The following is a 72,089-nucleotide window of genomic DNA, read 5'->3' as shown; positions in this document are numbered from 1 at the left end:
TTCTAGCGTTCAATTTCTGTTTTAACCTTTCACACTTTTTACAGAATTTGTCCAAACTTGGGCCAAAAAAATGTAAATTGCATTTTTTTTTTTACAAAAGTGTCACTTTTCTTCAGCCATTTCGAAACACCTTATGACATACTGGTAAAAGTGACACCTTTCCACATTCTGCTATTTCTCCCGTGTACGGTGATACCAAATATGTGTGTCTAATCTTTTATATGGACGCGTTATAGGGCATATCATAGGAGTCCATTTTGGCTTTTGGAGGCCTTTTTACGCCAGAGCTGATTTTAGGGAACCACGCTATATTTGCCGTGGTACTGCAGGTCATTTTGACAAGTCTAAATGTCCTGCTAATATTCCTCTAGGGGTATAGTGAGTATTTTTGTAATGGCAGGAAGGAGGTGAAGGGAAAGTGAGCCCTAATCTACCCACCGCCCTGTCCCTGCCTACTTGCAACGACCCGCCCTAGGCGACGGGGTACAACTGGGCGGCAGTCCCTACGCTGTCTAAGTGCACGGGAGAACAAACAGGGAACACGCAAGGGAAGGGGCAGTAGCCACGGAACGCTGCGAGGAAACTGAGCGGTGAACGAGTAGTCAGGACCAGGATGAAGTGGAGTATACCAACGTGAGCACGGAGAAGGAAGCAAGCCAGGGGCAAAGCAAAGCAGGTTAAGCGGAACTGCAGCAAGGCAGAAGCACGGCAGAAGCAGGCTGGAGCAAGCAGCAGTGAGGCCAGGAATCCAGAAGAATTACAAGCACTGAGGAAGAGAGCACGGCAGGTAATAAAGGACAGGGGGCGGAGCTAACTCCGACTGACCAGGCCGCGATAGGCTCTCCCACTCCTGAGCCTGCCACCCTGGTTGGTGGGAGATGGTGTCAGTCGAACAGGTCTGGCCTCAGGTGTGGATTGATTAATCCCAGGAGTATACCTAGACGTAGTACCTGGCAGATCCCTAACAATTTTTAATAGGTGGAAAGAAATAAAAATTGGTTTTTCCAGAAAATACAGTATTGCTGCATTTTTGCAGTGAAACATTATCCAATAAGCAACCCTCCCTTTTGGTTCTCCCTACAAAAACACTGTGAAAGTAAATGAGTTAGGCCTCATGCACACGACCGTATTTTTTCCCACCCGTAAATACTGGCGTAAATACGGGTCCGGTGTCACACGTATTCGACCCGTTTTGCACCAGTATTTACGAACCCGTGCCCGTAAATATGGGTCCGGTGTCACCCGTATTCCACCCGTATTTACGGGCACGTTTTTGGCGGCAAAATAGCACTGCACTAATCGGCAGCCCCTTCACTCTATCAGTGCATGATAGAGAGAAGGGACAGCCCTTTCTGTAATAAAAGTTAAAGAAATTCATACTTACCCGGCCGTTGTCTTGGTGACGCGTCCCTCTCTTCACATCCAGCCCGACATCCCTGGATGACGCGGCAGTCCATGTGACCGCTGCAGCCTGTGATTGACCTGTGATTGGCTGCAGCGGTCACATGGCCTGAAACGTCATCCAGGACGTCGGGCCGGATGTCGAGAGGGACGCGTCACCAAGGCAACGAGCGGGAGACCGGACTGGAGGAAGCAGGAAGTTCTCGGTAAGTATGAACGTCTTTTATTTTTATTTTTTACAGGTTTATTCTGATCGGTAGTCACTGTCCAGGGTGCTGAAAGAGTTACTGACGATTAGTTAACTCTTTCAGCTCCCTGGACAGTGACTATTTACTGACGTCGCTTAGCAACGCTGCCGTAATGACGGGTGCACACATGTAGCCACCCGTCATTACGAGAGCTCCATAGACTTCTATGGACTGTCCGTGCCGTTATTACGGCCTGAAATAGGACATGTTCTATCTTTTTCAACGGCACGGGCACCTTCCCGTGAGAAAACGGGAAGGCACCCGTCGCCAATAGAAGTCTATGAGCCCATTATTACGTGTCGTAATTACGACCCGTAATAACGGGAGTTTTTACGGTCGTGTGCATGAGGCCTAAATGTGGGTAATATCACGGTCTTTGCCTTCATAAATTCTAAAGGCAGATGTGTAGCTCTCACAGAGCTTGTAGATTTTAGACCATATTTTGCTCTCTTTGAGGGGATGTACTGGCGGAATGAGAGCCGGCCTTTGTAACTCATCAGCGATTCATCCACCGCTAGGTTTTCTTCGGGGTTGTACACCGGCATAAATGACGCCTCAAAATTTTCTATCAGGGGCCTTATTTTATACAGGCGGTCATGGCCTGGATCACTATGAAGGGGGGGGGGGGGGGCGGTGATTGTCGTTAAAATGAAGGAAGCGCATTAGCACTTCATATCTGCTTCTGGTCATAACGGCTGGATAAACAGGTGTGGGATGTGTAGGGCTTGTTGTCCAATATGACCGGATTGAGGGCTTTTTCACTAACCCCATGTTGAGGATGAGCCCCAAAAAGTTTTTCAGTTCGCCAGTATTTGTGAGGTGCCACTGCTTTGCATAGGCGGACGTTGTCTTTTCAGCAAAGAATTGGCGAGCATACAGATTGGTTTGGTTGACAACCAGCTCCAATAGTTCAACTGTAATGAATATTTTTAAAAAATCGAGGACTGTAAAATGTTCCACATTCTGGGATATTAGGGGAAAATGACTTTGTGGGTACCCACTCAATATATTCTGGGGGAATAGAGTGGGCCGTGTTTTGTGGTACTTCTGCGACATGCCCTGTGCTTGTGCAAGCGACACTTGAATTTGCAGAAAGCATATCACTGTCGTCGCGATCACTCGTAGATAACATTTCTAACTCGGACGCGGTTTCTGTATCACTTTTATCAGTCAGAAAATAACATGGCGTATGCCTCTTCCACCGTGAACCTTCTATGGGCCATTGTAATTACACACACGTACAACAAAGACTGTAACCAGACGCACACGCAGACAAATTGTATTATTTTTTTCTATACTTTTTTTTTTTTTCACAGACAAAAATACACGGACGTCACAAAAGCATGCTTCACAAAAAACTGATGTCGAACAAACACGTAGACTATAAAACTTTTTTTTTTTACATATAATTTTTTTTACTCTTGTATTTTTTTTGTGCAAAAAAAAAAAAATCAGACGTCACACACGTACGCTACACAAAAACCCTAGGCTAAATCTAGGCTAACCCTAGACTAACTCTAGAATATAACCTAGAATAACCCTAGACTAACCCTAAGGGCACGTTCACACGTGGCGGTATTGCTGTGGAATTCCGCTGCGGACAGTCCGCAGTGGAATTCTCCAGCAGCCGTTTTTTACATTTGTTTCTATACATTTTTAGGAAAGTTAGTGCAGACGTTGCGGAAAATTTTGCTGCGGACCATAGGCTGCGGTGCAGAATTTTCTGTCTGCAGCATGCACTGTCTGTTGCGGAGAAGCGGAATTTCACTGCGTATTTCAACCTTTTGCAATGCATAAAACTGAAATATGTGGCAAGTCCGCTATGTTTTCTGCAACGTCTGAATTACCTGTCAAATATGCAAATGTTGGTGCAGATTCATTGCGTAATTGCCCCAAATCTGCACCAACATTTGCAGCGGAAAAACTCTGCCACGTGTGAACGTGCCCTAAGGATAACCCTAGCCTAGGTATACAATTGAAGTTTATGTTAAGTTTATATATTAGATATTTTTGTGTTTTTGGTGTCACAGTAAAATTCTCTCTGTCTCTTCTCATACAGAGTAAAAAGTGTGAGGAGAGACAGGCAGGAGAAACGCTTCGTTTTTCATTTTGTGATCACTGTGAATGGTTCTCACAGTGATCACATGAACGGAGACCACTGTTATTAGTCTCTGATCATCACTCTGAAGCCAAGGCTGTTGCGAACAGCCTTGGCTTCAGAGGCAGATTACCCGATGACCGGCAAAACCGCTCCGATGCGGCCCCCTCCCTCCGAAACCACTCAGATGTGGCGCTTGCTATTGACCGCCGCATCTGAGGGGTTAAAACTGATCGGAGACCACTGCTAGTGGTCTCCGATCGTTGTCCTGAAGCCCGAGGCTGTTACCAGCAGCCCGGTCTTCAGGAGATCACGAGAAAACCGCTCCGATGCGGTCTCCTCCCTCCCAAATCACTCAGATGCGGCTGGCACTTGCTATTGAGTGCCGCATCTGAGGGGTTAAATACGATCGGAGACAACTGCTAGTGGTCTCCGATCGTTGCCCTGAAGCCCGAGGCTGTTACCAGCAGCCCGGTTTTCAGCAGCACCCCGCACGATGCGGGGAAAGTTCTTCTGAAGTGCCGACGCGAAAAGCCAACACTTCAGAAGAACTACCCTGAACGGCCGACGTAAAAAAAAACACTATACGCCGGTCGTTAAGGGGTTAATGACGAGCCAATTTTTATGTTTTTCCATAGTCTCATTCAAAAATCTATAACTTTTTTTTATTTATTTTTTTTATATTTTTGCGTCTACATAGCTGTATAAGGTCCTAATTTTTGCGGGACAAGTTGTAATTTTTAATAGCACCATTTTGAGGTACATAGAATTTATTGATTATCTTTTATTAACTTTTTTTTTTGGGGGGGGGGGGGGGAATAGAAAAAAAACCTGCAATTTGGCCACACTTTTTTGTGTCCTAAATTTACGCAGTTTACCGTGTTGTGTAAATAACATAACTTTATTCAGTGGGTTGTTGCGATTGCAACGATACCAAATTTATATAGATTTTGGATGTTTCACTACTTTTACACAGTGAAAACACTTTTTTTTTCTAAATGATTTGTTTTTGTGTCTCCATATGTGCCATAACTTTTTTTTTTTTTCGCCGATGCAGTTGTATGGGGGCTTTTTTTTGCGGGATGACTTCTAGTTTTTATCGGTACCATTTTGGAGTAAATGTGACTTTTGATCCTTTTTTTTTTTTTTATCACATTTTTTTTAGGATTCAAAGAAAACAGTAATTTTTGCATTGTTTTTTATTTTATTTTTTTACGACGTTCACCGTGCGGGTTAAATGATGTAATAGATTTATAGTTGGGTTCGTTATGGACGCGGCAATACCAAATATGTGTAACTTTATTTTGTTTTTTAATAATAAAGCAGTTTGTAAGGGGAAAAAAGTAGGTTTTTAATAATAAATTTTGGTTTTCACTTTTTTCTTTTTTTGCTAGCCCCGCTAGGCGACTTCACTATGCGATCCTACGATCGCATTTATAATACACTGCAATACTTTTGTATTGCAGTGTATTATGCCTGTCTGTGTAAAACGGACAGGCACCTGCTAGGCCATGCCTCTGGCATGACCTAGCAGGCATACACTACAGGCAGACCTGGGGGCCTTTATTAGGCCCCCGGCTGCCATCGGAGACACAGACACTCGGCGATCTTATGGCCGGGTGTCAGTGGGTTGAGAGGGAGCTCCCTCCCTCACTCCAAAACCACTCAGATGCGGCGCTCGCTATTGAGCGCTGCATCTGAAAGGTTAAACTGGTAAGATCGATAGCCCAAGCCCTCTGGTAGCTGAAAGCAGGGAGATTTAACGGATCCCTGCTCTGTTTACTTATTACGATGCAGCGCTGTAAAAAGACTACTGCATCGGAATAAAGCCTGTTAGTGGCTGCCGTAAAAACATTATGGGGGGGGTCACTAAAGGGTTAAAGCGCCTATTAGATTAGGTAGGATATAGGGCAGTTATAAACTGATGACAAAGCCTCTTCAACCATTTCATTACTGGCAAAATCTTCTTATGTCCTCTATACCATGAACTCATTAATACCAACAACTCAAGATTTACACATCTTCAACATTAACTCAAGCTAGATGTACGCATCTGCAATCATTCATCACACACAAAAAATTTTAACATATCTCTGGGTCCTTTCAAATCACTCTGGATAAATTACCTTCGTCCGAGAGATATGACGTCATGACCGCTACTTCCAGCCCTGGCAGCACATGACTGAAAAAGGTTTGTGTAAGAATAAGCTTCTTACCTTTTGGTTTTTAAAATTAATCTCGGTTTTGGCACTAAAAGCTGTTGACACAATCATGGCCAAAATATATATATTAGACTGAAGTTTTAGATGAGTATATCAGCTGACACTCACCCAGTAAATCTATCCAGATCCAAATCATAGGTTATATCGGTGAGAAGTAAGAGACACTGCTTTGTATACCCAAAAAATACTCCTCTGACTTCATTGATCAAAACAATTACAGTAATATCTTTCAAAAAGGTAGTAGACTTGATTTCAGCCAATCGTTTACAGTGTGACAATGACTCTGGTTTAGCAAATGGCATACAAATGAAATGTTTGTACTGATCCAATCATAGGTGCATAAGACTTTTTTTTTTAAAGTAAAACTATAATTTCCCAAAATATATCACATCACCTTGGCTAAAGAGTCAAACTGCCCCACCGTTTCAGTAAAAAATAAAAATTTCTCCCATACAGTAGCAGATAGTAGACTCCTTTTCTCATAATAAAACGAGTAAATGTTTATCTATATTCTCCATAGCAAGAAAGACTAAACATGCAGCTCAAGAACAAAAACATATCATTGTTTCAGACAATGTTGACACAGATATATTAGCTGAAAGCAGGGGTCTCAAACATGCAGGCCGCATGTCGCCCCTCAGGCGGTCATCTGCGGTCCGCGGGGCACCACAGCTGAAACAAGGAACAGTTTGCTGCCTGCTTCAGCATTCGTTCAGAGCAGAAGGAGCTCCTCTGTTTGCCGAGGACTCCCCGGGCACAGCGCTACGATAAGCGCTGTGCCCAGGGAAGCCCTTAACATCACTGTCCATATATGGACAGTGACATCAGGGGATTCCGCTCCAGGATTAGCCCCTGACGTCACTGTCCATAAATGGACAGTGACTTCAGGGGTTCCCCTCTAGGAGCGGAATCCCCAGCATATGCTCTGGCTGGGGGTTCCACTCCTAGAGGGAGTCCCAATGATGCTATCTTCAAGGGGCTATGCCAATATCTACAGAGGGCATTGTGGCACTATGTACTAGAGGCTGCCCAATCTAGACATTCTTGTGTCTGCAAACTGAGCCGCTTACCTGGAACTCTGGATTGTTAAAATAAGCACATGGTGTAAACTCGCAAATTTCCGCTAAGTTTAAACCTAGCGATATGATTATAAGTCAAGTTATATGTAATGTAGTATTGTTATAGTAGTTCAAATAATTTAATTTATTAACAATTATTTTGTATTGTATCAAATTTGAAAGTAATGCGGTCCGTCAACTTCTAATTTTTTCTATGTGAGGCCCGTTTATCCGACCGAGTTTGAGACCCCTGGCTTAAAGCAACATGACTTCTTAAGGCTACAAGATGGATGCCAGATATAAAAGATGTAGTCTACAAAATTTTTTATCATTTAAACACATTTTAATCATTTTCACACAAACCAATACAATGTGTCTTGTCTCTATGGGTATTGTTTGGATTTTCCTTTGTGATGGTTTTCTCCTCTTCTTTTCTCATAGGGGGAAAAGAGTGGCTCTAAAAAACCTAGCAAAAAAAGTGTGTAAATGCGCCATCTGCTTTACTAAGATTTCTGACCCGTGTAAAAAGAAACTATATAAAGAATGTATATCACATGTCCTTAAGGAAGAGCAAGCATTATTTTTGGATGAACTTTGTACCATTGTGCAGGAGGAAATTAAATCTTCCTTAACTACGATGGAGATTCCCAATCCAAACCCCACTCAGTCTCCTTCTCTCTCTGTATATATTACCACCTACATATCAGTGTGAAGCACTTCCTGAATCTCCAAATGTATTTTTTCAGCCCAGTAAACGACCAATATTTCCTTGTCTGACTGTGAAGATGGCATATATACGTTTCCCCAGATGTTTCAAATACTTCAGGAATTGTTACTGAACAAAATAGGAAATATTTTCTCATCTGATGACGTAGAAGCATTATTAAGGGTTGTATAAAGTGCAATGCAGATTGAAAAAGTTTCAAGAACCTGGTACAATTCAGGATGAAATTTTATGGGGGCCTAGACACAAAAACAAATGTAGTATTTCTAATTAACTCGAATATTCGGGAGATGAAAGAAGAACCTGAAAAGAGGCTGGGTATTTTCAAGACCGTTTTGGAATAGTTTACTGTTTTGATCCTAATGATTCCAAGGTGTAAAACGAGATCCTCCAAAGTGGATGTGCAGGTTACAAAAACGATTAAAAGAATATCAATACCATTTGAAGACACAACTTGCTGACCCCGTGGGCCATAAAGCTAATTCCCTACTTAAAAAAAAATCTTGGGAGGCCTAAATACAAAAATTTCCACCGCCTCTCTAGCAAGGTCAATGCATATCTGGATAATTGAGTTACAAAATAATCTTTAAAAAAATTAAACTCCTAGTGAGGATATCATTGATTCTGTTCCCATGCTCCGAGCAACAGGTTTCCTTGCAGAGCCGTCTGCAGAGTCCGTTAGATTTGTGGCCCGTAATGGGGCTCTATCTAATGTTTTCCGTAGGGCCCGCTGGATGAAGGCTTGGAAAAAGGGAAATGTAATTTATTTTTAGATTTATTATGTGCAATAAATTTCACAGGAGAGTATGTATGTATTTGGGCCTTTTCTGGACGACATACTATAGAAAGCTGCTGATATACAGAGGGGGTTTCCCTGAGGAAAAACCTTCCCCCCCAAAAATAAGTCCTTTCATCCCTACAAAACTTAATATTGGAACTTCAAGGGAAAACGAGGCGTTAGTCTTACCCCAAAGGAGGGAAAAGTAAGAACTTCCTCCTCAATGCCATTACCACCAAACCAAATAAACAATGATGCCAGGGTTGGTGGGAAGATTAAACATTTTTTACCCATCCTGGACAAAAATCACCTGGAATGGGTGAATACTCAACATCATTCAGGAAGGGTTAAGCATAGACTTCACGTCCCCCCCCCTCCAGACAAATGTATTCTTATGACCCAGACCTCTTCTATACTTAAAGGAAAGATATTTCAGGGAGTGATCTCTATGCTAAATTCAGGGGTTATCATTCTAGTTCCAGAATCGCAAAAAGGACAAGGTCATTAGTCCAGACCCTTGTAAAAACAACAAAACTGGTTTTCTCGCACTATAATGAACCTGAAATTTCTCATCAAATGGATCAAATACAGAAGATTTAAGATGGAAACTTTAAAGCCGACTACTCCTTTAATTACTTAGGGAGTGGAGATGTGGTTTCTCGGCTTAAAGGATGCATGTTATTACATTCACAACCATGTAGCATCTCAAAAATTTCTCTGGTTTACGGTATTAGACACATCGAGTTTATCACTTCCAGTTTGTAGCTCTTCCCTTTCATGAAAGAGATGGTAGAGGTGGTAGGAGTGTAAATAAGACAAGGCATGTTAATAATACCCTACATAGACGACTTTCTAATGATCGTAAACTCAAGACGAGACCTTCTTCAGAATAAATATTTTACAAATCAATTATTGACTGAATTAGGCTGGCTTATAAACAAAGAAACATCGCAGTTAGTCCCAGGAAAATCGTTACAATTTTTAGGGGTACTGTTAGATTCCAGATCCCAAACTTCCTTCATCCAGAAGAGAAAATTCAAAATATCAGAGGCAAGATTCAGTAAGTTACAAAATGAGAGTAGCGATGAGTTTAATGGGCCTTCTCACAACATGTATCCAATCAGTCAACTGGAGTCAGATGTATACAAGGACTTTACAATCCTTTACGATTCTGTCATTCTGGGACAAAAGTCAATTTTCTCTAGACAAGAAAATAAAAATTCCATTCATGATCAAAACATTTCTGAACTGGTGCCTAGTGAAGGAAAAACTAATTTCCAGGGCTCTTTGGCATCCAAATCCAATAATTCTGATTCAGAAAGATGCCAGCCAGTACGGTTGGAGTGGTTAACTATTGTGAAATAATTTCCAAGGCTCTTGGCTCCCCAAATATAGTGAAGCTCTCCAAACTATCGCAAATTAAGAGCAGCATAGGCAACTCTCAAACACTCAGGTCCCTTACTATTTTAAAATCACGTGAAGATTTTTTCATACCACATAACCGTGGTGGCTTATTTGAAACCTAAAGGGGCACAAGATCCAAACATCTACAGAAATTAACAGACCAGATCTTTTAACTGGGCAGAAAACAATATTTTATCTCTGATGGCAGTCCATCTCAAGGGGTTAGAAAATACAGTGGTAGACTAGTTGAGCGGGAAATGGATAGATCCGGGAGAATGGTCTGTTCATCCAGAAATATTTCAGATGATAATCCAGAAGTGGGGACTCCCAATGATAGATCTGTTTGCCTCAGAAAATAACTTTCAAATGCCCAATATACTTCTCTCTCAATCCCAGAGACGATTCACTGGGTGGATGCCCTGTTTTAAAATTAGGGTAAGGATCCAGTCTATGCTTTTCCTCTGTTCCCCTTAATCCCAAGAGTGTGTCAGAAAATTCAATAGCAGAGGGCCACAGTAATTTTAATAGCACTTTGGGCAAAGAGGGGTGGGTTCCCTCTTCTCCAGAAATTAGCCTCCACTGAGACTTCCGGAAAGATCTTCTAATTCAGGGCCTGTTATTTCATCCAAATTCAAACCATTTTTAGCTAGGAGCTTGAGAGGGAAATTCTAAAAGAACAAGGCCTACCAGATAATGTTATCTCCACTATAAAGCAAGTAGGAAGAAAAATACTTCCGCTATATACCTCTTAAATCTGAGAAGATTTTGCTCATGGTGTGGAGACAAAGTGCCAGTACAATCCAGCCCAAAACCTAGGCCAGGTTTTGGATTTCCTCCAACAAAGATTAGAATTGGGTCTGAGTCCTAGAATTTTTAAAGGTACAAATTTCAGTTCTGAGCTTCTTCTTTGGTAGTGCGTTAGCAAAACATAGATGGGTGAAAATATTTTTTAGAGGAGTCACTAGAATAAAACCGTCTGTTCGATCGCTTTCCCCTCAATGGGACTTAAACTTAGTGCTCCGTCCGTAACATTTAAAACACTGAGGCCCATTTATGATCTGATTGGAGAAAAGTCAGACTTTGTCAAGTCATCAGGCATATTAGCATGGGAAAAAGAGCTAGGGCAATCATTTCCTGAAACTACCTGGTGCAAAGCAACTAAGTATATGGTTGAAAATTTTAAATGTACCTCACACTATGAAGCTGCCATGAAAACTCTTCTAAGGTGGTATTATACTCCAGACAAACTATGTAAAATTTTCCCCAACACTACAGCTTTGTGTTGGCGAGGATGCGGACAAGTGGGCTCTCTGCTACATACACTATGGTCATGCCCTCAAGTTGAGGCCTATTGGGTCAAGATCTTTGATCTTATCTCAGAAGTGATGAAAACTGTGATGATACCCTCGCCCGCACTAGCATTACTATTCCTGAACATACACAACATCCCCCCTAGCCAAAGAGCCTTAATAGGCCATATATTGCTATTAGCCAAACTAGTCCTTTACGAGATATTGGAAAACCCAGACAACTCCACATATATCCGAAGTAGTTGCCCTTCTTAACAACACATATAATAGTGAAAAGTCACTTTCATTCAGTGTATTTGGGAAGGGAATGGAAGAGAAATGGAAACCATGGACACTACATGACAGCAGTGTACAATACTAAACAGACTATTTATGCCAGATAACGAATATGGGAGCAAAGTTTTATTTTAGTTTTTGTTTTTTCTTTTCTCTGTTGTAAAATGGTTCAGCTAATTCGTCCATACCCAAAGATTGCCACAGAATCGTCATAAAACTAAGATCACAGGAAGCAATAGCAGATTTCAAAAGATGACAATACACTATAGAGTATAACTTCTGCTATGTAATCTACAAACAGAAAGATTCTTGATGGAAATCGATGTATAACATGTGATAACATAAGAAACGAAATGTTTATGTATTCTCTTTTTATTTTGTTGTTATATATATGAAACCCAATAAAAACCTTTGTTCAAAAACTTAGTGCTCCAAGGGCTATCCAAAGTCCCCTTTGAACCCATTGATGATTTAAGTCTAAAATTACTATCCTTTAAAACTGTTTTCCTAATTTCCATTACTACAGCCAGAATGTTAGGGGAGATCCAGGCTTTGTCTATCCGAGAATCTTATCTTAGAGTTTTAGATGACAGACTAGTTTTGAAACCTGACTCTACTTTTTTTACCAAAAGTAGTTACAGATTTCCACAGGTACCAAGAAATCCTTCTCCCCTCCTTTTGTGCTGATCCTAAATCTGAAAAAGAACAACAGTTCCATTGTCCATTGTCTAGATGTAAGATGTACTGTCTTAGGTGGCATAAAAAAAACACAATTGCTAGGTGGATCATCTGCACTATTTTTCTCTTTGTTATAACTTAACAAATCAACAAAAAATAATACAGCCCACTCTACACGTGCCAAGGCATCTTCCTGGGCAGGAAGAGCAGGTGCCTCTCTGGATCAAATTTGCAAGGTGGCTAACTGGTCGAATTTACATACTTTTGTTAAACATTACAGATTAAATTTTCAGGCTGCCACTGACCTTTCCTTTGGTCGCATTATTTTACAGGCTGTGGTCCCTTCCTAGTTATTAGTAAAGGGTATGTGGATGAAAGAAGTGGTTGAATCACTAGATCCATTTAATTAATAAAGCCAGCACTTAGTAGGTATAAGCTGCCTAGCAGGGATATAGGGTGAGCGGTCCCTTAGTTTAGAACACCTTGTTGGGAGTTTCCAAATGTATTTTAAGATTTTTTATTTTACTGTCAAATAACCTTTTTCAGTATTTTTTGTTTAGGGCAAGTATCCTACTCATTTGGGAGTTCTCCACAAAGTGCTGTCATGAGGGACGATATGGAAAATGAGAATTTCTCACCGTTAATTCGGTTTCCATGAGTCCACCATGACGGCATGTATATATTCCTCCCACACAAAAAAAAACCCAACACAAAATCCAACATTTTTTACTGCAGCGTATTACACTTCTCAACATTCAAATTGCAACACGAAGGGCAAGCTGTAAGGTTATGCAAATCGAGGAAGCAGCAGGTGTCGCTAAGATCTACAAATTATAGAATTTTCAAGATCCTAGCTCCAATCTGTGGAATGTGGGAGGGGTATAAAAGCTAGATTGAAAGCAAATGTTTTTTAGCCACATCAAACGTCAAAAATCGGATCAAGTAGTGTGGGATGATTGTGCGACGCCTCCTGTTAATCGATGTGCCAGTTATCGCCACTTGTCGCAAACTGAGAGGGACAGAATCCTTGAACTGAGAGACCTTGGTTTATCACTCTGGCAGATCGCTATGTACCTAGGCCAAGATGTCAGCACTGTTCAACGTTGCGTGTCCCAGAGGTTGGGAGAACGCAGATGGGAATGACAACAAGAGGTGTGTGGAGGTGAACATCTACACGGACAGATCGACTGATTTGAGGAATGGTGCCTTGTGATCCATTCTGTACTGCAAGTAAAATTGGACGTCACATCCCATGCCTAGTGTGGCAACCAGTGTCGACACAAACCATCAGAAGGCGTTTGCACGACATTGGGCTATGAGCCAGACCTCCAGCTACAGGTGTTCCATTGACCCCACGCCACCGCTCTCAAAGGCTACCATGGTGCACATCAAGACAGCAATGGAGGCTGGAATGGGGGGCTATCCCCTTCAGCGATGAGTCCTGCATTTGTCTCTGATGCAATGATAACTGGAGATTAGTCTGAAGACCATGTGGCCATGAAGAGGCCTTCACAAAGGAAGGTCACACCAGTCCTACTCCCGGGATTATGGTGTATGTTGGCATAATGTACGGTAGCTGGACCCCTCTAGTCTTCATTTCAGGTACACTAACAGCTTGGCATTACATTGATATGGCTGCGGAACCAGTGGTACAGCCATTTCTCCAAAATGTCCCTGAAGCCGTTTTTCAACAGGACTAGGCCAGGCCGCATGTTGCTCATACTACTGTGAACAGCCTGCATTGCCTATTCCTGCTACTATGGCCTGCAGCATCACTGAACTTGTCTCCAATCGAGCACATCTGGGACGTCCTTGGTCGGCAATTGCAAAGGGAGCTGCCAACAGTCAATCTTGATGATTTGCGTACCCAAGTGCATTCAGTGTGGTAAAACATTTCTCAGACAACCATTAATAACCTCGTTGTTAGCATGCCAAGGCATGTAATTGCGCGTATTTCTGCACGTGGCGCTCATACTTGATGCTGAATAAATAAAAATGTTTGGAATATTTTGTTTCCGTTTTTTTATCATTTGCATATCATTAACATGGCTATCGATCCTGTTATTTCCACTATTCCAAAACTTTTCCTTCTTGGTGTTGCAATTAGTTTCTTGTTGAGCAGTGTATATTGTATTTATTTGTCAAAATACTGGTGCCATCATGGTGGACTCATGGTAACCGAATTTACGGTGAGAAAAACTTATTTTATTACCGGCGGTCATAACTTTTTTTATTTTAGGTCAACATAGTTGTCTGAGGCCATCTTTCTGTAGAATTAGTTTTACTTTTTCTTTTGTACCATTGTTGGGTGTGTGTATATATAGGTTAGTGATTCATTTTATATTCTTTTATACTTTAATTTCGTCCAATCATGAGTACACAACTGGAGGATGCACCTTGATCTCTGTAGGGACACGACCCTAGAGAGATTAAAAGGCCCCTCCCCACACCTCTCCAGTGTATTCCTGTCTCTACAAAGGAAAAACGCAGAGGGAATCTCTGTTTATCCTCTGGTGATTGAAGTAATGGATCTACAGTTGTCTTACTTCGGCTAGTGGATGAATTATGGTATTCAGCTGGATCTCTGGTGGCGTTATCAGCGCCTTCTTCTTGGAGGTTCCCTGGTTAAACCCATGTGTGGGTCTGGAAGCTACTACCCATTAGGGAGCTCGTGGCTTGAAAGTGCTGTTCAAGTCCCTAACTGTGCCAGACTGGATCATGTGGTCAGATGTCCGCATCCAACTAATGACATGTGCATCCTATTTAATGGCGGAGTTTGACGTCAGACACTCTCAGACAGCCCTTTTCGATGATGTCTATTACCTGGGCTGCAGCGGTTTCCGAGGATTCGGTGGATGATTGTAGAGAGTTCCTATTTAAGATAGGTAAACGCTTGTCTATTTATACTTCATTGTATGCTGCATTATGGATGCTACTAGGTGACATGGCAGATATGGAATCTAAGCCACTAGTTATTAGTATCTCTTGAATCAACATTTATGGGGATCCGGCTAGGTAAAAATTCTTTCTATGTGTCTATTTTTCTCTCTCTTAGTGGGATTAAGACACACAGAGATCTAAGCCAGACACTCAAAAACGTATCAAATATTGTCATGTGCATCAATCCAGTATTGCCCAGACTTTTTCTAAGGGTATGTTCACAGGGCAACGCCAGTTACGTCTGAAATTACGGAGCTGTTTTCAGGCATGCGTTTTTCGTGGCGTCTTTTACGGACGTAATTGGAGCTGGTTTTCATTGGAGTCAATGAAAAACTGCTACAATTACGTCCCAAGAAGTGACATGCTTTGAGGCGGGCGTCTTTTTACGCGCCGTCTTTTGACAGCGGCGCGTAAAAAAAAAAAGCCCGTCTGCACAGAACACCGTAAGACCCATTGAATTCAATGGGCAGATGTTTGCAGACAGTTTGGAGCCGTTTTTTCGGCCGTAATTCGAGGCATAAAACGCCTGAATTACGTACGGAAATAGGGCGTGTGAACATACCCTAAAGTGATCTTTGGCCCGATGCCCCGGCCGACTGCCGCTACAGGAGTCGCAGCGGCTCGGTCAATTGCGACTGGGCCGCGCCCCGCACCGCATCATATAAAAATTTACTATAGTAACTGGGGCCCATGTCATAAAATACACGGGGCCCCTGTTACTTTTGTAATGCCATTACACTTATCCTCCTCCTTCCTGAGCGCAGCAGAAGTCCTGATGCCTTCTCTCATCATCACGTCATGACTCTGTGTGCCGCGCATGACATAACGCTGGATGGTGTCAGACATCCACTGCACCCGGAGCCGAAGCGGTGGGTAAGTGTAACATTACTGTCTGCTGGGGTCCTGTATCTAAGCCTACCACATAGTAGGTTTAGATACAAGGCCATGTATGACACTGTCTGATGGGCCCTGTACCTAAGCCCACCACATTGTAGGCTTAGATACAGGGCCCCAGCAGACCGTCATCTTATGCTGTATAAGATTACTGTCTGCTGGGGCCCTGTATCTAAGCCTAACATGTGGTAGGCTTAGATACAGGGTCCATCAGCGAGTACGCCATTTACTTCCGCACCCTGGTGGGAGAGCTGTCCTGGAACGAGGCCTTGGTGGCTACATTCTGGCAGGGACTGTCGTCCGAGATCAAGGACTAACTTGCCACTCGTGATCTGCCATCTACCCTGGATGACCTCATCTTGCTTGCCACGCGGGTTGACATGAGGCTTCGGGAACTATCTCAAGAGGTTGGTCAGGAGAGAAGATTCCATAGGCTGGCCCCCACTTTCCAGCAATCCCTGTTGCCCTCACAAATTGGCCCACCTGAGGAGCCTATGCAGGTGGACCAGCTTAAGTTATCCGTTCAGGAGAAACAACGCAGATTAACTTCGCGACTTTTTCTGTATTGCGGCCGCGATGGCCATGTTGTGCGTCTGTGCACCAAAAAAACTCCAATGCCTAGGATTGGTTGGAGAGACAACCCTAGGCGATACAACGCTGGATAAACTCTCCTCAAAACTGTCCATCCCCGTGACCACTGGGTCTCTACATATCTGGACTCTGGATCCGCAGCCAATTTTATCCAAATAGACCTAGTGGATCTCCAGTTGCCCACAGTTCCTCTGGAGACGTCTTTGGCTCTTGCCTCAGTGAACGTTCTACCTCTGCCCGATCCAGTCGTTTCTAAGACCATTACTGCAGTGTCCTGACAATGAATATACATTACCTCCAGCCAGGACGTGATGTTTATTCAGAATCCTGTCCCTTCTGTAGCGTCTCTGTGATATTTACAGCAAGGCAAGTTTTACGCTTGCTGTGCTGTAGTGTCGGGATTGTATTAGCGAAGTGTCAGGAGAATGAATACACATCAAGTCCTGGCTAGAGGTAATGTATATTCATTGTCAGGACACTGCAGTAATGTTATAGTGTGTTTATGTGGCTGCACATAGCGATATAACTATATCGATATGTGCAGTGTAAATGAATGGAGAGAAGTGTATGACGCTGATTGGTCAGCGTTATACACTTCTCTCCACAACGCCCACTTGGCCAAAAAGTAAAACACGCCCAGTTGTCCATTAAGAAACTCATTAGCATAAAGCTAATATAGGTCATATCTCCGTCAAAAATGATAGTTTTTCTAAATAAAAAACACTGCTGTAATCTACATTACAGCGCCGACCACATCCTATACAATATAGGCTACTTATAATGTGGTGACAGAGCCTCTTTAACTTACCCAGAACTTCCTGCTTCTTCCTCCAGTCCGGCCTCTCAGGATGACGTTTCATCCCATGTGACCGCTGCAGCCAATCACAGGCTGCAGTGGTCACATGGACTGCCGCGTCATCCAGGGAGGTCGGACTGTATGTAAAAAGAGGGACGCGTCACCAAGACAACGGCTGGGGTACGTATGAACTTCTTTTACTTTCAATCGCTGCGGAAACTCTGCCCGAAAGAGCTGCCCCTTCTCTCTATCCACCACTGATAGAGAGAAGGGGCTGCCGATTAGTGCAGAGAAAACGGGTCCGTAAATATGGGTGAAATACTGGTGACAACGGACCCGTATTTACGGGCACGGGTCTGTAAATACTGGTGGAATACGGGTCGAATACATGTGACAAAGGACCCGTATTTACAGGAGGAAAAAAATACGTTAGTGTGCATGGGGCCTGATGAAATTGTGTTTGATATATGAACTGAGTGCTTGCTAACAGAAGTTTGCAAAACTGACACAATTTAAAACCATTTTTTCCTTCTTAGGCTGGGTTCACACGACCACATTAACGTCCGTAATGGACGGACGTATTTCGGCCGGAAGTCCCGGACCGAACTCAGTGCAGGGAGCCGGGCTCCTAGCATCATACTTATGTACGACGCTAGGAGTCCCCGCCTCGCTGCAGGACAGCTGTCCCATACTGTAATCATGTTTTCAGTACGGGACAGTAGTTCCACGGAGAGGCGGGGACTCCTAGCATCGTACATAACTATGATGCTAGGAGCCCGGCTCCCTGCACTGAGTTCGGTCCGGGACTTCCGGCCGAAATACGTCCGTCCATTACGGACGTTAATGTGGTCGTGTGAACCCAGCCTTAGCTTCTGTCCAGCTGTGCAGCCGACTAGGGGGAGGGGTTAACTCTCAGGTGATAAAAATTAGCCTGCAGGCCTCAGTTGAGCTTGCTCTGTTTTGGCCTTCCTGGATTAAGTGGCTTTTATATCAAGTGGAGTTACTAAACCGGAGTTAAAAAGAGGAGTTAAAGAGGCTCTGTCACCAGATTATAAAATCCCTATCTCCTATTGAATGTGATTGGCACTGCAATGTAGATACCAGTAAAGGTTTTTTTTGTTTTTTTTTAAACGATCATTTTTTCCCAAGTTATGAGCAATTTTAGATTTATGCAAATGAGCTTTTCAATAGACAACTGGGCGTGATTTCTCGTTTTGCCAACTGGGTGTGTATTGTGTTTTTACCAACTGGGCGTGTTTACTCGTTTTACCAACTGGACGTTGTGAATAGAAGTGTATGACGCTGACCAATCAGCGTAATGCACTTCTCATCGTTCCCACCCAGCTTCTTTCACTGCACAGACACACAGCGTGACGTCACCCACAGGTCCTTCACTATCGCGTCGGATGAGAGAATATACATCGGCTCCAGGCGTCCCAGAGGGTAATATGCTCGTCGCTAGGGAGTTCACTATGCTTACCTGCACAAGGTGATGCTGCTGCAGATTCAACTGTACCCTCTCAGACGCCTGGAGCCGATGTGTCTTCTCTCGTCCGACGCGATGGGGAAGGACCTGTGGGAGGAAGTGACGTCACAGCGTGATCTCGCGAGAACACGCTGTGTGTCTGTGCAGTGAAAGAAGCTGGATGGGAACGATGAGAAGTGTATGACGCTGATTGGTCAGCGTCATACACTTCTATTCACAACACCCAGTTGGTTAAAAACACAATACACGCCCAGTTGGTAAAATGAGAAAACACGCCCAGTTGTCTATTGAAAAGCTCATTTGCATAAATCTAAAATTGCTCATAACTTGGGAAAAAATGATCGTTTTTAAAAAAAAAACAAAAACACTTTACTGTTATCTACATTGCAGCACCGATCACATTCAATAGGAGATAGGGATTTTATAATCTGGTGACAGAGCCTCTTTAAAGTCCCTGTAAGTACTCTTCTTTTCCTTTACTTTATCAATTGTCAAGCAGTTAGTGGGGTAGACCTGGAGGGTGAAGACATGGGTCAGCAGGATCAGGCAAGTAGCTGGGTTAATGTAGTTAGGGGCAGTAGAAAGGGGTCCAAGAAAAGGAAGGCCAATCCTGTTTCTGATATTCCAAGCAAAATTGCCAAGTTGGGTGATGATGCAAGGGTGTCGGTCTCAGAAATGGCAGCCCTAGTGGATACTGATCTCCCTAACAGCCGGGAGAACAGCCCAGCTAGTAGTCGACGGACAGAATAATTTGTCGCCAATACCGCCTCAACCGAATGGTTTGCTGTCTCCCTGGTGCCAGGGTTCGGCATGTGGTGGAACGGTTGGATAAATTACTAGGAGGGGCTGGTGATGATCCAGCTGTAGTATTCTCCGGAATACTGCCTGTGCCATGCGCATCGCAGGAAAGACAGCGGAAGCTCAGGGAGTTAAATGCATGGCTTAAAGAGGCTCTGTCACCAGATTTTGCAACCCCTATCTGCTATTGCAGCAGATAGGCGCTGCAATGTAGATTACAGTAACGTTTTTATTTTTAAAAAACTAGCATTTTTGGCCAAGTTATGACCATTTTCGTATTTATGCAAATGAGGCTTGCAAAAGTACAACTGGGCGTGTTGAAAAGTAAAAGTCCAAGTGGGCGTGTATTATGTGCGTACATCGGGGCGTGTTTACTACTTTTACTAGCTGGGCGCTCTGATGAGAAGTATCATCCACTTCTCTTCAGAACGCCCAGCTTCTGGCAGTGCAGATCTGTGACGTCACTCACAGGTCCTGCATCGTGTCGGCACCAGAGGCTACAGATGATTCTGCAGCAGCATCAGCGTTTGCAGGTAAGTAGCTACATCGACTTACCTGCAAACGCCGATGCTGCTGCAGAATCATCTGTAGCCTCTGGTGCCGATGTGTCCTCGCTCGTCTGACACGATGCAGGACCTGTGAGTGACGACACAGCGTGATCTCTTGAGAACACGGCTGTGTCTGCACTGCCAGAAGCTGGGCGTTGTGAAGAGAAGTGGATGATACTTCTCATCAGAACGGCCAGCTAGTAAAAGTATTAAAAACGCCCCGATGTACGCACATAATACACGCCCAGTTGGACTTTTACTTTTCAACACGCCCAGTTGTACTTTTGCAAGCCTCATTTGCATAAATACGAAAATGGTCATAACTTGGCCAAAAATGCTAGTTTTTTAAAAATAAAAACGTTACTGTAATCTACATTGCAGCGCCTATCTGCTGCAATAGCAGATAGGGGTTGCAAAATCTGGTGACAGAGCCTCTTTAAGTCTTGGTGTAGAGGAGAAGGATTTGGGTTCCTAGAGCACTGGGCTGACTTTTCATTGGGGTATAAACTGTATTCTGCAGATGATTTGCACCTAAATGGAAGCGGGTCCGCTGTGCTGGGGGAGAGAATTCTAGCTGGGGTGGCGGAGTATTTAAACTAGGGCTGAGGAGGGAGGTCAATGTAGAAAATAAAGGGGTAGTTAGGTTAGAGAGGGGTCAGACAAAATTGGTGGGGGGGGGGAAATAGACTGTGGGGAGAGGACTAGACAACAAGATAAGAAGATCCTTTCGTTACAAAACAGCAATGAAGAGAAGAATGCCCAAATAATGTCAAATGATCACATTTCTGATACTGAAAGAGAAAAACTGACAGGCAAGTTAAAGTGTATGTTCACAAATGGCAGAAGTCTAGCAAGCAAAATGGGGGAGCTGGAGGCCTTGATACTGGAAGAAAATATAGATATAGTTGGTGTTGCTGAAACATGGCTGGACTCTTCACATGACTGGGCTGTAAATCTACAGGGTTTTACACTGTTTCGGAAAGACAGGGTGAATAGGAAAGGTGGTGGTGTATGTCTGTATGTGAGAAGCGATATGAAGGAGAGTGTGAATGAGACATTAGAGGGTGAAGATTGTGAGGAGGTTGAAACCTTGTGGGTGGAATTACAAAGGGAGGTAAACACTGAAAAAATTACTTTTGGTGTAATCTATAGACCCCCCAATATAACTGAGGAGATGGAAGGTCAGCTATATAAACAGATGGAGCGGGCTGCACAGGCGGGTACTGTAGTGATAATGGGAGATTTTAATTTCCGGGATATTAATTGGTGTCATGGTTCAGCTTCAACTGCAAAGGGGAGACATTTCCTCAACCTGTTGCAGGAAAATTTTATGGCTCAGTTTGTGGAAGACCCGACTAGAGGTGAAGCTCTGTTGGATCTGGTCATTTCTAATAATGCAGATCTTGTTGGGAATGTCAATGTTCGTGAAAACCTCGGTAACAGTGATCATAATATAGTTACATTTTACATATACCGAGGGCAAAAACACTTAAAGTGTAGCTAAACGTTTGACAAACTTCTGACATGTCATAGTGACATGTCAGAAGTTTGTATAGGTGGGGGTCCAAGCACTGAGACCCCCACCAATCGCTAGAACAAAGCAGCAGAAGTGCTCATGTAAGCGCTGAGCTGCTTCGTGTCTGTTCGGCTATTTCCAGAAATAAATGTATCGGGGTACTGACTCAATAGAAAGCCTATGAGCCCGTACTCTGATACAACGACTTTCCGGAAAAAGCTGAACAGACTCGAAGCAGCTGAGGGCTAACACGGGCACTTCTGCTGCTTTGTTCTAGCGATTGGTGGGGGTCTCCGTGCTCGGACCCCCACCTATACAATCTTCTGACATGTCACTATGACATGTCAGAAGTTTGTCGAACATTAAACTACACTTTAATTTTAAGAAAGCCAATTTCCCCAGGATGAGGGCAGCAATTCAGGATATAGACTGGGAAGAACTAATGTTAAATAATGGAACAAATGATAAATGGGAGATTTTCAAATCTACTTTGAGTTATTATAGTGCAAAATTTATTCCTACAGGTAACAAGTATAAACGACTCAAATTAAACCCCACATGGCTTACACCTTCTGTGAAAGGGGCAATACATGACAAAAAAAGGGCATTTAAAAAATACAAATCTGAGGGTACATCTGCAGCCTTTGTAACATATAAAGAGCTTAATAAAATCTGTAAAAATACAAAAGCACAGGAAAATAATTACGCATCTGTTTCTATGGAATATGTGTTCATTCTACTATAAGGCTATGTTCACACGGAGTATTTTGGGGGAGGAATATCTGCCTCAAAATTCTGTTTGGAACTTTGAGGCAGATATTCCTCTCCCTGCACGCCGATTTTCGCTGCGATTATCGTGCCGTTTTTCGCCCGCGGCCATTGAGCGCCGCAGGCATAAAACAGCGAGAAATACGCTTTCTCTGCCTCCCATTGAAGTCAATGGGAGGTCAGAGGCGGAAGTGCCCGAAGATAGGGCATGCCGCTTCTTTTTCCCGCGAGGCAGTTTTACTGCTCGCGGGAAAAAGACGCCGACGCCTCCCATTGAAATCAATGGGAGGCGTTCTCGGGCCGTTTTTGCGGAGTTTTGCGACGCGGTTCCCGCGTCAAAAAACTCGGCTAAATACCCCGTGTGAACATAGCCTAAACTGCACAAATATCCTCTTCATTCCAGGTCTATCAAGCGCAGAAAACATTTTTACAGTTTAGTTTCTATGGAATGTGTTTATTTTCTCATTAACTACAAAAAAGAAAATCTTTTCATTCCATAAAAACTCATATCTTTTTTTTATATTTTCGCCCATTACTAATATTGTTCATTCTTTTTAGTATGTCCCCGCTAGGTGGTACAGTTGCTGTAGTAGCCGCACGACGCCCGGAGAGTATCGTGCACTATACTAGAGGCTTAGAAATCGGGTGATACGATTGGACACATGCCCATATAAATGTCACCCAATACGGTCGTCTAGCGAGTGCCATTCACTAAATACGTTCTCCTCCTCAGTCAGTCGCAGACTGCAACAGGCTATTCGGTCGCGAGTCGTGACGTCACTACATAACCGGAAGCGAGCTCCTTAATCTTAGCCGGCGCATGCTGACAAATCGACCAATGACAGCTGAGGCCGAGGAAACGTCTCTGTACAAGCGGCTTCAGCTGATATCCAATCAGGCCTCAGCAGCTTCAGTTTCGTTTGCAATCCCTTGTCGGCTCATTTTCCGGTTGCCGTCACCATGGAGCTGGCCGAGATGTCCGTGGAAAGGCAGATCTTCTACTCGGTCCTGCTGTTTTCATGGGTCGTTTACATATGGGAGGCTTATTTGGCCAGAAGACAGGTGAGCGAGGCTGCGGCGGCGGCTGCTTTGTCATTCCGTAAGGCCCTAGTTACGGGAGTGAGAGGGGAGTTCAGTGGCATTTTAACTCTTTCACGGCCGAATTGATTTTGGCCAAATTTCACTACAGGAGCCGTGCAACACTGCGTGCCATATCCCTGCTGCAGTCTCTGAAGGCAGCATCGTGGAGGTGGAGAGGGAGTCTGCCTTTGCAATGGGCGAATTGGTAGTAATTGCATTCGGGTTTGGCCCTATACATCTATCTATGGCCCCATGAATGGCAGTTACTCTTGACAGCCCATGTGCTGTTTGGTTAGGGGCACTCCTTGAGGGCAATAGATGGCATGCTGACCCTGATTTCTGCTGCGGATCAGCATTTGTCACTATAAAATATAATGGTATACGCTAAACGTATGTTGTGACCCTGGTCATGACATCGGTTGAAAGGATACCATGTGACTAATGCCACTGCCATGCTGTATCGGTATCTGTTAAGTTTTTTTTTTGTTTTTTTTTGCTTTTTTTTAATTTTTTTTACTGTAATCTAAAGGATAGAATAGCGTAGTCTACTATACTTTTCCATCCTTCAAAAAATAAAATAAAAAAATAGTCGTTTGGCTTCCGTCAGGCTAATAAAGTCCTATGGACGCGTGTAGCATGTAAGTCGGTAGCTTTCCCGATGTACGTGCTAATGGTAGGGAAAAAGCGTGATGCCTAGTAGCTTCTGTCGTATTTTCCAGTAGCTCTTTTATTGGAGGGGATCTTTAAATAGGGAAACTGGAACAATGGGGAGTTTCCCATTGCATATACCCATTAGGGACTCTCTCAGACCCAATAATGATGATGTTTTTTTCACTAGTGCCGGTGACAGTTGGTGTCATGTCAGTTGATCTGTACTTATGTGCCACAAGACCTTTCAGGCCCGGAGGGATCAGTCGTTCTCAGTGCTGGAGTGACAATGCTTGCCAAGTCAATGTTTATTTATTTTTTATGTAGACGTGTGAAGGAGTTCAATGGCTGGTTCCTTTCGGGACTATAAGTCTTAGGGCGGATTTACACGAGCGTGTGCGTTTTGCGCACGCAAAAAACGTGGGGTTTTGCACACGCAAAAGGCACTTAACAACAGCTCCGTGTGTCATCACCATATGATGCGCGGCTGCGTGATTTTTCGCGCAGCCGCCATCATTATGACACTCCGTTTGGATGTTTGTAAAAAGTAAAGCACGTGGTGCTTTTCTGTTTACATTCATAGTTTGACAGCTGTTGCGCGAATCACGCGCGTCCCACGGAAGTGCTTCCGTGTGGTGCGTGTGATTTTCACGCACCCATTGACTTCAATGGGTGCGTGAGACGCGAAAAACGCACAAATATAGGACATGTCGTGAGTTTTACGTAACGGACTCACGTTGTGCAAAAATCACTGACAGTCTGCACTGCCCCATAGACTAACATAGGTGCGTGCGAGGCGCGTGAAAATCCCGTGCGTTGCACGGACGTATTAAACATTCGTCTAAATAAGCTCTCAGTGACATTGCTTCCCTTTTGATGGAACACAATGTGTCTGATGTCTGATAGCCGCACCCTCCAAATATTAGATAAACCATTTATAGCATACGTCTGCTTACATATGGAATAAATCTATATGAAAGCTGTGGAAGGCTATGTTCACACGCCTAAGGCGGGATTCACACGACCGGGTCCCGCCCGAGCCCGAGTACCGGCCGGTAAAATCGGCCATTTTGCCCGGCCGGTTTGCATGAAGTTATGCATCCGCTCCGGGCCAGGCAGATCTGGACAGTGACATCAGCAGCAACTCCTGAAGGGGAATCCCCATGTGTTCGGGGATTCCGCTTCAGGAGTTTCCCCTGATGTCACTGCCCAGATATGGACAGAGACATCAAGCGCTTTGTCCAGGAGCGGAATCCCCGAAAACTCCATTTTTCCTTTGCACAAGTTTTGATATACCTCCCCCATTGCATTACTCATTTTGTGCTGATCCTGAGTGAGTCACAGCCCATATTCTAGTTAAAAACTACATTTAGGCCTCATGCACACGACCGTTCTCATAATAACGACTCGTAATTACGAGCATGGCCTGGCACGGCCGGCCACAGGCAGCCGGCCGCTTTTGCGAGCCGTTCTCCCATGATAAAGCATAGCAGCACGGCCCGTAAAATGAAAAAATAGAACATGTTCTATTTTTTTTTTTAACGGCACGGGCACCTTCCCGTGAGAAAACGGGAAGGTACCCGTGACTAACAGAAGTCTATGGGCCCGTTATTGCGGGTCGTAATTACGACCTGCAATAATGGGTGTTTTTACGGTCGTGTGCATGAGGCCTTACTATTCTGAAAGGGCTGGAATTTCCCATCATTCCTTGTTGGCTCAATGTCTCCATGAAGCGTGCCCTTTTTGATTTGCATTATGGGGAGTTAAACTTCGGGCTCATTCACATGAACGTGAATCTCGTCCGTGTGACGGCCGTTAAAACAATGGCCGAAACACGGACCCATACATTTCAATGGGCCCGTTCACACAACCGTTGTTTCAACAGAGCGTGTGAACGCTCCGTTGAAAAATAGGACATGTCCTATTTTACTGCATGTCACGCATCCCTCCATAGACTAGTCTGTGGGGGATTCGTGACAACGCGACCCGCACGGGTCCATCTTCGACGTGGAAAACTGCCGTTTTTCCCCTCTGAGGTGGCCTACGTTCGTGTGAATGTAGCCTAAGGCTGGGTTCACACGAGCACATTAACGTCCGTAATGGACGGACGTATTTCGGCCGGAAGTCCCGGACCGAACTCAGTGCAGGGAGCCGGGCTCCTAGCATCATAGTTATGTACGACGCTAGGAGTCCCTGCCTCTCTGCAGGACAACTGTCCCGTACTGTAATCATGTTTTCAGTACGGGACAGTAGTTCCACGGAGAGGCAGGGGCTCCTAGCGTCGTACATAAATATGATGCTAGGAGCCCGGCTCCCTGCACTGAGTTCGGTCCGGGACTTCCGGCCGAAATACGTCCGTCCATTACGGACGTTAATGTGCTCGTGTGAACCCAGCCTAAGGCTCTGTTCAGCATGTACATCGGGAAAGCTCCTGACTTCTACACTAAACATGTCCATAGTGCTCCGTTGTTAGAGGCTAAAAGAGTGTCTTTTAGCAGTGTCAATGGATTAACTGGAAACTCCAGATCCGTTGCACCACTGGCGGCCGACAGAACCTATTGACTTTAATGTGTTCTGTCAGCTTTCCGTTAGGATGTCCGTGGTTTTACTGGACATAAAAGCACTTCGTGCTGCACTATTCTTTTCAGTGGAATCTGCGACGGAAGCCCCTAATGAGCTTCCAGCGCAGATGTGAACAAAACCACGGACAACCAAATGGAAAGCCGGTGGAACCCATTAAAGTCATTGGGTTCCGTCGGCCAACGGTGGTGTTCGTGGTGAAACGAATCTGGCGCTTCCAGTTATTCCCTTGCTCTGCTGCCCTGACTGAGCAGAAAAACGGAATCTGATTCAATAGGAGATAGGGGTTGCAAAATCTGGTGACAGCCTCTTTAATGACCAAGCTATTTTTTTTAAGTTTTTCCATCGTCGCATTCCAAGAGCTATAACTGTTTTATTTTTGCGTCGACATAGCTGTATAAGGTCTTGTTTTTTGCGGGACAAGTTGTATTTTTTAATAGCACCATTTTGAGGTACATATTATTTATTGATTAACTTTTTTTGGGGGGGGGGGGGAATAGAAAAAAATCAGAAATTTCACCCTAATTTTTGCATCCTAAATCTACGCCGTTTACCGTGTGGTATAAATAACATAATAACTTTATTCAGCGGGTTGTTACGATTGCAACGATACCAAATTTGTATATATTTTGTATGTTTTACTACTTTTACACAGGAAAAACGCTTTTTTTTTCAAAATGATTTGTTTTTGTGTCTCCATATTTGAAGAGCCGTAACGTTTTTATTTTTTCGCCGATGCAGCTGTATTAGGGCTTTTTTTTTGCGGGAAGACTTGTAGTTTTTATTGGTACCATTTTGGAGTAGATGCGACTTTTTGATCACTTTTTAATCACATTTTTTTTAAGTCAGGATTCACAGAAAACAGCAATTTTTCCGTTGTTTGTTTCATTTTTTACGGCGTTCACCGTGCGGGTTAAGTAATTTAATAGCTTTATAGTCGGGGTCGTTACAGGCGTGGCGATACCAAATATATGTAACTTTTTAACTTTATTTTGGTTTTTTAATAGTAAAGCAGTTTGTAAGGGGAAAAAGTGGGTTTTTCATTTTTTTTTTTCACTTTTTTTTTTTTAAAATTAACTTTTCACTTTTTTACTAGTCCCACTAGGGGACTTCACTATGCGATCCTCCGATAACTATTATAATACACTGCAATACTTTTTGTATTGCAGTGTATTACTACTGCCTGTCCTTTTAAAACGGACAGGCATCTGCTAGGTCATGCCTCCGGCATGATCTAGCAGGCATTCATTACAGGCAGACCTGGGGGCCTTTATTAGGCCCCCGGCTGCCATGGGAGACACAGACACTCGGCGATCTTATCGCCGGGTGTCGGTGGGATGAGAGGGAGCTCCCTCCCTCTCCAAAACCCCTCAGATGCGGTGCTCACTATTGAGCACCACATCTGAGGGGTTAAACGGGTGAGATCGATACTAATATCGATTTTCATCTGGCAGAGCAGGGACGCTCCCAGCCCTCAGCTACCTCTGGCAGCTGAGAGCAGGGAGATTTGACAGCTCCCTGCTCTGTTTACTTATTCCGATGCCGCAACGTAAAAAGTCTATGGCATCGGAATAAAGCCCGTTAGTGACCGACGTAAAAACACTATGGGGCGGTCACTAACGGGTTAAAGATGTGTTTTTATTTTAGTCTATTTGTCAATATAAACATTTTTTAGTTCTGTGCCAAAAACAGTTTGGCATTGACAAACCTGAATTTTTATTAGATCAGAAGCAAATCCAATACTTTTGTATAACCTCACATTCCTGTTACGTTTAGGGTCCGTTCCCACGTTGCGCAAATACAGCGGATTTTCCGCAACAGAATTCTTTGCAGAAAATCCGCAGCAAATACAGTTGCAGCAAAGGACAAATCTCATCCCCACGCTGCGTAAATACGAAGTAGAAAAACTGCTCAGAAATTGACCTGCGGTGTGTAATTTTATTCCGCAGCATGTCAATTTTATGTGCGTAAACGCTGCTTATTTGTTGTGGGTTTTCCCCATTGAATTCAATGGGGAGGTAAAACCCTCAACAAATAGTAGTTCTTGCGGGTTTTTTTTGCGGCGGATTCGCAGCAATTCTGCCACAGAAAACGCAACTCTGGAAAAAAAAAAAGTCTTATTCTTACCCAGATGTCTGTTTGTTTCTTCCTCCTGGGATGGCGTTGCATCCCATGTGACTGCTGCAGCCAATCGCAGGGTGTAGTGGCGGTCACATGGGATGAAACGTCATCCCAGGAGGCCAGCCTGGATGACGTCAGAAGGCTGGCCTCCAGGGATGATGTTTCATCCCATGTGACTGCCGCTGCAGCCAATTGCAGGCTATGGCTGTCTCCTGGGATGAAACGTCATCCCAGGAGGTCGACCTACTAGCAAGCCGGCTTAAAGCTGCAGTTTTCTGCAGTGGAAATTCCGGGCGAAAATGTGTGCCACAGTTTGGTGCGATTTTTTTTATTTTTTATTTATTTTTTGTTTTTTATTTTTTTAAATTCTCCCTGAGTTCACTGCTGCGCACAGGGCGGATATACTGCATGCTTTTACGCAGCGTATCCGCCCTGTGTGAACTCAGCCTTATAGTTTCAGTAGCACTTTTTATCTTGACTTGAACGTACAAAGAATTATATTTATTTCCATTCTAATTTATTGCAGCGTAAGATTTATCAAGCTACAAGACATGTACCAGCGGAACTTGGTAACATTATGGATCCAGAAACCTTTGAGAAATCTCGATTGTATCAGCTTGATAAAAGTACGTTCAGTTTCTGGTCTGGATTATACTCTGAGGCAGAAGGCACAGTAAGTTTGATTTAATGTTAAATCCATTCACTTTGCTCTATTGCAGTTCGTGCATATGTTGAGGAATTTGATGCAGAATGTCGTGATGAGACAACCCCCTTTTGAATAGAATCTGTCACTGTGAGCTTGGAGTACTTAGTATTCATGTTCTGCAGGCTTGCCCCGCGGATGGATAGTTTTATCTTTATGCACATGGAGGGTATGTATGTTCACACTGCTTATTTTCAGCCGTTTTTCTGGCCGTAAACGCCCCGAAAAACTGCTGGAAATACGGTAGCTGAACGCCTCCAAACATCTGCCCATTGATTTCAATGGGAGAAACGCCATTTCGTTTATGCCCCGTAAAAATAAGTGCATTTCACCCCTTGAGCCGTTTTTCATTGGGTCGATAGAAAAACCGCTCCAAAGATGGCCGTAAAAAAACGCTTGATGCTTAAACTGCTGAATCAGAGGCTGTTTTCCATTGAAACCGCTCTGTATTTTACAACGGTTTTTTGTTTATCATGTGAGCATGCCCTAGTAGGGGGAAAGCTGTCCATCAGCAGGGGGGGGGGGGAAGCTGTCCATCAGCAAGGGGGGGGGGGGAAGCTGTCCATCAGCAATGGGGGGGGAAAGCTGTCCATCAGCAAGGGGGGGGGGGAAAGCTGTCCATCAGCAAGGGGGGGGGGGAAAGCTGTCCATCAGCAAGGGGGGGGGGAAAGCTGTCCATCAGCAAGGGGGGGGGGTGGAAGTTGTCCATCGGGGGGGGGGGGGGGTGGAAGTTGTCCATCGGGGGGGGGGGGGGGGTGGAAGTTGTCCATCGGGGGGGGGGGGGGGTGGAAGTTGTCCATCGGGGGGGGGGGGGTGGAAGTTGTCCATCGGGGGGGGGGGGGGGTGGAAGTTGTCCATCGGGGGGGGGGGTGGAAGTTGTCCATCGGGGGGGGGGGTGGAAGTTGTCCATCGGGGGGGGGGGAGCTGTCCATCAGCAGCGGATGGGCAGGGGGGAGTCTGCAGCTCACGAATTAGGACTCCTAGCTCACAGGGCGATGCAAAGTGTAAATTCCGCGTATATCAGACTGTGCTAACATTAGCTGACCTGCCACTACTCGGAGAGCAGCTTAAAGGCTATGTTCACCTTTTGAAATGTTTTTTTTCCTTTTTTAAGTAAAATTGTGCATTAGTGTGATTGGTACAACTTTCTAAATACATTTTATTAAAAAAAAGTTTTACTTTTTGCAACTTCTTAGGAAGCAAATGGTGCAATGACACTAATGCACAATTTTTATTTATTTAAAAAAAAAAAAAGATTTCAAAGTTGTACATGGCCTTTAACACGTGGTGACAGATTCCCTTTAAAGGGAACCTGTCACCAGCATTTCACCTATTAAACCAGCAATACCTGGTGGTAGTGGTTGAAAAATAATTTCTATATAACCTATAATTGTCTTAGTCGGCTCTGTAGCTCTAGTGTTCCCGCACTGTATGCTAATGAGCATAAGAGTCATATCTTCATTTGGAAAGAGTCATATCTCCATTCCTCAGGTCTTTCTGAGTTAATCCCACCTCCCTTTTGACAGCTCCTCGCCTCCCCCCAGCACAAACAATACCGCGCTTGTGCATTGATGCCCTCTGCTGGTGTGTGTGCGCACAACGGGACACCGGATTAGTACGATAAAAGGCATGAAACATTTACTGGACCGTTATTTACAGTCGGAGGAGGAGATTAGGAGAGGTGATAACGGCAATGAACTTTTGATAGCAGCGGCCAGTGAGGGATAAGTAAAGTTCAATAGGTGAAATGCTGGTGACCGGTTCCCTTTAAGGCCTCATTCACACGGCAGGGTTTCCCGGCCGGGTGCCGGCCGTTCATAAATCGGCCGGCACCCGGCTGCATTAGGAATAATAGACCCCTAATGGGGCTATTCACACGACCGATATTTTGACGGCCGGGAAAACCGGCCGTCAAAAAATAGGACATGCTCTATCTTCGCCCGGGTACCCGGCCGCCCGGCTCCCATAGAAGTCTATGGGGCCGGGTAATACACGGCCATCACCGGGATGTGTCCCGAGTGATGGCCGGGTTTTCCGGAGCTTGCGCTCTATCTCCTCCTCACAGCGCAGAGTGCATGTGAGGAGGAGGAGTTGATGCCATTCTGACGAATGGCATCGCTGTACACTGTGTGGCAGGGCCGGGGTGTACAGCAGGTGGAAGGGAGCACTACGCTGGCTCCCTTCCCCTGCTTGAAAAGCACCCTGGCCCGGCGACACCTTCGATGGCGCCGCTAGCAGCTGCAGCTGCGGCTGCTACTACTGTAGCGACGCCAATATAGCAAAGCGGGGAGGTATCTCTCCGCTCTGCTATGTGCTAGCTGCACTTTAGCTCCTTGAAGGAGCGGAATCCCCGTGTGTTCGGGGATTCCGCTCCTGGACAGAGCGCTTGATGTCTCTGTCCATATCTGGGCAGTGACGTCAGGGGAAACTCCTGAAGCGGAATCCCCAGAGTTTCCCCTGACGTCACTGCCCAGATATGGACAGAGACATCAAGCGCTCTGTCCAGGAGCGGAATCCCCGAACACATGTGGATTCCCCTTCAGGAGTTGCCGCTGATGTCACTGTCCGGATCTGCCCGGCCCGGCACGGATGCAAAACTTAATGCAAACCGGCCGGGCAAAATGGGCGATTTTACCGGCCGACACTCGGGCTCGGGAACGACCCGGTCGTGTGAATCCCGCCTAAGAGTCAGATACAGCTGTCAGCCTCCGTTACAAGCAGTCAACGTTTTTTATTCTATTATTCGTGAAGCCTTGTTGATTTATTTATTTTTGTTGAGTGTTTTGCTTCTAATAGTCTTTTGTGTGCAGCTGATCCTTGTTCTTGGTGGTATTCCTTTCCTATGGAATGTATCTGAGTACATCCTTGATCATGCTGGCTTTGGTCCTGAATATGAGGTGAGCATTTTCTTATTCAAGATTGTTTATGTTCTTCTTTTATTTATTTGATTCTGGATGCTCATGGCTGAATAATAAGCAAGATCAAAAGTATTGTTGCTTGTTTTATCCAGTTTAAGGCCTTATTCACACGAATGTGTTTAACGCGCGTCGCACGGACCTATGTAAGTCAATGGGGCCGTTCAGACAGTCCGTGATTTTTCACGCAGCGTATGTCTGCTCCGTAAAACTCACGACATGTCCTATACTTGGCAGTTTTTCGCGCATCACGCACCCATTTAAGTCAATGGGTGCGTGAAAATTGCGCACTGCACACGGAAGCACTTGTCGTGCGTGATTCGTGCAACAGTAGATAAAGAAACCTAAAACATCAAAACCGCGTGTCATAAGGATGGCATATGCGTGAAAATCACGCAGCCACGCACTATTCATTGATGACACACGGAACTGTAATGCGTGCAAAACGCACATGTTCGTGTGAATAAGCCCTAAAGGGGTTTTACGCACCGGATAACTTATTTTGTAAAACAAGACGCCACAGTAATCTGCATTGTTTCAGCTGCTGAAACCTAGTTGCTACCGCTGAAGCGGACACTGCAAGAAAAATGTGGTATAACATGGGATCCATTCAAGTGTAATTGCTGCATAGAGGTCCCAAGAGCATGAGCAGATTTTTGCAACCGCTTTCTGCTCTTTCTAATAAAAAGATCCTGGGGATTGGGTTATCCCACTCTGGCATTCTTATCCCCTTAACCTGCATCTGTAATGGTCTTCTAAGGGTTTTTTTTTTCAAAAATAACTTGCCTATCCATTTAACTCTCAGAATTCTCTGATCACATAAAGAGATATTAACCGCAGAATAAGGCCTCATACATGTGCAGTATTTTCAGTCGGTAAATACGGTCACCCGCATTTGCGGACCATTTTCAGAGTAATAATTCAAATAGGACGTGTCCTATTATTTTACGGATCCGTAATTGCAGATAAAAATTAGGATAGGTGACAACATGCTGATCAGTGGGGGTTCGACTGCTGGAACCCCAACTGATCATGAGAACGGGCGTCCCGTTCCGCCGAATGAATGGAACAGCAGGTAGCGCATTCGCACTGCTGCTCTATTCACTTTCTATGGAACTGCCAGAGATAGCCATGTACAGCGCTCGGCTATCTCTGGCACTGCCGCCATGAATGGAGCAGCAGGGCGCATGCACGACCTGCTGTTCCATTCATTCGGAGGAACAGGACCCCCGTTATCGTGATCGGTGGTGGTCTCAGCAGTGGGACCCCCACCCACCGATCAGCATGTTATCACCTATGCTGTATATAGGGAATAACATCTAACCTTGGGACAACCCATTTAACATTCCCGCCGCAGACCTTATTTAACCGTAGCTTTTTTTTTAAAATTTTTCCATCGAGGGCTTGATTTTTTTTGCATGACTAATTGTAGTTTTTCATGGCACTATTTATTATACCATATACTGTGTGTGTGTGTGTGTGTGTGTGTCAGTCAGTCAGTCAGTCAGTCAGTCCTCCTAGGGGACTTGAACCAGCAATCCTTGGATCGCTTGCATGATCTAGTATATTGTGATTTTGATAAGCTCCTATTAAACCCTGTCTGTGGCCATGACAACCGTCGGCATCTTGCGGTCAAGTCCCGGGGCAGAGTGGGTTATGGGATGTCAGTGGGGGCCACCCCCTCTTTCTAACGGTTTACATGCTGTGGTCGGCTATTGACCGCGACCTATAAGGGATTAAATAAGGGGGATCCCGCTCGTTGCAGTGAAGTGTCGGCTGTAACATACAGCCTACACCTGCTTAGTATGAAACGAGCTCATCCTGTGAGCCCGCTCCATACTTCCCCATTCTGGCTATGGTGAAAGTATACGTCAAATGTCGGCAAGGAGTGGATTTTTCAAAGGATTTATGAAAACAAGCGCTTGAGTTTTGTTGGTTTCTCTGGGTGCTTCTTCCTCCCCTTTTCCTTTGCATTAGTTTTAGTTTAAGGCCAAATGCCCATGATGCATAGATTTGCCATGCGTGTTTTCCTGTGGCAAAACCAGCAGCGTAATACAGTAGCAGCAAAGTAAATAAAATTTCAGGTAATCTCATCTACACACCGCAGACTTTTTCTGCCTGTAAATTGACCTGCAGTGCGTATTTTAAAAACCGCAGCATGTCTCTTTATCTTGCGTCTCCGTCTCAGGATTGTATTTGACAAGTTTATAAAGAATAGAGAAATAAAACGAAATGTGCAGCATAAGATCCGCACCTATTTCTGTATGAAAATGTAAAAAAAACGCATCAAAAACATGACCTGTCCTATTTGTTCACGCTTCCCTCCATAGACTCTAATCTATGGGGGATGAGAGATATCGCATCCTGCAGCGCAGAGCACGGATTCAAGTCCGAGATGCGCAGCGCCCGTGTGAATCTAGCCTTAAAGGAAATGTGTCGCTAGAATTTTTTTATTTTTTTTTCAGTTAAACAATTATTATTTGAGTGATTACACATTGTTTTAAATTTTTTCACAAGTCCGGAAATATTATAAATTAGATTCTAATTGATAACATTTCCATGTGCTGGCCACTAGAGGGAGCAGTTCCCAAAATTGCAGCATTGTCACTGTGGTAAAGCAACCTCATTGGTGTATGCTGCAAATTTGGGGTGGACACACACTCTCTCTAGTGTCCTCACACAATTCCCCTTCCCTTCTTCTGGCTAGTGCCAGGAGAAGGAAGGGTTTGAATGTCTTCAAACCTCCTACACTGTGTGCCGCCATTTTCTGAGCGACTGCACAGTGTAGGAGGATTAGATACAGTGCTCAGACAGTAATACACGAACATAAATTACCTGCTCCTGCCTCCGCTGGTCTACGCTCCTCTTCCCTGCGCCTTCGCTTTGTTGAACATATGGCCGGAAGTCGTCATCTTACTGTCCGGCAGTGGCTTCCGCTCCACATGAAAATGGCGCTGGATTTCGCTCTACGAACGATCTTCGTTTTTGTTTGTGTGGGTGCGGCGCACCTTTTAGTGGTGTACGCTTCTGAGAATGGAACGGCTCCCTTTCGCATTCTTTATGGGGATGTATGTGCCGTATTCCATCTCTGTATGTGTCGTTAATCGACACATACAGAGATGGAAAAAAAAAATGCCAGGCCCCATAGAGAAGTAAAAGTCAGAAAACAGTAAAAAGTAAAACATGAGAACACAAACAAATAAATTTTTTGAAAATATTATATTAAAAGCAATATGATAAAAAAAAAAAAAAATTCATGACACCTGGATTTTACCTGCAGAATTACCCCGGTTTATCTGTGGTTTTGATGCTGATTTTCTTTACCAAATTACGCAGCCTACAATTTCCTTCTCTAAGTTTTTTTCTAAGTGCCAGAATTGCTAATGTAACTATGAAACAAGTTAGCACAGACTGTAGGATTTATCTTCATCTTTCTCTTTTTAGATAGTTCATTCATTGGTGTTCCTACTCCTTGCTACGCTGTTCAGCTCCCTCACCGGCCTCCCATGGAGCTTATATAATACGTTTGTGATTGAAGAAAAACATGGCTTTAACCAACAGGTAAGAATTTTGTTTTGATGGGCCTTTCAGATGACCACTTTTTATTGCTTATTTCCACCATTTGGATTGCTGCAATTGTCAGTAATGTTTTTGTATTTTCTGCAGTCTAAGGCTATATTCACACAATAGTGGAAAAATAAAGTCCATTAAAAACTGATCAACTGTCAGTTTTTCATGGCCATTTTGCATCAGTGTGTCTCTAAATTTCCATCCATTTCCAGTCCGTCTGGCCGTTTGACATCCGTTTTGCATCTGTTTTTTTATGGCCGTTAAAAAAAACAAAAAAACTGAATTTCATAGGTTAGGCTTTTTTTGTCCCAGGCCCCTGAAAGCACCCAAAGGAAGGTCACATGTTCACCTAGACACTATTTACAGCCTCCCTGTATATGATGCCACACACCTCCCTGTATGAATGCCCTAAATACTCACGATGCAGCGCTGTCTTCACGGGATCTGTGGCGACGCGATGACACTCACCGATGCAGCTCGTCTTCATGCATGGTCTCTCGTCTTCGCGGGACGTCATCGCATCGCCTTCGCAGAACCCGGGAAGACTAGAGACCACACATGATGAGGTCGGTGCTGCATCGGTGAGTGTCATCGCGTCGCCGATAGCCAGCAAGGGAGCTAGTAGTTCCCTAGCCAATCCCATGTCACAGATCTGTTTTTAACGGCTGTCAATACATTTAACAACCGTTAAAAACAGATCTATTGACTTCCATAGGGGCCATCAGGCCGTGAAAATGGACAAAAATAGGGCATATCCTATTTTCTGACGCCCATTATTCACGGGCCGTAAAATAAACGGCCGTATAAATACACCCATAGAACATCATTGTTCTGAAAACGGTCGTGTGAATAAGGCCTCAGGATCTTTTTGCTGCAATGCGACTTATTACCTACTAAATTTTTTCATAAACCATCTGATAAGTGTCCTGTTGTCCTAAAATGTAAATGGCTTGGCCTAATATTGGTTTTTATTTCATGTGTTCATAAAAATTCTCCACTTCAGATATTCTCCTTTTTTAAAAGAAACAAACAAACACGCCCATACACATTTTTACTTTCCTTGGTACAGGACTTTATACATATTATAAGGTAGCCTAGTAATGCTACACAATAGAGTGTAGCTGTCCGCGACTCCAGACTAAAGGTAGAAACCATTTAAACAGTCCTCAATGATCAAATATAGTTGGAGGAAAAAAAATGTATATTTAAGAATTTTCGGCTACTTCTGTCTCAACTACTCTAATGAACGAGTTATTTTCCGCCAGAGGAGTCCTGCTTTCAGTTATTCTAGGAGAGAACATGGTGTGTTACACAGCACGCGTATGGAACAGTACTGACTGCAATATGGGTCGCAATACAGTTCTGAGATTCAAATGTGTGAGTCAGGCTAAGCAAGGGGTCTTTTTCTCCAGCCAAAAGTGAAAATTCCCATACTACTGTAGAAGTGTGTTCTTCCAGACTTGTCCAAGTTTATTTGTTCAAGACCAGGTAGCATCTGTCAAACTTAATATGTCATAGAGCAGAAGCATTGGTAACCCGGTCTCCTTCTCGGCCTGTGAATTCACATCAGCGATGTTCTCTGAGCTCTTAGTGTCATGTATTCCAGTACCCTCCCTTTAGTCGACCTCTTCTACGGGGAGAGAAGAGCTCACACCAAGTAGTTCTATTCTTCCGTCAATGAGGGGGTGAGGCTTGGCAGGAATGTACCAGGTATCTATTACATTGTCTGCTGACCGCAGAAATCAGTACAGCCTTGAATTTAAAGGATCTTTCAGGATAGAGAGATTGGGTGGGCGAAGGGTATTTGCTGTGCTTAGGGATATATAAACTGTTTTCTGTGATTTGAAGCTATATGAATGTTGCCACGAAGCCGGAGCTCACCCCTCTATCCTCAGCTAGTCTACCAACTTTTATCCCCCCCCCCCTCCTCAATTACTGCAAGCCCACTATAATGTCATAGGTGTCTCCAGTATTAAGGAGTTGGGACCCCCTTCCCCTAACAAGGAAATGTATTTTAGCTGTTCAAAAATACCGAACTGTTGCGTTCTGTTCACATCTTTCTTCTGGGTTCATTGAGTACATCATTGTGTTTTGTCATAGCAGCAGATGGAAGATACTGGATCTGCTGCTTTCCGTCATCTTGCAGGACAAAATACCGCTGAATACTGCGCTATTTTGTCCGGCAAATACAACAGAGCCTCGGACATCGATGTGAACAGGACTTGGTATAGCTGCTTTTCACTGCCATCCGTGCCCGCTGCTACCAAGTCCCCCCCACCTCGTTTTGTGGCCATTGCAGGACAATCCAATAACATAACCACAGCAGAGAAATCGGTGGCCTCAGCAGTGAAGACATTGGCTGCTGATGGAATGGCACGAAATTTAAAGGAAATATTATTTTTTGTTTTTAGCATCTGTCAGCAGTTGAAACTTATTTGTACAAGTTAGAAAACTTTAAGCAACCGAAGTACATCTTTAACATCACTCTGAAGGGGGATGTGGTTGACAGATCTAGTTCGATATATACAACTTCTGGTACAAGTGCTCTGCTGAACTAGGCTGGCGGGATTAGCATCCTAAAACGTTTTAACACCCACATGTTCGACATTGGGCTTGTTTCTAGGATTGGTTGACACCTGCAGCAGGTGTTTGCATATTACCCGTCACCAAAGTGATATGATCCTAGAGGAACTATAGGTGGTGCTACCTCCTTTTGATTTGAGATAGCCAGCATGGTACTCAGGAGTGAGTAAAGGAACTTTAAAGAGGCTCTGTCACCAGATTTTGCAACCCCTATCTCCTATTGCAGCAGATAGGCGCTGCAATGTAGATTACAGTAACGTTTTTTGTTTTTTTAAAAACGAGCATTTTTGGCCAAGTTATGACCATTTTTATATTTATGCAAATGAGGCTTTCTAAAGTACAACTGGGCGTGGTTAAAGTTATGTACAAGTGGGCGTGTATTATGTGTGTACATCTGGGCGTTTTTAGTTCTTTTACTAGCTGGGCGTTGTGACTAGAAGTGTATGATGCTGACGAATCAGCATCATCCACTTCTCTTCAGAACGCCCAGCTTCTGGCAGTGCACAGACACAGCGTGTTCTCGAGAGATCACGCTGTGACGTCACTTCCTGCCCCAGGTCCTGCATCGTGTCGGACGAGCGAGGACACATCGGCACCAGAGGCTACATTTGATTCTGCAGCAGCATCGGCGTTTGCAGGTAAGTCGATGTAGCTACTTACCTGCAAACGCTGATGCTGCTGCAGAATCAACTGTAGCCTCTGGTGCCGATGTGTCCTCGCTCGGCCGACACGATGCAGGAAGTGAGTGACGTCAGAGTGATCTCGCGAGAACACGCTGTGTGTCTGTGCACTGCCAGAAGCTGGGTGGTAACGAAGAGAAGTGGATGATGCTGATTCGTCAGCATCATACACTCCCATTCACAACGCCCAGCTAGTAAAAGAAGTAAACACGTCCAGATGTAACTAACACAATACACGCCCAGTTGTACTTTAGAAAGCCTCATTTGCATAAATATAAAAATGGTCATAACTTGGCCAAAAATGCTCGTTTAAAAAAAAACAAAAGAAAACGTTACTCTCATCTCCATTGCAGCGCCGATCTGCTGCAATAGGAGATAGGGGTTGCAAAATCTGGGGACAGAGCCTCTTTAAGCAATAATAAGAATTAAAGGGTAATTAAACTTCTAACATGTCATAGTGACGTGTCAGAAGGTTTTATTGGTGGGGGTCTGAGCACTGAGACCCACACCGATAACTAAAACGAAGCTGCAGAAGCGCTCCTGTGAGCGTTGTGCTGCTTTGTTTCTGATTACTTTTGACATGTTGGAAAGCCAGTGTGTTGTGTGTTTTTTTATTTTTTTGGTTTTTGAAGTTTAGTTACCCTTTAAGGTGTGTATTTTAATATGGTTACTTATTCTACTAAACTACTTTTCATGTTTGCAGACCCTTGGATTTTTTTTTAAAGACTCCATAAAGAAGTTGTTGGTTACTCAGTGCATTCTTCTCCCAGTTACCTCTCTTTTGTTGTACATCATCAAAATTGGCGGAGACTACTTCTTCATCTATGCGTGGCTGTTCACCCTGGTGGTGTCCCTGGTAAGAGCCGTTGTCTTCTGTTCTTAATGGATTTACTAGTGTTACACTGTAGTCTGCATCATTTATCTGCCGATTCCTCCTTTCTAGGTACTCGTAACAATATATGCAGATTATATTGCGCCATTATTTGATAAGTTTATCCCACTTCCTGAAGGAGAATTAAAAGAAGCTATTGAAGCAATGGCAAAAAGCATTGACTTTCCACTGACTAAGGTTTATGTTGTTGAAGGTAAGGCTGAGTGTCATGTCTGTATTGAGTGAGGATAAAAATGGATTCTTCATTATTGGATGGATTTTCTTACTAGAAATATGAGGAACACCTTGCCCATTACTGGTTTTCTCATTGAATGAAATGATTCTGCACATGATACCCTAATAAACTATAATATAATAATGTACCCTCCATCATTGACATGTCCTGGTTAGCTAAATATGCCAGGGAGGCAGGTTTTGAATGTTTGTATAATATTTTTCTATAGCTTAATAGGAGATTTGTGTGTTCTGTTATCCTTCTTTTTTAAAGTATGTTTTTTTTTTTTGTTTGTTTTTCTTATGTACTTACCTAGGTTCTAAACGTTCCTCTCACAGCAACGCATACTTTTATGGGTTCTTTAAAAACAAGCGTATTGTATTGTTTGACACCCTGTTGGAGGACTACTCTCCCCTTAACAAAGCCAACACCGAGGAAGCTTCAGAAAATGAAAACGTGGACCTCAAACCTAAAGTAAGTGTTAGGCCTTATTCACACGAACGTGTGCGTTTTTGCGGGCGCAAAAAAACGCAGCGTTTTGCGCGCGTTGCAGTTCCGTGTGTCATCAGTGAATGGTGTGTGGCTGCGTGATTTTCACGCATATGCCATCCTTATGACATGCGGTTTTGATGCTTAGAAACTGCAATGACTAGTGTTTTTTTTGTTTTTTTAAAACTTAAACAAATTAACAACTGTAGCGCGAATCGCACACGGAAGTGCGTCCGTGTGCCATGCGCGGTTTTCACGCACCCATTGACTTCAATGGGTGCGTGATGCGCGAAAAACGCCCAAGTATAGGACATGTCGTGTGTTTTACGCAGCGGACACACGGAATGTCTGAACGGCCCCATAGACTAACATAGGTCCGTGCGACGCGTGATTTTCACACGCGTATCAAGGACGTGAACTACGCTCGTGTGAATAAGGCCTAAAGGTAAATTTCATTGAGTGCACATCGGGCTCACCACATACCTCTCTTATGTAACCGAGGGGAGATTGAATTCTATTCTTAAAGGAATTCTCCTGGCTGAATGCTTAGGCTATGTTCACATAGGCTAATTGCAGGCATACAATACACCTAGAGATAGCTCCCATTGAGTTCAATGGGAAATATGGAATGTGGTTCAAATGCGCAGTATAAAATTACGCCGTGTAGTTCAAATACTCCACGTAAAAATATGCCAGAGGCCGTCTTCTTAAAACCCGCCTCTTATTTTTCTGCCTCAAACATATACTCTGTGAACCAATCGTTAAATGTTTATTGTCGACTTAGACATCCATGACATATCCACAGGATATGCTATAAATGTATGTTAAAGAGGCTCTGTCACCAGATTCTCAAATCCCTATCTCCTATTGCATGTGATCGGCGCTGCAATGTAGATAACAGTAACGTTTTTTTTTTGTTTTTTTAAAAACGTTCATTTTTGGCCAAGTTATGAGCATATTTTATATATGCAAATGAGCTTTGAAATGGACAACTGGGCGTTTTTATTTCGAAAAGAGTCAGAAGTGTCAGGATTCTGAATACACATCACGTCCAGGCTGGAGATCATGTGTATTCATTATCCGGACACTTGTGTATTTGGCTGCACATCGTTCTAGTAAGAACGCTGTGCTGCTTGTAAATGAATGGCGATGAGTGTATGATGCGGACTGGTCACTGATTGGTCAGCATCACACACATAAACACGCCCAGTTAAAAACACAATACACGCCCAGTTGGACATAACGAAAAAAAAACGCCCAGTTGTCCATTTCAAAGCTCATTTGCATATATATATATATATATATATATATATATATATATATATATATATATATATAAAATAGCTCATAACTTGGCCAAAAATGAACGTTTTTAAAAAAAACAAAAAAAAAACGTTACCGTTATCTACATTGCAGCGCCGATCACATGCAATAGGAGATAGGGATTTCAGAATCTGGTGACAGAGCCTCTTTAAGAATACCACTTAAAACTGTTGTGCTCGATTAACCAAAAAATAAAGTTATGGCTCTTGGAATATAGCAGAACAAAACTAATTTTATTTGTAAAAAAGATATACAAATTTGATATCGCCGTAATCTTATTGACCCGCAGAATAAAGTTAAAGGGGAAATTGATGGCCTTATCCATAAAAGCGCTGCTTCCCCTTCATTTCTTCTTGCTCACTGTGAATCCGTGACACACACACAGTGGTGATTCACAGGTATTGCAGCCTTTTCTCCCCTTCAAAATAGCTGATTGGCGGGGGACCCGGGAGTCGGACCCCGACCCATCAGCTATTGATGGCCTATCCTGAAAATAGGCCATCAATTTTTATTGCCTGGAAAACCCCTTTAACATGTCGTCTAAACCGGATGGTGAACTCCGTAAAAACAAAACCCAAAAAACAATGGAGGAGTCGTCTTATTGTTTTTTCCATTTCCCACTACATTATATGGTACGATAAATGGTGCCGTTAAACTACGTACTACTCGTGCCGCATGAAACAAGCCCTCATATGGCTATATGAATGTAAAAATAAAAAAAGTTTTTGCTTTTGGAAGGTGGGGCGGAAAAAACGAAAAATGGCTGCGAAGGGAAGAGGTTAATGTGGGCATAAAATATTGCTGCCAAGATGTAGTTTGTGAATTGTATTTAAAGGTAAAGCATGAAAAAAAAAAATTATGAATTCTAGTTTATTTACTGTTTAAAGAGACTGAGTGGCAAAGGTTGCTTCAATATATTGGACTTATTCCTACAAGTATTAAATAATCTAATCCTGGATATGTATTCAATGTGCTTGTGATAAGAAAAACATTAGTAATGATTCTGTTTGTTGAAAACTAAATGGAATTCTGAATGGTTTTTGTTTTTTTTCTTATTCAAATTGTTTAACTTTCTGTGTTTTTCTAAATCTAGAATGCACATAAGAAGCAGGGTTGCAACAACCAAGAAGTCCTCGCTGTTTTAGGTCATGAGCTGGGCCATTGGAAGTTGGGCCACACTGTAAAAAACATTGTAATTAGCCAGGTGTGTATTTACAGCAGCTTCTCTCTCTAAGGCCCCATGCTCCCGACTGTATTTTTCACCCGTAATTGTGGACCAATTAGTTTCTTTGGGCTACGGACATAATCCATATTTTTATGGATGCACATCTGTAGCCGTCCCTAATTACGGAAGCGCCCATAGACTTCTATGGGGAGTCCAGGACGTAATTACGGACAAAAAAAGACGACGTGTTCTATTTCTACGGCACGGACACCCATCTGTAAAAATATGGAATGATGTCTGCAGCCCATAAAAATGAATGAGTCCGGAATTACAGATGGAAAAATACGGTTGTGTGCATGGGGTGTAAGTTTCCTTTTATCAAAATTGTTTAGCAAAAAAAACTTTTGCCCATAGCAAACAATCACGGAGAAGCTTTATTTTTCCAAAGCAGTGGAAGCTGAACAATTGTTGGTTGCAGTTGGCAACAATGGCTAATTTTTCTATTCAATGATAAATGCAACCAATGGTGTTTTCGAAAGTGCACCCTGAGGCAGATCTCTCAACTAAACTTTAAAGGAACAGTGTCGCCACAAATTTTTTTTTTATATCCGTTTGATGTTAGTGTTTTATTAAAAACGTTTGTATTTATTTGTGTGTTACGTTTTTTTTATTTTTACACTTTTTCTTCCCTATGGGGGCTGCCATTTTTTTTTCCATTTCTGTATGTGTCGATTAACGACACATACAGACATGGAATACGGCAGCTCCAGTCCCATAAGGACTGCGAACGGGGCCCGTTCCATCCACTAGGGTGTACTCCGTCTGTGTGGGAACGGCGCATGCGCCGCTCCCACACAGTTCAATTTGAAATGCGCGCCGTCCGGCGCCATTTTCCTGTGGACCGGAAGTCGCGGCCGGACAGTAAGATTACTACTTCCGGACTTGTGCACATGGAGCAGCGGCAGCAGACGGAGCGGACGGACCGGAGGGAGCGGTGGCGACTGGAGCAGGTAAGTGATTTCTATGTATGTAAGTGTTTTACTGTGTGTTTACTAGTGTATGTAAACCTACTACACTGTGTGTTAGCTCAAAAAATGGCGACACACAGTGTAGGAGGTTAGACTGTTCAATCCCCTCGTTTCTTCCGGCACTAGCCAGGATAAAGGAGGGGGGGATTCTGAGAGCTCACTAGAGCAAGGGATTTTTTCCCAATTTTGCAGCATAAAGCAATGTGGTTGCTTTACCACATGCAATGCTGCAATTTTGGGAATTGCTCCATCTAGTGACCAGCAATGGGAAATATTATAAATTGAATACAATTTATAATATTTCCTGACTCGTGAAAAAAAGAAAAAACATTAGGACAATGTTTAATCACCCACACACTAATTGTTTAACTGACCCATTGATTTCAATGGGGCAATTCACACATGCAGGAGTTTTTCACGCAGCGTGATTCTCACTGCATGTCCTATATTGGTGCGTTTTCCCCCACCTAGACGCCTATTGAAGTCAATGGGTGCGTGAAAACCACACGGATGCACATCCGTGTGCTGTCGTGTTTTACGCATCAATTACATTGAGAAAAAAATAAGTGCTTGTGAGTGTGTTAAAAACACATTCCACACGCAAAGCACACTGCGATTTATGCATGGTTTATACGCGTGTAAGTCTGTCACTCTCGTGTGAATGTAGCCTTAAAAGTAGAGTCCTACGATCAGAAACTTTCGTGGCACCTATAGGGGAAAAAACAAAGGAAGGGGGTTCCCTTTGTTCTTTATCTGCCAGCCCCGGTGTCCCTATCACTACAGCTGATGGTTTTATATGACCGCAAGTGGCCTAACAAGAGGTGGGGGAGATACATTAGATCCATATAACTTCTCTACTTGTATTACATAGTAAGCACGTGTTTGTTTTCTTTTCCTTCAGATGAATTCTTTCCTCTGTTTCTTCCTGTTTGCTGCCCTTATTGGACGCAAAGAACTCTTTGCAGCCTTTGGATTTCATGCAACACAACCCACCCTCATTGGTCTCATGATTATATTTCAGTTTATCTTCTCACCATACAATGAGGTAAGAATTCCTGATCCCAATTCGTCAATAAGCTTTCCAAGTCTCCTTTTAAGTTACACTCTCGACAAAAAACTAAAATTCCGCTTTGGTAGGTGTTCAGCAACACAGCCCACCCAAAGTTTATATTCACTGTATTTGTGCCGATTTGGGCATACTCCATGGTCTTTTTGTAGGTGACTCTTGCAGCCTTCCGCCATATTGATTTCCCAGGCAGGCGTGTCATGACCACAGCCTGGTATTAAATGCGTTCTCAGGCTTCCTTACTGAGACAAGCTTGTACTCTGGTCAAAACTGAAATGACATTCTGGAGTAATGGTAAAGCCACCTTTTCAGAAAACCTTCATGCCAGCAGTCATTTCTAGTCCTTTATCCTCTAGTTGGCTTACTCCTTGGTGCTAGACGCCAGACATTTACGGCGCTGGCAGCCTTCTGTTGAGTGCCTTATATGTACGGCATAGTGATGCTGCAGGCAGAGGAATTGTTCCGTGCCATAACTCTCGAAAGGAGGTCTGTGATTAACATCGACCTGCTGCAGCAATGGCCGAGATCGGAGAGGACTCCGATTATGGCTTTTTAACCCCTTAGATGCTACGGTTACTATTGACAATGGCATCTATGTGGAAAAAACTAAGGGAGAGGGCTTCCTTTGTCAATCACCGACTGTTAAATGTGGCCCCAATGGATGCCATATGTAATTAGTCATGACCGAATAGGTACCTGTTAGTTTTTCACTGACAGCCACTAATGCATTGGAATACAGAGGTATTTCAATGCATTATTTGTTAAAGTAAAAGTCCCCTAGTGGGACAAAGGATAAAACTGTTGAACAAAAAAAAAAAAACTCAGAATAAATGTAACATATTATATATTTATGGCAGAATTTTATTTATTCCCCACTTTGTGTGATTCAAATGTAAGATTTTCTTTTCTTCTTTTTTTTTTTTTTTAGGTCCTGTCTTTCTGTCTTACTGTACTTAGCCGGAGATTTGAATTTCAGGCTGATGCATTCGCCAGAAATCTTGGAAAAGCGAAAGATTTGTATTCGGCTCTCATTAAACTAAATAAGGATAATTTAGGATTTCCAGTTTCAGACTGGATATTTTCAATGTGGCATTATTCACACCCTCCCTTACTGGAAAGACTGCGAGCTTTAAAAGTTGACAAGCAAAATTGATAAAACCTTTGCAGAAGAAAAACAAACTTCACTTCAGGGTTATTGTGTTTTTTTTTGTTTTTTTGTTTTTTCCTCGCTTCAATTCTGGAGCTGCATATAAAATTGCAGACTGTATATTCTAAATGCGTTGTTGATCCATATTATGAGGACATTTTTAATGATCTGGAAATGTATAAAATGTACAGCACAAGTTTTCATAAAAGGAGAAAATTATCTGGTTTTAATTAAAAGTTAACTTTTTTTTTTTTTCCTCCATGGAGCCTTATTTTGTGTTTCTAGACTTTGAACTGGTTACATGCTTTAAGGGTATGTTCACACGGCCTATTTACGGACGTAATTCGGGCGTTTTGGCCCCGAATTACGTCTGAAAATAGCGCCTCAATAGCGCTGACAAACATCTGCCCATTGAAAGCAATGGGCAGACGTTTGTCTGTTCACACGAGGCGTATATTTACGCGCCGCTGTCAAATGACGGGGCGTAAATAGACGCCCGCGTAGAAGAAGTGACCTGTCACTTCTTTGGCCGTAATTGGAGCCGCTATTCATTGACTCCAATGAATAGCAGCGCTAATTACGGCCGTAATTGACGCGGCGTTCAAGCGCCTGCACATGCCGGTACGGCTGAAATTACGGGGATGTTTTCAGGCTGAAACATCCCCGTAATTTCAGCCGTTACGGACCCCCGCCGTGTGAACATACCCTAACTGTTATAGACGGTTAATTTCTTGGCTCCTGTGGTCGTCAACAGGACTTTTTTTTTTTTTTTTTTTAAATGTTAAACTGGGATCACAACAAAATATTAAAGTACTACGTTGATTTACATTGGTTCTCTATTAAAGTTTTCATTATTATTTTCTTTCTGTTACTGTTTTTCATTCTTTAATTTTTTCTATAAAGGCTATGTACACTTTTTTTTTTATATTTTTTTATGAAATGTATATTAGGGTGTTTGCAACTTTCAAAATGCTTTTCATGAAAAATTATTCTTTACTTTTTGAGATGCAACTGCTTTGTATTCTGTATACAGAGCATCTGTATCTAGCGCTGAAACCTGTATCTGTCAGGTCTGCGGGACTGACAGGTTCAGTGTCAGCGGGTCCTGTGTGTCTCTGACATACAGGATCCACCTGTTATCTATGACATCTAAGTTATGAACTCAAGATCCTGCGTGTCACACAGACGCAGGACCCGCTGACACTGCACCAAACACACGAGGGCCTTACTCACATGAACGTGTTAAACGGCTGTCTCACGGACCTATATAATTCAATGTGTCCTTTCCCACGGCCGGCGTTTCAACGGACCGTGTGATGGGTCCGTGAGAAAATCGGACATGTCCTATTTCATTTTTTTTTTTTCACACTTCATCCATCCCTCCATAGTCTAGTCTATGGGGGATGCGTGATATTGCATCCCGCAGATCACAGATGAACCTCTGACGTGAAAAACGACCATTTTTCATGTCCGAGATGCGCAACGCCTGTGTATATCTAGCCTAATAGACATTTTTATTTTAAAAAAAAGTGTACATAGCCTTTAACCCTTTCACGACCAAGGACGAAAATGAACGTCCTGGTCGGCTGCTAGTTCCTGCCCCAGGACGTTCATTTTCGTCAGTATTTAAAACTGTCACTCTGTGTAAACACAGAGTGACAGACCCGTGCTGACAGCTGTCCTAGACAGCTGAGACATCAGTCTCGCCGGACAGCGGACCATCACGGCTGCTTTCGGCAATTAACCCCTTAAGTGCGGCGACTGATTGCCGTCGCCGCATTTAAGTGGTTTGAAGCACATCGGCAGCCCCCACGAAGTGATCATGGGGGCTAACGATGCTTGTCACGGCAATCGGAGGTCAGACAATGACCTCCGGGTTGCCATGTACGGAAGCCTCGGAGGAGCAGCCTCCGGCCGGTCCTCCGAGGCTTCCTGTCAGTGTGACTGTCACGTCACAATGACAGTTAGAGTGCATTACACTACGTGTGTAGTGTAATGTACTCTAGCAGCGATCAGAGCTGCCAGTCTAAGTGTCCCCTAGTGGGACAAGTAAAAAAGTAAAAAAAAGATAATAAAAAGTTATAAGTTCTATAAACAAACACTGCATTTTTTTCCTATAATAAGCCTTTCATTATAGGAAAAAAATGAACACGTTAAAAAAAAAAAAGTACACATATTTGGTATCAGCGCGTTCGTAACGACCCCAACTATAATGATGAACACCGCAAAAAAAATCAATAAAAAACTACACCAGAATCGCTATTTTTTTTGGTCACCACCCCTCCCAAAATAGAGAATAAAAAGTGATGTACCCGAAAATAATACCGATAAAAACTACAACCCGTCCCGCAAAAAACAAGCCCTTACACAAAGTTACGGCTCTCAGAATATGGTGACACAGAAAATAAATTATTTTCTAAATAAGTGATTTTATTGCGCAAACGCTGCAAAACATAAAAAAACTATATACATATGGTATCGCCGTAATCGTACCGATCCGCAGAATAAAATATAATGGTCTTGCAAAAAAATAATAAAAAGTGATCAAAAAAACCACATGTACCCCAAAATGGTACCAATGAAAAGTACAGATTGTCCCGCAACAAATAAGCCCTCACACGGCTCCAGTGGTGAAAAAATAAAAAAAAGTTCTGGCTTTCAGAATATGGCAATGCAAAATGTGCAGAGTGTCCAAAAGTAGATAAGATCGGGCGCCATTTATTAGTGCGACACCGGCCACATATCTATGAATTATTTATTTACCCCATTATTATACTCTCTTATTATGCCCTGATGTACTCCACACAGATTACACATGCCCCCACATTATAAACTGAAATACCAGCAAAACCCCAAACAAAACTACTGCCAAGCAAAATCTGCGATCCAAAAGCAAAATGGCGTTCCCTCCCTTCTGAGCCCTGCAGCGTGCCCAAGCAGCAGTTTGCACCCACACATATGGCGTCGCCATACCCAAGAGAACCCGCTTAACGTTTTATGAGGTATTTGTCTTCTGTGGCACAAACTGGGTACAATATATTATGCACTAAAATTGCGTATCAGTGGAAAATTGCAATTTTCACTTTGAACCATCCGCTGTGCACTAACCCCCTTTGCGCACTATGACTTAATTGCCCGTCATGGTGCGGCGGTTGATGTATGGAGCCGGCTCACGTGCTGAGCCCGCTCCATACGCTGCGGGTGTCGGCTGTGTATTACAGCTGACACCCGGGACTAACGGACAGGTACAGCGATCGCTCTGTTACAGAAGCCTGTAAGAATAACAATATACTGCAATACATTAGTATTGCAGTGTATTGTACCAGTGATCCAATGATCGCTGGCTCAAGTCCCCTAAGGGGATTGATTAATAAAATGTGTAGAAGAATTATAGTTATTAGTAGTGAGAATTTATTTTTTTTAAAGTTAAAAAAAAAAACACCTTTTCGCATTTTTCTTCAGTAATGTAAAAAAAATGAACAAAATTGGTATCGCTACATCCGTAAAAGTCCGAACTATTACAATATACCATTATTTAATTTGCACAGTGCACACCTTAAAAAAAAATGTAATAATTGAAAACGCCAAAATCGCTGTTTTTTTTTGTCACCTTCGCTCTAAAAAAAAAAATGTAATACAACTTTTGAATCACTTTATGTACCAAAAAATGGTACCAATAAAAATTGCAGCTCCTCCCGCAAGAAATAAGCCCCCACAACACTCTATTGATGGAAAAATAAAAAAGTTATGGCTCTTGGAAAGCGGGGAGTGAAAATCTAAAATATGAAAGCAAAAAATGGATCAGTCCTTAAAGGGTTAATTCATTTCTAATGAAAAAACGTATGACTACATGTGGGGTATTTTCGGACTCAGGAGAAATTGCTTTATAAAAAATGGTTGTTTTTTTCCCTCCTTTATCCCTTGTGAAAATGAGAAAATTCAACATTTTAGTGGAAAAAATTTTGATATTAATTTTCGTGCCCTAATTCTAAAAAAACTCTGCAAAAGACCCGTGGGGTGTAAATGCTCACTATACCCCTAGAAAACTCCTTGAAGGTTTTTCCAAAATGGGGTCACTTTTGGTGGGGTTCCACTGTTTTGGTCCCTCCAGTGCATTGCAAATGCGACATGGCACCGAAAACCATTCCAGCAAAGTCATAAATCCAAATGGCTCTCCTTCCCTTCTGAGCCCTGCTGTGGGTCCAAACAGCAGTTTATTACCACATATGGGGTATTGTCGTAATCGGGAGACATTGCTTTACAAATGTTGGGGTGCATTTTCTTCGTTATTCCTTGTAAATAATAAAAATGTATATGTTTCAGAAAAAAAGTACATTTTAATTTTTACAGACTAATTCCAATATATTTAGCGAAAAACCTGTGTGGTCAAAATGCTAACTATACCCCTAGATAAATACCTTAAGGGGTCTAGTTTTCGAAATGGGGTCGTTTATGGGGAGTTTCTATCGTTCTGGCAGCTCAAAGCTTCTCCAAATGTACAGTGGGGCCTAAAACATTTTCAAGCAAAATATGAGTCCTGAAAGCCTCCGGGTGCTCCCTTCCTTTTGGGCCCTGCCGTGTGTACAGGCACCGCATTAGGGTCACAATGTGGGTATTTTTGAAAACAGGAGAAGCAGGGTGATAGATTTTGTGGTGTGTTTCTTCATTCTCACGGTCGCTTTACAAAGAAATTGGTCTTCAAACTGATACTTTTATGAAAAAAAAGTGTTTTTTTTTTTTTTTTCACCTGTTATGCATTAAATTTAGCAAAAAACTGTGGGGTCAAATACTTACTATACCCCTAGGTAAATACCTTAAGGGGTCTAGTTTTCTAAATGGGGTCATTTGTGGGGGTTTCCATCACTCTGAGACCTATGAGCCTCTGAAAACCTGGCTTGGTGAAGGAAAACAAAATGTACTTCAAAATTTATAAAATTATTCAATTTGTAAGTCCACTAAATTGCGGAAAATTTATTTTCTTTTTTCAAAAGTGCTGCCAAAATAGAGTAAAGAGATAGAAATATATTGAATTAAAAAAATTGTACAGTATGTGTGTACATATGACATATTGCAGTTAAAAATAGGGAAAAAATGGTAATTTTTACAAAATTTCTTCCATTTTTCTATTTTGTTTTAGTAATTTCCGCAAATTGTATCAGTCTACTTTTACCACTAAAATAAAGAACAACATGTGACGAAAAAACAATGTCAGAATTACTTGGATATTCAAAACTTTCACAGAGTTATTCTCTGATAAAGTCAGACATAACAGATTTGACAAATCTGGCTTGGTCATTAAGGTACAAACAGGCCCGGTCATTAAGGGGTTAAGGTGTTCTTAGTTTGCAGGTGCAGTATGACAAATTTTGATTTAACCCTTTTCCTGGCATCTAAGAAACAAACATTTTAGTTATTTGCACGTTGAATAAGCCAGCCCCTACTCACATGGTGAAATAAAGGGGCAGGTGTTACTAGGATGAGACTGATGCACAAGCAAACAAAAACTAAGATGCAGCCGCACCCTATGGGCGCTTAGGGTATATTTACATGTGTTTATATCAGAGATTTCTGCAACTGAAAATCTGTTCCCTACATCTGATTGGCATTGTTTCTGCAGGTTTATAGATTTCTGAAAGTCCCATTTAGATTAATGGGCCATTCACAGGAATTCCTGCAACAAATTTGCCGCGTGTGAATATACATGTACTCTTGAGATATATGCAAACTAATTTTTTAATTTGTATTACTGCTATATTTACTTATATAAATGTGAGTGTTTTAGCACACATTTTGATGAAACTGTGAGCCCACCTGCCATGACAAGGCGAACGCATACAGATGGGTCTCTACTTGGGCTAGGCGATTATGACCTAAATCACGATTAATTGAACGTGTAACCTTGATTACGATTGATAAACTATTGTTTAGTCCATGCCCTCTAGTTGCATGCCATGCCATTGAGAGAGATCTCGATCTCAATTATAAAAAGTCTACATACCCCTGTTTAAAATGACAGGTTTTTGTCATGATACAAAGTCAGTAAAAGATTTTTTTAGGGTGGAAAAATAAAAAACAAAAATGTGGTTGCATACATATGCACACTCTTAAACTAATACTTTGTTGAATTACCCTTTGACTTTGACAGCATTCAGTCTTTTTGGGTAGAAGTCTATCAGCATGGCACATCTTGACTTGACAATTGCTGCCCACTTTTCCTTTCAAAAGCGCTCCAAATCTGTCACATTGTGTGAGCATCTCCTGTTTACAGCCCTCTTCAGGTCACTCCACAGATTTTCAATGGGATTCGGGTCTGGGCCATTCCAAAAATTTGATCTTCTTCTGGTGAAGCCATTATATCCAGTACATCCCTCATGACAGCACTACAGGAGGTTGCCCTATTGACCTCTGTAGGGACAGGAAGACCGGTTAAAAGGCCCCTCCCACCACCCATTTGCCAGTGTTCTTCCTGTCCCTACAGGGTCAGGAGCAGAGAGACGTCGCTCCTGTGTTACTGCAGGGGGGAAAAAACTCGGGCAGGGGGCAAGATCGGGGGGGTCCATGCACTCCCCCTTCTCTTCCCCCTAAAGCCTAGGCTAACACCCCTCTAACTCCCAACCTAAGACACCTACCGGAGGAATCCTAGGCAGGGTTCAGGTAGTGTGTGGGGTTCGGGATTCCCAAGCAGGCTTCGGCCTGGCCGCGTGACCAGGCGGGGACCGGCAGCTCCATAGGTTTGGATGCACCAGCAGGGTATCCTCGCTGCGCCGCATAGCAAGCCTCAGTCGCCGGCTATGAGCGGCTGCACCTCAACGAATAGCCGACCGGAAATGACGTCGGGCTACTTCCAGTCCGTGGCCATCTTGGAACGCGGGAAATTCAAAACGCCTGCATTTAAAGGGACACGCACAGGTATGTAGTTAGAGCTGATACCTCTAACTTGGATTGATTTTGTAGATTGCATATTGCATTGCCTGTTACCTGTCGCGGTATGGAACTTCATCGTCCTGACGGAACTCCAGATATGTCCCTGGGTCACGTGCGTCTCACCCTTGGGGTAAGGGTTATGACTCCTTATGTATGCACACCATACTTTACCTACCTTCTGTTTTCTCTAGGATAAAGATTCCTCTCAGAGACAAACTGATAAAAAGAAGGTTAAAAAATGTGCGACTTGTGCAAAAAAATTGCCAGAGTCACATAGGAAACAATTGTGTCAGGATTGTATTGCAAAAATACTAAAAGAGGAACAACCAACGTTTATGTCTGAACTTAGGGCTATGATTCGTGAAGAAGTGAGTCAGTCAGTAGCCTCCCTCGCCCCTCCTCAAGAAACTCCCTCACACTCCCGGGCAAAAAGACTACGGATTGAAGTGGATCAAAAATATTGTCCTCCTTCTCAGGGGTCTGACTCGGAGCAGGAGTGTTATTACCTATCGGAGGGTGAGTTAGGAGAGGAACACTTGCCTTCAACTTCATCCACTCAAGAGCAAAAAAATCTCTTCTCTTCCGAGATGTCTGATACCTTAATTCAGGCAATACGGGAAACCATGGATATTCCCGAAGAAGACCAACCACATACCATCCAGGATAAGATGTTTGGAGGTCTAACGGAAAAGAAAACAAAGTTTATTCCGGTAAACGAAAATCTCAAAAGAATGGTGACAACTGAATGGGAGGATTCAGAAAAAAGGCTCTTCATTTCAAGAGATTTTAAAAACAGACTTCTCTTTGATCCAGAAGACACTAAACCTTGGGATGAGATCCCAAAGGTAGATTTCCCAGTATCCAGGGTTGCTAAAAAAAAACGCAATCCCATTTGAAGATTCCTCTCAGTTGAAGGACGCCATGGACCGAAAGGCAGACGGGCTACTGAAAAGAGCGTGGGAATCTTCCTCTGCTTTGATCTCGACTAATATCGCGGCCACATCAGTAGCAAGAGCAATGTTTATATGGTTAAACCAGCTGGAGAGCCATTTGATGATGAAGACATCACGACAAGACCTATTACAATCTCTACCCTTACTAAAGATGGCAACCGGATACTTGGTAGACGCTTCAGCGGAATCTATTAGATTTGCTGCCAGGAATGGGGCTCTCTCAAATGCTGCTAGAAGAGAATTATGGCTCAAAATGTGGTCAGGAGATACGAAGTCCAAGAACAAATTATGTTCTATCCCGTTTACAGGGTCTCTGATGTTCGGTTCTCTCCTAGATAACATGCTGGAGAATGCAGCAGATAGGAAAAAGGGGTTTCCTGAAGAGAAACAAAAAAAACCCCCTCAGTTTGGGAGGTTTCGCCAACAGAGGGAACCTACCTTACAGAACTACAGCGGGAAAGGGAAGTCCGGTCGCTGGAGTTGCCCCAAAGGAAGAAGGGGTCGAGGAGATCTCCTTAACCCCAATAATTCATTTCAGCCCTCAAAGCAATGACGCCAAGAGCGTGGGGGGCAGATTCCTACAATTTTATCCCAAATGGTCGGGAATAACCCAGAACCCCTGGGTTCTAAAGATCATAGAAGAAGTGTACAAAATAGAATTTTCCTCCATTCCTCCAGAGAAATTTCTAATAACCCAGTACCAAGCAAAAGACCTTCATCAGATCCTTATCTGGGACGTCCAGAAACTACTCAAATTGAGAGCCACTACTCCAGTTCCCCACAACGAAAAAATTCAAAGGCCACTATTCAAAAATCTTCTTAGTCAAAAAACCAAACGGTTCCTACAGGACAATAATCAACCTGAGGGTCCTAAACAAGTGGGTGAAATATCGAAAATTCTAGATGGAGTTTATCAGATCGACTATTCCTCTAATAAGGCATCAATGTGTACGATCGATTTAAAGGATGCGTATTATCACGTTCCTATCCACCCCGCTTACCAGAGATTCCTCAGATTCGCGATTCAGAACGGTCCTTCCATTCTCCACTTCCAGTTTGTCTGCCTCCCTTTCTGCATTTCCTCCGCCCCCAGAATTTTTACAAAAATTATGGCAGAGATCATGGCATTCGTAAGAAGTCAGGGCATAGTAATTATCCCATATCTAGACTACTTCTTGTTGACAGCAGATACTCCGTCTATCTTAGACAGTCATCGGTCACAGGTTCTTTCCCTACTACAGGAATTGGGATGGATAATCAACTTTCAGAAGTCAAGTCTTCCTCCCCAAAAACAGAAGGTCTTCTTAGGAGTACTACTAGACTCCTCCCTTCAACATTCCTTCCTCCCAAGAGAGAAACAAATACTCCTACTGGCAGAAGTAAGGAAATTTTGGGGGAGAGACGCCTGTTCCATAAGGGAATGTATGCGGATGTTGGGAATGATGACGTCTTGCATCCAATCTATTCCATGGAGTCCATTTCACTCCAGACCCTTACAGAATCTGATCTTGTCCCAGTGGGATCGAAAACAGAACTCCCTGAATTCAAGAATTCAAATTTCCGAGACCGTGAAATCATCCCTCCTGTGGTGGCTATGCACAAACAACATAGACAAGGGAGTCCCTGGAGAATGGTCCCTAAACAGGGAAGTCTTTCTGTCCTTAACCCGAAGATGGGGTTATCCACAAATAGACCTGTTTGCCACAAGGAAAAACTCCCAAGTAGAGACATTCTTCTCCCTAAATCTCAGAGACAACCCATTGTGAGTAGATGCATTGTCTCAACCCTGGGACATGGATCTGGCCTTTGCCTTTCCTCCGTTTCCTCTAATACCAATGGTATTAAGAAAAATCCAGGAAGAATTGACAAAGCTCATCATTATTCTTCCCTATTGGCCAAAAAGAAGTTGGTTTTCAATCATAAAATACCTAGCGTTGGAAGACCCTATCATGCTCCCAGTCAAGGAGAATCTTCTCTCCCAGGGTCCCTTATTCTTTCAGGGAATAGAAACTCTGAAGTTGTCAGCCTGGATCCTGAAAGGCAGATCTTGAGAAACCACGGTCTGTCAGATGAGGTCATTTCAACTATCTTATCAAGTCATAAAGAATGGAGACCCAGGACCAGATCCCTTTTCTCCCAACATCGCGAAAATCCTAGATTTTTTACAATCGGGATTCAAAAAAGGGCTTAGCCCTAGTACCTTTAAAAGTGCAGATTTCAGCCTTAGGTAAAAAAAATTTAACACTCCCCTGGCTGAACATCGGTGGATCAGAAGATTCACTCAAGCGGTCTCTAAACTGAAACCTTCCCTAAAGAAATCAGTTCCTATCTGGGATTTGAATGTAGTGTTAACGACTCTTTGTGATCCCCCCTTTGAGCCGCTCGACACGATTAGTATGCATTTTTTAACTCTAAAAGCTGCATTCTTAGTCGCTATTACTTCAGCAAGAAGGATTGGAGAAATCCAATCTCTGTCGGTCATAGAGCCCTACCTAAAAGTACAAGAGAATGAGATCATTCTAAAGCTGGATCCTTCCTTTATTCCAAAGGTATCTACTGCTTTCCATCGAGAACAATAAATAATTCTACCTTCCTTTTTATCCAGATCCAAAAAACCAACAAGAAGAAAAATTCCATTGCCTGGATGTCAGGCGAACAATTCTTCAGTATCTGGATAGAACCTCCTCCTGGAGACAAGATAAAAATCTATTTGTCCTGTTTGGGGGAAAGAATAGAGGAAAGAAAGCCTCAAAAGGCTCTCTAGCAAGATGGGTAAAAACTACCATACAAGAAGCCTACAAGTCCCAAGGACTATGTGCCCCACAAGGCATCAGAGCCCATTCAATGAGGGCAGTTTCGGCATCCTGGGCAGAAAGAAGAGAAGCCTCTATGGACCAAAGCTGCAGAGCTGCCACTTGGTCAAGCCATCATACGTTTTGCAAACATTATAGGCTCGATGTTCTGTCCGATACGGATTTAAGTTTTGGACGGAAAGTCCTTCAATCCATAGTCCCGCCCTGAGCATTATAATTTGGTATTTCTCCTGTGGTGCTGTCATGAGGGATGTACTGGAAAATAGGAATTAGACCTACCGGTAATTGTATTTCCAGGAATCCATCATGACAGCACCCTTACATTCCCTCCCTTATTGAATTCTGATTTGTGCAATTAACATGTCAGTTATTATCCCTAGAAATAAAATAGGGTTGCATCCATCCTGGTGTAGTAATTGAAAAACACTGGCAAGTGGGTGGTGGGGGGGGGGGGGGCCTTTTAACCTCTCTGTCTTCCTGTCCCTACAGAGGTCAATAGGGAAACCTCCTGTGGTGCTGTCATGATGGATTCCTGGAAATACAATTACCGGTAGGTCTAATTCCTATTTTTGTTTATTTGGAGGTTCTGCTTTGGGTCGTTGTCGTGCTGGAAGGTGAAATTCCTCTTGATCTTTTTAGCAGAGGCATGCAGGTTTTGTGCCAATATTGCCTGATATTTGGAACTGTTCATAATTCCCTCCACCTTAACTAAAGCCCCAGTTCCAGCTGCAGAGAAACAGCCCCAAAGCATAATGCTGCCTCCACCATGCTTCTCTGTGGGTATGGTGTTCTTTTAGTGATGTGCAGTGTTGGCTTTGTGACAAAAATACCTTTTGGAATTATGGCCTAAAAGTTCAACCTTGGTCTCATCAGACCACAACACGTTTTCCCACATGATTTTGGCAGACTTGATGTGTCTTTGCAAAACATAGCTGGGCTTGGATGCTTTTCTTTCTTAGAAAATGCTTCCGTCTTGCCACTCTACCTCACAGCCCAGACATATGAAGAATACGGGAGATTGTCACATGCACTACACAACCAGTACCTGCCAGAAAGTCCTGCAGCTCCATTAATGTTGCTGTAGGCCTCTTAGTAGCCTCCCGGACTGGTTTTTGTCTGGTCTTTTCATCAAATTTTGAGGGTTGTCCAGTTCTTGGTAATGTCATTGTTGTGCCAAATGTAATCCACTTCTTGATGACAGTCTTCACTGTTTTCCATAGTATAGCTAATGATTTGGAAATTCTTTGGTACCCTTCTCCTGATTGATGCCTTTCAACAATCCGATCCCATTGATGTGTTGTAAGCTCTTTACAGACCATGGCTTTTGCTATCACATGCAACAAAGAAAATGTCAGGAAAATCCAAATAGAACAGCTGAACTTTATATGGGGTTACTCAGAATCACTTTAAATAGGGGCGCTCGCGAGCTGCTAACCAAGATGGCCGCATGCTGAGGTAGCTCCGCGACTCCTGGGCACAACAGCTATCAGACGCTAACTTTTGAGGTGAACTATCTCGCTATCACACCCCACTTTCTCCCCCAGACGACCCCCTGCTCAGTTTGTTCATGGTCCGGAAGAATTTAGTGGGGCGAAAGGACTTAAAACCGCCGGAGTCCTCCGTCCCTGCCCCCACGCCTGAGAGCGCAACTTCTCCCGCCATGTCGGCAGGCTCCGAGGATGAGATACGGGCCTCACCCGAGCTCATTGCAGACTCGCAAGAGGACGGGTCCCAGCAACCCGATCCACAATTCACTACCAGAGATGCCTCCCTGCTTCTAAAATTTAAGCAGCTTCTACAGCAGGAACTACAACTTACAGCTTCTAAGCTGTCCAGGGATCTTACTCGGGAGATACGGGAGCTGGGAGCCCGGACAAATGTCCTGGAGACTAAAATGGATGACACCATAGAAGTCTTAAATGCGCACGATGCTGAATTCGATTCCCTGAGGGCAGATTTGGATTCCACTATGCTCCGACTAGAGGATTTTGAAAACCGTGCGCGGCGGGGAAACCTTCGAATTAGAGGTTTACCTGAAACCTACGAAGATCTTAACTCCTCGGTTACTGCCCTGTTCCAGGAATTGGCGCCAGGCCTCCCTATAGACAGATTGGAGATGGATCGGGTCCACAGATCGCTCGGTCCCAAACGTCAAGATGGTAGGCCACGGGATATAGTGGTGAAACTTACCTATTATGCTACTAAAGAAACCCTGTCTCAAAAAGCCAGAGCTGCTTCATCCCTGCTGTTCCAGCGTCACGAATACCAAATCTTCGCCGATCTTTCCCCGATCACCATCCAAAAGCGGCGGAACATGAAACCCCTGCTGGCCGTCTTACAACATCGTCAGATTAGATACCGCTGGGGATACCCTTTCAAGCTCCAATTTTCTGTGGATAATAAGCTCTACTCCGCCAACTCAGCCGACGACCTCAAGCAACTTTTGGTCACCCTGCAACTTTTACCTGTGGAGGCTGACAGACCGAGTCAACTGTCTCAGGTGCGCCGCGACAGACCTACTCTTCGCCCCATCTGGGAGAAAGTTCCTCCACGCAGACCACCTGGGAGATCTGGTGCCATACCCGATGTTCGTGACGACCCCGCCTGATGGATGAGTACTTTTTTGCTTGGAATCCTCCTGTGTAGTGGTCTGACCGTCCACCTTTTTGTTTCCAATAACCTTGGATTGTTACTCTGCCTCACTTGCAATGGTCTGTCTATGATGGAGACTGATCTCTGCAACGGGCAGTTAAACTCATTAGACGTTTTGTCCTGTTGTGTTTGATTTCTATGCTGTTCCCTACATACAAAGTATTTCTGGCATTGCCCGCACTCATTTTCCACTTACACATTTATGGATTTTTGGTCTGGCCTGCTATGCATGTTTTGCCTTACCTCATGGCGGCACTGCATGCATGGCCTGCTGGACATACATTCCAACTGCCTCCTATTCTGTATTGCAGCTGGATGTTGCGGCACACTTATCTCGGGCCGTGGACCGGCCTGCCGGGTGCCCCCTGCCTCTCATTGGGGGTGGCGGGTGTCGGGCGTGCTGTTTCCCGGCTCGAGATGTTGTTTCATACACTGTGCCTTAATTTGCCGCTTCACAACACTGTCTTTGTTTACGTATACAAGTAATGGGACACACCAAGCCTGCCGCCGTTCCATTTTGTGTGGGATCGGTTAACTCTGCTTTACATTTGCTGTTAATATACTTACGTTTTATTCCCCTTACTTTACCTCTGCTACATTTTTGAGTTCACCCTAACAAAATGTTGTTACCACACCTTTGTGCCCAGGTGCTGGCGACCCCCTGGTTCTACAAGTAGTATTACCCGTACTGCTTTCCACTTCTCTATGCCGTGTTTTGGGCATTTTCCACTTCTCAATGTCTATGTGCATAGTTCTTTCTATATCCCTTTTTATTTAGTCTGTCTCTCCCTCCCCTCTCTTACCTTCCCCTCTCTCCTTCTCCCCGTGTCGGTCAGAACTCTTTGTCAGATCATTAAACCACTCTCATGGCCCCTCCTGCTTTGAAAATAATCTCTCACAATGTCCAGGGTTTCAACTCCCCACACAAACGCTCGAAGGCTTTTCATTTCTACAAAGCTAGCCATGCCGATATAGTTTGCCTCCAGGAAACTAGATTTTCTGCCACGTCTAAACCACAATATCTAAGCGCGCACTTCCCCGTTTTTTATGGCGCATACGCTCACGAAAAACGGCGAGGAGTAGTTATTGCCTTCAGAAAGAATCTCTCTTTTATTTGCAACACAGAAATTATTGATCCCACTGGACGCTATGTGATTTTAGTTGGCACACTATTTGATGTAGAAGTGACCCTAGTAGGTTATTATGGTCCTAATGACTTTCAAACAGGGTTTTTTTCCCACCTATTTAAGCTGGTCGACGCTAACCGACGGGGTCTTCTGGTGGTTATGGGTGACTCGAATCTGGTAATCAATCCTTCAGTGGATAAATCCCCGACCCCCAATCCATCCACATCCCACACATCTTCCTCTGAGTTCAGGGATATGTTGCACCTACATGACCTTCAAGATCTCTGGCGTGAACTCCACCCCACCACAAAAGACTTTACTTTCTATTCCTGCCCTCATTCCTCGTTTAGCCGTATTGACCACACATTTACATCTCAAAGATCTCTACCACTATGCTCCTCAGCTAAGATATTAAGCACACCTTGGTCTGATCATAACCCAGTGGAAGTTTCCTTTTCTTCCCTAGTCCCACGGGGGCTCTCCTTTAACTGGCGTCTGAATGACTCCCTTTTGTCCTCTAAAGACACTTTCGCGCAAGTGGAAGCGGCGGTAAAGGACTATTTTGACCTGAATGTGGGTTCCACGTCCTCCCCGATTATATTGTGGGAGGCACATAAAGCCACATTGCGGGGAGCTCTCATTCGACTAGGCTCATTTAAAAAGAAAAATAGAGAACGAAAAATCGCGGAGCTATACCGCGTGTTAGAACAAAAGGAACATACTTGGAAACAGAACCCCTCGATCGCTAATAAAACCTCGGTAGATGCTACTAGGTTGGAACTGGACCTTCTATTGACGGAGCAGGTAGAACGCAAACTCAGATGGTCCAAACAGCGATATTACTCGCAAAGTAATAAACCGGGTAAACTCCTGGCCCGTCAATTGAGGGTCCCTGTGTCGCCAAGGGAGCCTATTAGATTACGAACTTCCACAGGTAATGTTACAGCGGACCCCAATAAAATCACTTCCCTATTTCAAAATTTCCTCTCCAACTTATACTCCTCCCCCCCATTATTTGACTCCTTGAGGGCTGAAGGCTTATTTGCAGACCTGACTTTTCCGGATATCACTCCTTCCAACCTTGAAGCCTTGGAGGCTGAGATATCCGAAGCAGAGGTTCAGGCAGCTATCAAGGAGTTGAAACCCTCCAAATCACCTGGTCCTGACGGTTTTTCTCCTTTATATTATAAAAAAACTCTCCCCACTACTGGTCCCGTATTTAACTCAACTCTTCAATGCCCTCAGAACTGGTACAACCCCTCTCCCATCAACCCTTCATGCTCATATCGCTATGATCCCCAAACCACAAAAAGACTCTCTCCAAATTACCAACTACAGACCAATATCACTCTTGAACACAGATATTAAAATCCTGGCCAAGATTATGGCGACTAGGATTAACTGCTTCCTTGACGTTATTATCCATGGGGACCAGGCTGGCTTTGTCCCAGGCAGACAGACAAGTGATTGTACCAAGAGAGTTATATCTCTGATTCATGTAGCTCGTAGGAGAAATGTGGCCTCAATGCTTCTCTCGCTCGATATTCAAAAAGCCTTCGACACAATATCCTGGTCGTACATGGATTTTGCCTTGGGGAAGTGGGGCTTCCAGCGCCACTTTATGTCCTGGGTGCATGCCCTCTATTCCAACCCTACAGCCAAAGTTTGCTATGCTGGTTATCAGTCTGCTCCTTTTCCTATTGAACGGGGCACTAGACAGGGATGTCCGCTATCTCCCATTCTATTTATTTTGGCTCTTGAGCCCTTGGCTATGATGATACGCCAAAATCAGAACATCAAAGGGTTGGAAGTGGCGGGCATGCAACATAAAATGTCCCTTTTTGCTGATGACATGCTACTAATGATCTCCCAACCTACTGTTTCCCTTCCCAACCTAATGAAAGCTTTATCCGATTTTGCCTCAATTTCTGGGCTAGCAATTAACCCTACAAAATCAATCGCATTAAATATTAATCTCTCCCAACAAGTCCTGCACTCCATACGTAGCCATTTTCCTTTTCAATGGGCCAGACACTCATTAAATTATCTGGGTATTCACCTGACCCCCTCATATGCTCAGCTATATTCTGCCAATTATCCCTCTCTGATCCGCTCCCTCACCTCTTCTCTGACATCATGGCAACACACTTATCTCTCTTGGGTTGGACGGATTTCTGCGGTTAAAATGACCATCCTTCCCAGGCTTCTTTACCTATTTCAAACCATGCCGATAAAAGTCCCACCGCACATATTACGTCTCCTTCAGAACCGTATATCCTCGTTTATCTGGCGTGGCACACGTCCTAGAATATCCAGGTCCACTCTCTGCTCGCTGAAAACAGACGGGGGATTGGGTGTTCCTAATATCTCTAAATATTATCAAGCAGCCATGATAGCATCCTTGCCTAACTTACACGTTTCGGTAAATATGCGTCTATGGGTGTACCTGGATGTTCCGGAGGTGTCGCCCACCCCGATACAATCTCTACGCTGGATGCCCCCATCCCTACGTCCTACCCATCTCTCCCCTTCTCTTACACACATTTTAACGGTCTGGGACTCTATCAAATATTCCAGTAGATTGATTTCTCCACATCTTCCCCTTATTTCTATATGGCACAACCCCTTGTTCTCTCCTGGCGCAGACAACTATTATGCCTTTAAATGGTGGTGGTCGAATGACATACTTAGAGTTCACCAACTCCTCACGCCCACTCACTCTCGGATTCTCTCGTTCTGTGAACTCCAGACCTCTAAGCAGATCCCCAGTGGCGAGATATTCAGATATCTACAACTTAAGAACTGGATTACTTCTCTTCTTAACAACAGGGATACATCTGACTCTTGCTCACAGTTCGAGAGAATCTGCAGCGTCTGCCCAACCACGAGAGGGATTATATCCCTCTTATACAAATGGCTCCTCAACAATCCATCCCCTACCCCTCATACATATGTGGACCGATGGCACCGGGACTTGGGGATGACGCTGGAACGGTCTGAGTGGCGTAGTATCTGGAGCACAGTTTCACATTGCTCTATCAATACGAATATCTTAGAATCCGCATATAAAGTCATGATGCGGTGGTACTTGGTCCCCAGCCGAATTGCACATGCATTTCCATCTTACCCTGCTTTATGCTTTAGGGGATGCCCCGCGCCTGGTGACATGCTCCACATATGGTGGTCCTGTCCTAAACTCGTTAGATTCTGGAGCAGAGTCTTTGGTCTCGCTCAGAGTCTGTTTGGTATAATTTTACATAAAGACCCTAAGTTAGCTCTCCTCCACCTCAAACCCTCTGAACTAACGCATGCACAATTTCAATTGTTCTCTTACATCCTATTGGCTGCCAAAATGACTATTGCCCACTCCTGGAAAAAGCAGTCTGTAATTTTTGCAGGTGTCAAAACCAGAATGGACCAAATATTTGTAAACGAAAAACTCACAAGTATTTTATTGGATAGGATTGCCAGATTCGAGTTGCTTTGGCTGCCCTGGATCAATTATGCCTACTCTCACCTACCTGGTGCCATGATCACCGCCTTTTGACAATTTGACAATTTGCTAATAATTTTTTCCCTAGATCTCTGGCCGACCACACCTTTACCTTTCCCTGTCTTTTTGTTCCCCTCTCTCCATTCCCTCTTTCTACTTCTCAATTTTGTTTCCTCTTTTTACATGCTCTTATCATTACCGCCCTGACTGTTTGACATACTGACTAGTGCATTGCTGTATCAGTTGCGATATATTATATATTGTGTATCTCCCCCCCTTTTTCTTGTGTTTATGCAATATATTTCCTTACTTTGTTGTAAAAACTCAATAAAACTTGTTGAAAAAGAAAAAGAATCACTTTAAATAATGGCGGCTCTGTACTGACTACTATTTAACATGAGTTTAAATGTGATTGGCTAATTCTGAACACAACCACATCCCCAATTATAAGAGGGTGTTAACACTTATGCAACCACATTATTTTCCCCCTCTAAATGATTTCAGTTTGTTTTTCAATGGAATTGTAAAGATTATGGGTCACATTAAAGGTGGAAAAATTTCTGAAATTATTCATCGTGTACTGACTTTGTAACATGACAGAAACTGGCATTTTAACGGGTGTGTAGTCTTTTAATATCCACTGCCTCGGAATACATAATGTATTTAGACTAGGTAGGAACTAGCTATATTCTGCTCTAATTAAAAATAGCCTTGGACATATAGGAGGAGCGCACGACCAAGATGGTGGCAGTCCCCCGCCCCCCCAAAAAAAAAAAAAAGTTCAAAAGGACAAAATTTGTCAGAACCTCCTAGCAAAGTGAAACAAATAGGCGAGTGCGAATGTGCTGTGTTTACCATGCAATAGCAAAAATAGCACAGCGCTCTGTGGACGCTAAGAAATACTAGATTTACAAAAGCATTGGGACCCACCTTGACTGAATTCAGGTGTTTCATTCAGTCCCATTGCCACTGGTGTATAAAATCCAGCGCCTAGTCATGCAGTCTGCCTATATATACATTTATGAAGGGATGGATCCTTCTAAAGCGGTCACTGAATTCAAGCGTGATACCTTAATAGGATGCCACCGTCGCAACAAATCCGTTTGTGAAATATCTAGGAGGAAAAAAAATTCACAATCAACTGTGAGTGGTATTATTGTGAAAGGGAAGAGTCTAGGAGCCACAGCAATTCCACCACTAAGTGGCAGACTCCTTGCAGTGGCATAGTGCATAAAATAAGCCAATGCTCTACGGTTCTCTATTTGGCAGTCTGATGGAGGAGTCTGGGTTCGGCGAATGCCAGGAGACCATTACCTGCCTGACTGCATTGTGCCAACTGTAAAGTTTAGTGGAGGAGGGATAATGTTATGTGGTTGTTTTTCAGGGGTTGGTCTACGCCCCTTAGTTCCTGTGAAGGAAAATGTTAATGCTTTAGCATACCATGAAATTTGGGACAATTGTATGCTTCCAATTCTGTGGGAACAGTTTGGGGTTGGCCATTTTCTGTTCAGTGACTGCGTCAGTGCACAAAGAAAGGTCTATAAATACATGGTTGCGTGAGTTTGGTGTGGAAAAACTTGACTGGCCCGCACAGAGACCTGACCTCAACCCGAACAAAAACCTTTGGGATGAACTAGAATGGAGATTGTGAGCCAGACCCTCTCATCCAACATCAGTGTCTGACCTCACAAATTCTATTCTGGATGAATGGGCCAAAATTCCCAAAGAGACAATCCAAAATGTTATATAAAGCCTTTTTCAGAAAGAGTGGAAGCTGTTTTAGCTGCAAACGGGGGAGCAACTCCATATTAATGCCTATGGATTTAGAATGGGATGTCATACCAGTTTCTGTAATGTGTAGGTGTACCAATACTTTTGTCCATATAGTGTACATGCAAACACTATCTTTATATGTTTTTAAAAAATAATAATTATAATTCAAACTGCTGGCTTTGTTATAACCCCTTCCTAAATTTAGGTGTAACTGTACCTCCATTTTAGCAATGCATTCACGCAAATGGGCGTACAGTTACGCCTATAAGGTGAAGTGGGTACAGGAGCTGTGCCCACAGCATTTGCAGCGGGTGGCAGCTGTAATTAATCCAGTCGAAATCCTACTGCAACGGTCGAGATTAAAGTTCACCCCTTAGATGCCAAAGGCAGGACCTAATAGGCTGCCTTTCAGGGGAACAATAACTGTTACAATACATTGCACTACATAGGTAGTACAATGTATTATTTTATAACCGCGATTAGAAGATCAGGCCTTCAAGTCCAGTTGTGGGACTTAGAATAAAAAGTAAGAAAAAAATGTTTTATATAAATAAGTAAATAAAAGTTTTAAGTCATGAACACAAGAACCACCCAGTTTCCCTGATCCAGCTCTTTTATAATTGGGAAAAAATAAAAAAATTATACATAATGGGTATCGCCCTGTTCGTAACGACATGTCGTTGTTTATCCTGCATGGTAAGTGCCGTAAAAAAATAGAGTTGCTTATTTTTGGTCACCTTGCCTCTAAAAAAAAAAAGTCAAATGTTTTTAATGGCGTTTTTTACATGGGTTTTTGGTAGCGTTCTTTATTTAGTGTCATTGTGTACATGCAGTTTTTTTTTTTTTTACCTAGAATTTGGGGGGAAGAAAACGCTTTATATACAGGCTCTCGTATTTTACTATATAGGTTAAAATAACATCTGGCCACAGTGTTTTTGGAAGAAAAAAAAAGAAAAACAACGAAAACGCAAGTAAACCCTATGTGAATCCAGCCTAAAACCTTCCGCTAGTTCAATAGAAGCATGCACAGAACTGTGGGCTGGGAACCAGTTGAGTTATTCCTGAGTGTGTGAGAACTGAGCTCAAGCTCAATCAGGCTGGGGCTTCACGGTGATTTATCACATGCGATATGATCTTGCATGAGATTGCACTGCAAAAACATGTAATATGCGATATATATATATATATATATATATATATATACACAGCGAAGGAAATAAGTATTTGATCCCTTGCTGATTTTGTAAGTTTGCCCACTGTCAAAGACATGAACAGTCTAGAATTTTTAGGCTAGGTTAATTTTACCAGTGAGAGATAGATTATATATATATATATATATATATATATATATATATATATATAAAAAAAACAAAAAACACATAGTCAAAATTATATATATTTATTTGCATTGTGCACAGAGAAATAAGTATTTGATCCCTTTGGCAAACAAGACTTAATACTTGGTGGCAAAACCCTTGTTCGCAAGCACAGCAGTCAGACGTTTTTTGTAGTTGATTATGAGATTTGCACACATGTTAGATGGAATTTTGGCCCACTTCTCTTTGCAGATCATCTGTAAATCATTAAGATTTCGAGGCTGTCGCTTGGCAACTCGGATCTTCAGCTCCCTCCATAAGTTTTCGATGGGATTAAGGTCTGAAGACTGGCTAGGACACTCCATGACCTTAATGTGCTTCTTTTTGAGCCACTCCTTTGTTGCCTTGGCTGTCTGTTTCAGGTCATTGTTGTGCTGGAAGACCCAGCCACGAGCAATTTTTAATATCCTGGTGGAGGGGAGGAGGTTGTCACTCAGGATTTGATGGTACATGGCTCCATCCATTCTCCCATTGATGCAGTGAAGTAGTCCTGTGCCCTTAGCAGAGAAACACCCCCAAAACATAATGTTTCCACCTCCATGCTTGACAGTGGGGACGGTGTTCTTTGGGTCATAGGCAGCATTTCTCTTCGCTAAATTTTAGTCTCATCTGACTACAGCACCTTCTCCCAATCACTCTCAGAATCATCCAGATGTTTATTTGCAAACTTCAGACGGACCTGTACATGTGCCTTCTTGAGCAGGGTGACCTTGCGGGCACTGCAGGATTTTAATCCATTACGGCGTAATGTGTTACCAATGGTTTTCTTGGTGACTGTGGTCCCAGCTGCCTTGAGATCATTAACAAGCTCCCCCCGTGTAGTTTTCGGCTGAGCTCTCACCTTCCTCAGGATCAAGGATACCCCACGAGGTGAGATTTTGCATGGAGCCCCAGATCGATGTCGATTGACAGTCATTTTGTATGTCTTCCATTTTCTTACTATTGCACCAACAGTTGTCTCCTTCTCACCCCGCGTCTTACTTATGGTTTTGTAGCCCATTCCAGCCTTGTGCAGGTCTATGATCTTGTCCCTGACATCCTTAGAAAGCTCTTTGGTCTTGCCCATGTTGTAGAGGTTAGAGTCAGACTGATTAATTGAGTCTGTGGACAGGAGTCTTTTATACAGGTGACCATGTAAGACAGCTGTCTTTAATGCAGGCACCAAGTTGATTTGGAGCGTGTAACTGGTCTGGAGGAGGCTGAACTCTTAATGGTTGGTAGGGGATCAAATACTTATTTCTCTGTGCACAATGCAAATAAATATATATAATTTTGACAATGTGATTTTCTTCTTTTTTTTAATTTTTATATATAATCTATCTCTCACTGGTAAAATTAACCTAGCCTAAAAATTCTAGACTGTTCATGACTTCCACAGTGGGCAAACTTACAAAATCAGCAAGGGGTCAAATACTTATTTCCTTCACTGTATATCTTTAAAAGCAAATTATGTTGCGATTTTCAGTGAAATCTGTGGCTGAAGTTTAGGATTTGTGCCATGGATTTAGTACTGTAAGGCCTCATGCACCCGACCATAGTGGTGTGCACCCCGTGATTTGCGGCACGGACGACCGCGGAGTGTCACCTGCGACCACCCGCAAATCACGGGCCGTGCACATTGCCATGTGCATTCATTTCAACGAGCCTGGACCGCAAAATGTGGCCGTAATAAGACATGTCCTATCTTTTTGCGGTCCAGGCTCCCGAGCAATGCATGGACCGTGGAAACCACGGTCGTGTGCATGGGCCCATTGAAATGAATGGGGCCGCACTTCACCTGCAGATTTGCAGGTGAATTGCGGCCGCAAAAATAAGTTTGTGTGCATGGGGCCTAAGGCTACGCTCACGCGTAACATGTTACATGTGACAATACTTCAACGCTGGAGGCCTGGACATAACCTAAGGCCTTATTCACACGAACGTGTCCGTTTTGCACGCGTAAATAATGCAGTATTTTTCTTGCGTTGCAGTTCCGTGTGAGATCCGTGTAGCGAGCGTGTCTGCGTTTTTTACGCGCGTATGTCATCTGTATGTCACGCGTTTTTAATGTCAGCAAAATACACTGAAGGAGGTGTTTTTATTTCTTCATTTCTTTAGCAACTGTTGCGTGAAAAACGCATGGCACACGGATGTGCGTCCGCACCCATTGACTTCAATGGGTACGTGATGTGCAAAAAATGCACAAGTATAGGACATGCAGTGAGTTTCATACGGCAGACACACACTGCATATAAAACACAATGTCTGAATGGCCCCATTGAATTGCATGGGTCCGCGTGACGTCCGTTCTTTTAACGTGCGCAACACGGACGTGAAATACGCTCGTGTGAATAAGGCCTAAGTCTGCTTTTCACCCAAATTGCTCAGTGATTTGGATCCTAATTTGTAGTTAATGTCACAATGACATGTCATAAATTTTGATTGGTGGGGGTCTGAGCACTGAGACCCCCCACCGGGCATAACCGCATTGTGTAAATACACCCTCTGTCAGGACCCTCTGTCGCAGATTCAGTCAAAAATGCTGGAAAAAAAATAAGCGTAGTAATAGTGGTAAAATGACGGAAACCTGAAGAAACCCATAAGTCAATGTCAGGTGCCTTTAGTGTCCATAATGTGACAGATTTGAATTTCGTATTTGTGCTCCTATGACCGAACAGAAAAACAAAATTCAAAGCGTCAATATTATTTAGATAATTCACATAGAATGATAGGTACGCTTTAACATAAAGTACTTTATACATCATCACCAGCAGGCGTCACTGTGTCCTATTAAAAAGCATGAAAAATAAATCCAATGGACATGGGAATGATGAACATTATCTTTAGGCGAGTGGAACGGTTACCAAATGTAGTGCAGCCAGTACATTGTAGCAAGGAAATAGACTAGGTAAGCGCAAGGTTGTGACTTATGTGACATACACAGTTCTGCTGCATGCGCATATATATATATACACACACACACACACACACACACACACACATACATATATACTAGTCCTTCTCAATGAATTAGAATATCATCAAAAAGTTAATTTATTTCAGTAATTCAATTCAAAAAGTGAAACTCATATATTGTATAGATTCATTACACACAGAGTGTTCTATTTCCAGCATTTTTTTTCTTTTAAAGAGGCTCTGTCACCAGATTTTCAAACCCCTATCTCGTATTGCAGCAGATCGGCGCTGCAATGTAGATAACAGTAACGTGTTGTTTTTTCCAAAAACGAGCATTTTTGGCCAAGTTATGACCATTTTTATATTTATGCAAATTAGCCTTTCTTAAGTACAACTGGGCGTGTTTAAAGTTATGTCCAAGTGGGCGTGTATTGTGTGTGTACATCTGGGCGTTTTTACTTGTTTTACTAGCTGGGCGTTGTGAATGGAAGTGTATGATGCTGACCAATCAGCATCATCCACTTCTCTTCGTTAGCACCCAGCTTCTGGCAGTTCAGACACACAGCGTGTCCTCGCTCATCCGACGCGATGAAGTTCCTGTGGGAGGAAGTGAGTGACGTCACAGCGTGATCTCGCGAGGACACGCTGTGTGTCTGTGCACTGCCAGAAGCTGGGTGGTAACGAAGAGAAGTGGATGATGCTGATTCGTCAGCATCATACACTTCTATTCACAACGCCCAGCTAGTAAAACAAGTAAAAACGCCCAGATGTACACACACAATACATGCCCACTTGGACATAACTTTAAGCACACCCAGTTGTACTTAAGAAAGGCTCATTTGCATAAATATAAAAATGCTCATAACTTGGCCAAAAATGCTCGTTTTTGAAAAAAAAAACGTAACTGTTATCTACATTGCAGCGCCGATCTGCTGCAATAGGCGATAGGGGTTTGAAAATCTGGTGACAGAGCCTCTTTAATGTTGATGATTATGGCTAACCGTTAATAAAAACCCAAAATTTAGTCTCTAAGAAAATTAGAACATTAAATAAGCCCAATTTCAAAAATGATTTTTAATACCGAAATGTTGGCTACTGAAAAGTATGCCCTCAATACTGTATCAATACGGTGTGGCATGGAGGCGATCAGCCTTTGGTACTGCTGAGGTGTTATGGAAGCCGAGGTTGCTTTGATATCGGCCTTCAGCTCGTCTGCATTGTTGGGTCTGGTGTCTCATCTTCCTCTTGACAATACCCCATAGATTCTCTATGGGGTTTAGGTCAGAGGAGTTTGCTGGGCAATCAAGCACAGTGATACTGTGGTTATTAAACCAGGTATTGGTAC

The 72,089-nt window shown here is 43.3% G+C and overlaps 1 protein-coding gene across 1 annotated transcript; it reads left to right on the top strand.

Annotated features, from left to right (window-relative positions):
• The first annotated feature begins 23,353 nt into the window (after positions 1-23,353).
• Positions 23,354-47,600, top strand: ZMPSTE24 (zinc metallopeptidase STE24). Its single transcript, XM_075853189.1, has 10 exons — positions 23,354-23,596; positions 29,490-29,636; positions 32,477-32,563; positions 36,026-36,142; positions 40,118-40,270; positions 40,358-40,499; positions 40,837-40,994; positions 43,426-43,536; positions 45,427-45,570; positions 46,520-47,600. The coding sequence occupies exons 1-10, from the start codon at positions 23,495-23,497 to the stop codon at positions 46,742-46,744; spliced, it is 1,386 nt and encodes a 461-aa protein (XP_075709304.1). The 5' UTR covers positions 23,354-23,494; the 3' UTR covers positions 46,745-47,600.
• Positions 47,601-72,089: the final 24,489 nt, after the last annotated feature.

This window comes from Rhinoderma darwinii, chromosome 2 (genome assembly GCF_050947455.1).
Source record: "Rhinoderma darwinii isolate aRhiDar2 chromosome 2, aRhiDar2.hap1, whole genome shotgun sequence".
NCBI classification, from domain to species: Eukaryota; Metazoa; Chordata; class Amphibia; order Anura; family Rhinodermatidae; genus Rhinoderma; species Rhinoderma darwinii.
This window is presented reverse-complemented; position numbering and strand designations above follow the sequence as displayed.

Bases quoted from the DNA above. Each gene is read 5' to 3' on its own strand.
- ZMPSTE24 (XM_075853189.1), top strand. From the start codon at position 23,495: ATGGAGCTGGCCGAGATGTCCGTGGAAAGGCAGATCTTCTACTCGGTC. The intron at 32,564-36,025 runs GTGAGCATTTTC...TTCTCTTTTTAG, and splicing joins GCTTTGGTCCTGAATATGAG to ATAGTTCATTCATTGGTGTT. The intron at 40,271-40,357 runs GTAAGAGCCGTT...CCTCCTTTCTAG, and splicing joins TCACCCTGGTGGTGTCCCTG to GTACTCGTAACAATATATGC.